General features: G+C 36.5%; 5 protein-coding genes and 1 non-coding gene across 7 annotated transcripts; 1 reads left to right on the plus strand and 5 right to left on the minus strand.

Moving 5' to 3' along the window:
* Positions 1 to 1,220: 1,220 nt before the first annotated feature.
* LOC137835068 (1-aminocyclopropane-1-carboxylate oxidase homolog 1-like) lies at positions 1,221 to 3,662 on the plus strand. 2 transcript variants are annotated; one of them, XM_068643406.1, is made up of 3 exons: positions 1,221 to 1,854; positions 2,222 to 2,543; positions 3,112 to 3,662. In XM_068643406.1, exons 1-3 carry the CDS (start codon positions 1,325 to 1,327, stop codon positions 3,361 to 3,363), a joined length of 1,104 nt encoding a protein of 367 aa, XP_068499507.1. In that variant the 5' UTR covers positions 1,221 to 1,324; the 3' UTR covers positions 3,364 to 3,662. The 2 variants fall into 2 exon arrangements, with proteins under 2 accessions (XP_068499507.1, XP_068499508.1); XM_068643407.1 differs by having other exon boundaries at positions 1,240 to 1,854; positions 3,107 to 3,662.
* Positions 3,663 to 16,457: 12,795 nt separating this feature from the next.
* LOC137835069 (MLP-like protein 43) lies at positions 16,458 to 17,856 on the minus strand. The gene is made up of 2 exons (XM_068643408.1): positions 17,627 to 17,856; positions 16,458 to 16,959 (listed from the first exon to the last, which is right to left on the minus strand). The coding sequence occupies exons 1-2, from the start codon at positions 17,817 to 17,819 to the stop codon at positions 16,685 to 16,687; spliced, it is 468 nt and encodes a 155-aa protein (XP_068499509.1). The 5' UTR covers positions 17,820 to 17,856; the 3' UTR covers positions 16,458 to 16,684.
* A 14,788-nt stretch (positions 17,857 to 32,644) lies between these two features.
* Positions 32,645 to 35,197, minus strand: LOC137835071 (1-aminocyclopropane-1-carboxylate oxidase homolog 1-like). The gene is made up of 3 exons (XM_068643410.1): positions 34,458 to 35,197; positions 33,710 to 34,031; positions 32,645 to 33,078 (listed from the first exon to the last, which is right to left on the minus strand). Exons 1-3 carry the CDS (start codon positions 34,997 to 34,999, stop codon positions 32,839 to 32,841), a joined length of 1,104 nt encoding a protein of 367 aa, XP_068499511.1. The 5' UTR covers positions 35,000 to 35,197; the 3' UTR covers positions 32,645 to 32,838.
* A 112-nt stretch (positions 35,198 to 35,309) lies between these two features.
* On the minus strand, positions 35,310 to 35,382 carry TRNAK-CUU (transfer RNA lysine (anticodon CUU)). The gene has a single exon. It is a non-coding gene; the product is annotated as a tRNA-Lys (tRNA).
* A 50-nt stretch (positions 35,383 to 35,432) lies between these two features.
* On the minus strand, positions 35,433 to 37,715 carry LOC137835070 (1-aminocyclopropane-1-carboxylate oxidase homolog 1-like). The gene is made up of 3 exons (XM_068643409.1): positions 37,029 to 37,715; positions 36,556 to 36,877; positions 35,433 to 35,879 (listed from the first exon to the last, which is right to left on the minus strand). The coding sequence occupies exons 1-3, from the start codon at positions 37,571 to 37,573 to the stop codon at positions 35,622 to 35,624; spliced, it is 1,125 nt and encodes a 374-aa protein (XP_068499510.1). The 5' UTR covers positions 37,574 to 37,715; the 3' UTR covers positions 35,433 to 35,621.
* Positions 37,716 to 43,289: 5,574 nt separating this feature from the next.
* On the minus strand, positions 43,290 to 45,228 carry LOC137835072 (thiohydroximate-O-sulfate sulfur/sulfate-lyase (nitrile-forming) NSP5). Its single transcript, XM_068643411.1, has 2 exons — positions 45,055 to 45,228; positions 43,290 to 44,508 (listed from the first exon to the last, which is right to left on the minus strand). The coding sequence occupies exons 1-2, from the start codon at positions 45,082 to 45,084 to the stop codon at positions 43,552 to 43,554; spliced, it is 987 nt and encodes a 328-aa protein (XP_068499512.1). The 5' UTR covers positions 45,085 to 45,228; the 3' UTR covers positions 43,290 to 43,551.
* Positions 45,229 to 72,089: the final 26,861 nt, after the last annotated feature.

Genomic DNA, 72,089 nt, shown 5'->3' on the forward strand with positions numbered 1-72,089 from the left:
AAAAATTTATTGCCAATCTTGTGGGACGAATCTGGGGCTCAAATCTCAGCCAAAACTCAATAGACACAGTGATGAACGTTTGGTAAAAATTTCACACCAAAACACTCAAGGAGTAAGGCGTAGCAAGTCCCAGACCGAGAGTGAACAAAACTGGTTTTCCGAAAACAAAACGTCCTGGCTTTTCTTCCCCGTATCTTCTTTTTTTGATTTGTTTATGGACGTGCCTCCTTACCTGGGTGCAAACAACATTTGAAAGTACTTACAGGCTCATAAGAATAAGGGTCCAACTCATCTCTATAAATAAGTTGACCAACATCATACCAATGTACACATTTTAAGACATTTATTACTCTCAACAACCAATGATCGATCCTTGACTTGAGCGTTAGAGTGTTTCTTTTGCAAGTACCCCGCCCCGACCGAGATCAGATACCGTTGACCGGAATGACAGAAGACATATAAAGCAGATAGGATGAATTCTTTGACCTTATGTAACCTTTTTAAAATTCTTGCTATGTTAGTGATGGATAGATGACAAAATCAAGTTTCTAACATGATAAGACGTTCTTTAAAAATGCTTCAAAAAGTTAGTTTTTCAAAAATTCTACTTTTTTAGGACACATTTAATAATATGTCATTATACAAGTTTAAGGAAAAAATGATTTATGTTGTATAATTTTATATTGGTTGGTCCATAGACATAAATTATGTCGAGTACTTGATCAAGTTCTATTAGACAAACTAATGTTGCAAAGTTCCTAACAAAACATTATTGAGAATTCAATTACTTGTGACTAGATAACTTTAGTACTATTTGAACACTTAGTCACTTCTAATTAACAATTAAAAGTATTTTTGAAACGCAATCACTTCTAAACAATCGAGAAACAATTAGAGTATAATTCCTAAATAAAACACGAGTATTTATTTGAAACACACGAAAAAAAGAAATAATTTAAAAGATGATAAGATTTTGCTTTCTAAGAAGATAATGTCTTTCAACAAATAGGTTAAATTCTATATTCTAATTGGTCTCCTTATAAATGATTCGTTAGATTTATTATATTGGGTGTAAGGTCATCAGGTTAATTATTAAATAAAAAAATAAAAGATTTATAAAATAGCACATATAATATAATGAAAAGAAAGAAAAGAGTATGGATAAATTATAATAATTTTGAAATAAATATCTCTTCTCTTGTCTGAGTTATATGTGGACGAGGAAGTCCCTTTCTCATAACGTAACTTGCATCCTACCTAAACCAAGTGTTTCTCTCTTCCCATAATAGTACCAAAATTACCAAAATCAGCACAAGGAAGCAATATGGGGTTTGGAGTTTCAGTCTCTGAGGAAGTAAACACTGAGAGGGTGCGTGAACTCAAAGAATTTGATGACACAAAAGCTGGTGTTAAAGGCCTTGCTGATCAAGGGATCACAAAAATCCCAAGAGTATTTCATCATCCACCCGATGAACAAGTGAAGGTCTCAACTTCAGGCGGAGAAGCAGACGATATTCCTGTTATAGACCTTGCAGAAGTTGACAAGGATCCAAGTTTACGGCAAGGAGTTATTGACAGAATAAAGGAAGCATCTGAGAAGTGGGGTTTCTTTCAAGTGGTCAACCATGGCATCCCTGTGACTGTTCTAGAGGACTTGAAAGATGGGGTGTGCAGGTTTTATGAACAAGATACTGAGGTGAAAAAGGATCTATATACCCGGGACCACAAGAAACCTTTTGTGTATAATAGCAATTTTGATATCTACTCTTCACCAGCACTCAGTTGGAGGGACACTTTTTTTTGTTATCTGGCTCCTAATCCTCCCAAACCTCAAGACTTGCCAGCAGTATGCAGGTAAGTTTTTGTATGTACAGTGCCTTGAGTTTTATGCCACTTAGATCAAGTATGTTAAGCAATTCAATTAAAATGCATTGATACTATAAAGGTTTTCATACAATAAGGTAAGATGGTTGTACTTTTTGATTATTTTAAGATAATTTATAGGATGAAAGTTGAGGTCATATTTAGCTTTATAAGTTTATACTCATATGAAGTTAATATTCATAAAGGGTGTGCAATGTTCCTGAATAAGATTCAACCTTCAAGTAGCACAGTAGGCTATGAATTGTTATGAAGAAAGAGGAAGAAAATCTCAAGTTAAGCTTTCCATTTCAACCATAAGACATTTAATTGATTTCTAACTGATTGCATCTTCTTGTAGGGATATACTTCTGGAATATGGGACATGGGTGATGAAACTTGGAATTGCACTATTTGAATTACTATCAGAATCTCTAGGGCTGCATCCAAACCATTTAAAAGACATGGATTGTGCAAAAGGAATTATTTCTCTTTGCCATTACTACCCTGCCTGCCCTGAACCAGAATTAACACTGGGAACCATTAAGCATTCTGATAATTCTTTCCTCACAGTGCTTCTCCAGGATCATATTGGTGGTCTTCAGGTTCTTTACCAGAACACATGGATTGATATAGCCCCAGAACCTGGGGCTCTTGTAGTTAACATTGGTGATTTTCTTCAGGCAAGTTCTTTATTGTTAGAGTAAATTACACTAATTACTCCAGAAGTTTTTGTCAAAAATTACATAAACTTTTTCAATATCTGTTAGATTATTCAGAGTGTAATGTTCTTCAAACAACCAATGGAGTTAGTATAGTACTAAAAGAAACTAAGATAAGTAATTAGTATAGTTTACCCTTTTCTTTTATTCTGCCTTCCAAGCTACTAAAATATTTCATATTTCATGATACTTTTCTTGCAACTGAAATTTTAAGATTCACAAAAAAAAATTCAGCAAAAAACACTTATTCTAGCAAACTTTTATAGAAAATATGTTAGAAAAGTCCTAGGACATATAGGTGTATCATGAGAGTTCATGATAAGTTGACAACTCAATATTGAATTGTTTCAGATTACAACCTTTAAAAGTAGAAGAAGAACTAATTTTGTAGTGAAGTGTAAGTTCTCTGAGAAAATTGAGAAATTTTGAAATTTGTAATAATATTTTTACTAGGGAAAAAGCTTTCTCATGATACGTACATGAATTTAAATGAGTGTGACATTATTGTTTTTTTCTTCTTGAAGTGCAGCTTATAACAAATGACAGATTCAAGAGTGTAGAACATAGAGTAGTGGCAAATGTGACAGGTCCAAGAATATCTGTTGCATGCTTTTTCAGCGAAGGTCTTAGAACACCAGGGAAACTCTATGGACCTATAAAAGAATTATTATCAGAAGAAAATCCTCCTAAATACAGAGAAGTCACTGTTGAGGAATATGCGCGCAACTACTTTGAAAAAGGCCTTGATGGAACCTCTGCTCTTCATCCTTTCAGGATTTGAGTTGGATTGATGTGGTTGAATTAGCACAATAAATGCATTAGAAATTGAAATATTTAGGCTTTGTTTGGATTGATAGTGAAAAGTTGAATGTGTGAAAGAGTGAGAGTGTGAGAATAAAGTGTGAAAAAAAGTGAGTGTGTTTAGATTAAGGTATGTTATACTGATGTGTGTGAAAAAAGTTTATTGAGATGCGTGAGTGATGTGATGATTGTAAGAGTATTTTAAGTTATTTTGAATAAGGTAAATTGTAAGATTACAAATTTACCCTTATATATAAAAAAAATTATTAATTTTGTGCATATTTTAGTTAATTAAAATAATTTAAAATTTCATTTATAAATAAAATAAAAATATATAAAATTTAAAGAAATAATTAAATATAATTTTAAATGTAAGTATAATTTTATTATTTTTCATTTTATTAATTTAAAATAATTTTTTTACTTAAGATAATTTATTTAGATAATTTTAATATTATTTATGATTCTTTAAATTATGTTATCTATATATATATATATATATATATATATATATATATATATATATATATATATACAAAATTATTATTAATAATAATTTCCATTATTAGTATTATTGTATGAAGGGCACCATGGTTTTTTGATCATATTCCACTCTCCTTTCTCTTCAATTATGAGAGGATCCTAAATACCCTCAAATTTCCATTCACTCTCACCCTCAACCTCCCCTCTCAGAGAAGCAAACAAGGGTGACACCCATTCACCCCACCCTTAGGCTTTGTTTGGATTAAAGGGCGTGGGGGGAGTGGAAAGTTGAGGCTATGGGGGAGTGGAAGTGTGAAGAAAGTTGAGGCTGTTTGGATTGTGGTATGTTAGAGTGGATGTGTGAGAAAAGTTTATTGAAATTGGTGAGTGATGTGATGGTTGTAAGAATATTATAAATTATTTTGAAGATTACAAATTTACTCTTGTATATAAAAGAAGAATAAATAATGAGTAATCTTTTTTTTGCATATTTTAGTTAATTAAAATAATTTTAAATTTCATTTATAAATAAAAAAAATATAAAATTAAAATAAATAATGAATTATAATTTTAAATTTAAGTATAATTTTATTATTTAACATTTTATTAATTTAAATTTATTTTTTACTTAAGTTAATTTATTTACATAATTTTAATATTATTTATGATTTTTTAAATTATATTATGATATATATATATATATAAATATAATGATTTTCATTATTATGAATAACAAAATGAATATATTTTTAAAAAAAATAGATATTTAGAATATTAAAACAAAATCAAAAAAACAAAAAATCTAGAAAATCATGAACATAATCGATTATCACTTCCCTTAAAAAAACCACATAATCGATTATCCATAGTCATAATCGACTATTCTTGTAGTTCAAAATCTAACATAATCGATTATGATAACAGATAATCGATTATGGTCAAAATAACAAAGGTCACATAATCGATTATGCTTACCAAAAATTCTCATATAACCGATTATGTCACGACTATAAACGATTATCAACTGTTTTTAACTACATAATCGATTATGTAGTGCGTTATTTTTCAATGATAATCGATTATGCTTCAAACTAAAATGAAAATAACGTAACTCCAGGGCAAACATGAACTACCAAACTCACTCTCCTACCTCTATGCTCACTGAAAACCCTCTCCAAACACCCTATATCAATGCAACTCTTTGTGTGAAGGCTAGACAGATGCGGTATTTGCTTCATTAGCTTCTAATGCAAAGTAAAAGAGGTTACTGTTGTGTAACCTAAACCCTAAACCATAAACGGGGTGGCCACCCTATAATCCGTCCGCGCTACAGGGCCACCCCCTGATCCAAACACAGGCTTAACCTTCATCACCCCCAAAAACAAACACACACTTAGGTTATGTTTGTATCCAACTATGAATTTTGAAATGGCGAAGAAAGGCAGATAAAACACACAAATCAATGAATAAAAAAATAATAAAATACACTAATCGAGATAAAAATGTCTTAACATTCTTTCTTCGCAGTTTTGCAAAGATTGTTATTAAATATATATATATATATATATATATATATATATATATATATATATTATAACAAATAGATATTTTATAATTATTTATTAAATATATATTATACTTTTATATTATTAATCTATTTATATTTTATATTTATATTATAATAAAATAAGTATAATAAATTATATAAAATAATTATAAATAATTATTATTATTATTAAAATGTTAATAAATATATAAAATGATATATAATAAAAAAATAATAATAAATTTATGAAATAATAACAATAATTACAAAATTATAAATAATAATTAATAATGATAAAAATAAATAAAATTTAAAAATTTACATAATACCATTAAAAAGTTAAAATTATCCTTAATTTTATTTGTATCAAATATTTAATAATATTATTAAAAAAATAATTTAAATAAATATAGTTATTTATATAATAATATTATTATTAATTATAAAAATAAATATATAAGTTATATTTTATTATTTATATATTTTAAAGATAAAGGTAAATTTATAAATTTACATTTTACACCTTTTAAAAAAATTAAAAATTTACACAACCATCACATCATTCACAAAATTCAATAAACTTTCTTCACAATCCAAACAATCTGACTTTCCTCTTAAATCATTCCAAATTCACTCCTCCAAATCCCCTCCTCAATCCAAACTCAAACCCACAAGCTCAATGAAATTAAGGATCTTATTATCTTATTCTCGGACTGGAATTTTGTAGTGTCACTTGTCTTGTTATTTTGGCACTTGCTGTTTTAAGACATAACTGCTGATATGCTTTATGTACATGTTCTACGTTGAAACCCACAGTTTACAGAAATTATGTTGACTCAAAGAGTATAGGGAACTATACAAAAGTATCTCAGCTTATAAGAAAAAGATAAATCATAATTAAAATTTATTAGAATTTAAAGTTGTTATAGAAAAATTTATCCAAACATATCCTCTAATCTCAGTGATGGCTCAACCAGTGAACCAACTTCAAATTACCTCATAGGTATCCATCTATGATGATCGTATTGTTGGAGATTGCGGAAAAAACTTAGTTGTCACGTTGAAAAATGGGGATTCTTTGAGGTCATTAAGCATGAGATTCCTTGTGAAGTTTTGGATAAGATGTGCTAGGATGTAACAAGGATTCGGATATTTTGAATAAAAATTTATATGATAAGTTATAAAATTTTAAAAAATTATTATTGTTAATGACCTTTTCTTTTATTATTGGGATTGACCCATTTTGTATATTTATTTTACTTCTAGGCTCTACTCTTTCTGTATATGTACGGTAGTTTTTACTAAATAATAATAATAATAATAAGCTTTTACTTTTTCTTTACTCAATTCTGGATCTTTCTCCTTCACAATATCTCTTTTTCTGTTCTTCGCATTTATTGTGCACAGGGTTTGTCACTAGCCAATCTTGCACACACATTGTTCTTTACCTCTGTTTTTCTGCCATGCACCTTCAATATGGTATCAGAGCTCTTCGTTCGTATGAAGAGCTCTGTTGTGCTACTCTGTTCTCTCCCTTTCTCTTTAGTTTTATCTCGTATTTTCCATTTTTTTTATCCTGTTATTCTTGAGCATTTTGATTTTCTCAATGGCTGACGAGGAGGTTACGCTGCCCATTCAATCGGAACAACCGACAAACAATTTCTTGTATTTGCACCCAAGTGAAAATCTCGCAACCTCTCTGGTCTCGCCAGTTCTTGACTCCACCCACTATCACTTTTGGAGCCGCTCGATTATTACTGCCCTAAGCGCCAAGAACAAGGTTGAGTTCATCCTCCGTGATCACCCTTGTCCTTCGAAAGATGACCCAAATTTTTCTGCGTGGTCACCTTGCAAGAACATGGTGGTTTCCTAGTTAGTTCATTTTGTTTCACTCCCAATTAGGCAGAGTATAATCTAGATGGATGTTGCTGTTGAAATTTGGAACGATTTGAAAACTCGTTATTCTCAGGGTGATTTATCCCGAATTTTTGATTTACAATTAGAAGTTGCCTCGGCGATCTTTCTGTCACTGACTACTTTACCAAACTACGTATCATTTGGGATGAGTTAGAAAATTTTCGCCTAACCCTCTATGCACCTGTTTTGTTAAGTGTTTGTGTTATGTTCAAACTATGATAAACCAAAGAAAATGTGAAGCTCGAGCTATGCAATTCCTTAGGGGTTTGAATGATCAATACAGTAACATTCGTTCACATGTTTTGCTATTGGATCCTATACCTCCCATTCCAAAAAAAAATTCTCTAGTTGTCCAACAAGAACGTGAATTATCTGTTGTTCTGCCTATACATAATACTAATGCTAGTCGCACTGCTTCATCCAATCCTTTGTTGTGTGGTTTTTGTGGTAAACTGGGCCATAATGAGACTGTTTTCTTTAGGAAAGTCGGGTTTCCTACTACAAATACTAGAAACCAATAGGGTAGAAAATTTTGCACCTACTGCAATAAAATTGGCCGCACCATTGACACATGCTACAAGAAACATGGTTTCCCCCTGGATATAAAACTCATAATTTTCTACCTACTCAGATTCATAATCTGATTACTACTGGTGATCTTTCTGTTGATGATACTTCTAAAGAACAGGATATTAAAGATTTTCGACTTACCTCTCAACAATACCAATTCTTGAGTGATCTCCTGCGTCAGAATATCACTGCTGCCACTTATGCTCAGGCGCAAATTAACCAGGTTGGCACTTTCTCGGTTGATACCAACAACAACAACCACCAGTCTCCAATAGGTAATTTCTCTTCTTTCACACCTACCATTTATAATTCATGGATAATTGATTCTGATGTCACCGATCATGTTTGCACCAATCTTTCTGCTTTTACACACTACACAAAAATTACTCATGTTTTAATTAATTTCCCTAATGGTCAAAATGTTTTTGCACACTATTTTGAATTAGTACAATTTTCTACTAAATTTTATCTTCTTGATGTGCTATATGTTCCACAATTTAAATTGAACCTTATTTCAGCCTCTAAACTGTCTTTACAACTTAAATGCACCTTAACCTTTAATTTTACTCACTGCATAATACAGGACCATCAGTCACACGAGAAGAAGATTGGTATAGTTAAGGCCATTGATGGACTGTACCTTTTTAATGCTTTTTCTGTACCATCACACACCACACCACAGATTAACATTCCTTCTATTAATTGTAATATTAAGGATACACATCTGTGGCACTATAGAATGGGTTACCCTTCTCATGAAAGATTAATTGTCTCTTGAGTGCTCAATATCTGATGAGAATAAAAAATACATGAAGATGACCAAGGATGCTACACTTGAAGGGTCATCTCAACAAGCAAGTAAAGATCTCATTAATAGGAGGAATGGACAAGGGCCAAAACATTTAAAGTTATTTTTATTAGTCTTTTCAAAAGATGAGGCCCAAGCCCAAGCCTAACCCATGAGGAGCAAGGCCAAGGTTTTAGGAGATGAGCATCATTGGATGTCTCTATTTGTAATTTCATTTTAGTATTTGTAGTAGAACATAAAAGGAAGGTGTAAATATAGAAATAAAGGGGTGCAAATGTACAAAGATAAGTCACACATTCCATGTGACATAAAAAGAAGGTGTAGGTGTAGTTTTAGGAGGTGTCAAAGAAAGAAACCAAGTCATACTTCCCATGTGAAGTCACACCTTCCATGTGACTTGTTTTTTGTGGCAATTTCAAATGAGTTTCATTTGAATTTTTCCACCTAAATTTCAGCCCTCTCACACTTTAAATAAAGGTGCTATGCTCATGTAAATAGAGAATTGAAATTTTAAGAAAGGTTACTCTACTTAAATTGAGAGAGAATTGTGTGAGACTTGTTCTCCTCCATCTTGTCTCATCTTGTGAGTGTTTGGGAAGCTCCAAGTGGCGGCATTCATGCACTTATCTTGGAACAATTACCTCCAAGTGGCGTTTTCTTCCCTTCCATGACTACAACCACATAAGTTCCTTCTTGCTTCATCTCCATTTTCATTTCCACACATTATTTTACAATTCTATTCGGTCATTTGTGTTTGTTATTCATTTCTATTCGGTAGTTTGTGTTATTGTTCAATTCAATCAGTTCAAATGTGTTTAGTTGTTGTTTTAATCGGTTAAATATCTTGTTCTTGCTTTCCTTTAAGTTTCTGCATCATATCTTGTTCTATTGTTGTTGTTTTGTGTGTTTTGTCTATTCAATTGTTGTGTAAGAAGTTGGCACTCATGTTCATGAGTTTGGTTCATCATTTGGAAGGCCTTGAACTCCATTGATGTTTCCTTAAGCCTCCTTACTTTGTTCTTAAGGTGTCAAAAATTAATGAATCTCCTAATCAACTCACATCAATATCCCTTCATTTTTGTTGACAAACTTGATTTGTGTGATACTTGTAATCATGCCAAACAAAAGAAACTTCCTTTTTCTTTGAGCACTACTGCTACTACTGCTATCTTTGGCATTATACATTTTGATATATGGGTCCTTGTTCCATTACTTCTCTATGCAAGGTTTTAAATACTTTTTTACTGTTGTAGATGATTTCTCGCACTATACATGGGTTATCATGCTTCGTAATAAATTTGAAGTTCGTAGTCATATCATAAACTTTACTCATTATGTGGAAACTCAATTTCATAAGAAAATAAAATTCATTCATACCGATAATGGAGCAGAATTTAATATGCATGTTTTCTTTGTTTCTAAAGGCATAACACATCAAACTACTTGTATTGAAACACCTCAACAAAATGGTATTGTTGAACGTAAACACCAACACCTTTTAAATGTTACTCGTGCCTTACTTTTTCAAGCTAATTTACCTTCTTTATTTTGGGAATTTGTTGTTAAACATGTTGCTTTTTTAATTAACTGCACCCCCACCCTTATCATCTCTAATCTTGCTCCCCATGAAAAACTTTATGGCACATAATGTGATTTATCCTTTCTAAAAATATTTGGCTGCCTTTGCTATTCTAGTATTCTAACTGTAAATAGAAAAAAAAAAATTGATGATAGAGCTGTTAAGGCTGTTTTTCTTGGTTTTCCTCCCAATACTAAGGGATATATTGTTTTAAATTTAAAATATCATCGCATTGAAATCTCAAGACATGTTATCTTTCATGAAACTCATTTTCCATACAAATTGGATGTTGATCTGGATAGGGGACCCAACATTTTGTCTTTACCTGTTCCTACTAACTATAACTTTGATTATTATTTTTTGTTGAACCTGTACCTCTTCCCGATCCTACACCTCTCCCCAATCCTGCACCTGCTAGTCCCATTCCTCCCGCTTTTCCACCACCACGACGCTTCTAAAGAACACGCATACCACCTCCAATTATCCTTGCTGGTAAAGAGCCATGCAAGATGAGCTCTCTGCTCTTGCTTCCAATAACACTTGGTAACTTACCCTTCTTTCCCCCGGGAAGAAACCTATTGATTGTAGGTGGGTTTACAAGATTAAACATAACTCTGATGGTACTCTAGAACGCCACAAAGCCTATCTAGTTGCTAAAGGTTTCACTCAGGTTGAGGGTCTTAATTTTCTTGATACTTTTGCTCTTATCGCTAAATTAACTACTTTGCGCTTTTTACTTGTTATTGCTACTTCCCAAAACTGGTTTCTAAAGCAACTAGATGTAAATAATGTTTTCCTCCATGGTGTCCTTAATGAGGAGATTTACATGACTCCTCCCCTCGGTCTCCCTATCCCTTCACCTCACCATATTTGTAAATTACAACATTCTCTTTATGGGCTCTGTCAAGCAGGTAGACAAGGTATTCTAAATTATTTCAATTTCTTTTAGATAACCATTTTCTTATCTTCTGCAAATCACTCATTATTTATTAAACATTTTGATCTTCATATTGCAATACCAATTTATGTTGATGACTTGATACTAACGGGTAAAAATGCTGAGGAAATCCACTCACCACTTTTGCCCATAACTTCAAAATTAAAAATTTGGGCAATCTCACCTATTTTCTTGGGTTTGAGGTCGCCCGAAATAGCACTGGCCTGCACCTCAGCCAACGGAAAGATACACTTGATCTTTTGCAAGAAACAGGCATGCTCAATTCAGCATCAGTACCAACTTCAATGGCTCAGTCTTCAAAATCCAATGGCTCAGTCTTTAAAACTCACATCTTCAAATGACACACTCCTATCACCTAAAGACACCTCCGCATACCGACGACTCATTGGCCGCCTCATTTACCTCACCAACACTCATCGAGACATCGCTTTCACCATCAACACTCTTAGTCAGTTCGTCTCGGCCCCAACAACATTACACAAACAAGCGGCTTCCCGACTTCTACGCTACTTAAAGGCCAACCCTGGTGATGGTCTTTTTCCGCCAAGCACAAGTTCTCTTCATCTTTTCGGGTTCAGCCATTCCAATTGAACCACCTGTCTGGACATTCGCAAGTCCATAAATGGCTACTCCATCTTCCTTGGCAATTCCCTAATCTATTGGACGTCCAAGAAGCATCAAAACATCTCTCGTAGTTCTTCTGGGGCTGAATACAGAGCACTTGCCACCACAACTTGTGAGCTCCAATGGTTAACTTATCTCCTCACGGACCTCCGCATCACATTCTACCAGTCAGCCACTCTATACTGTGACAACCAATTCGCCATACAAATTGCATCTAACCAAGTCTTTCTCAAACGGACAAAACACCTAGAAATTGATTGTCACCTTGTTCGTGAAAAGCTGAATGTTGGTCTCCTCAAGTTACTTCCCATCATTTCTGTCACACAGATCGCAAACATTCTCACCAAACTTCTTCCATCACAACAATTCCAAACACTAAAATTCAAGCTGGGAATGCGCAAATCTACTCCTAACTTAAGGGGGTGTTAATGGCCTTTTCTTTTATTATTAGACTTGGCCCATTTTGTATGTTTATTCTACTTCTAGGCTCTTCTTTTTTTATATATGTACTGTAGCTTTTACTAAATAATAATAATAAGCTTTTACGTTTTCTTTACTTAGGTCTCGATATTTCTCCACTCTATCTCTTTTTCTATTCTTCGCATTCACTGTGCACAGGGGTTGCCACTAGCTAATCTTCCACACACACTGTTTTTTACCTCTGTTTTTCTGCACCTTCAATAATTATATTTATTATTTTAAAATTTTGTTAAAACTATCTTAAAATTGTTAAATATAAAAAATTTATGCGTGTGATAAGTATCCAATAGTGAAATACACCAATTAAAAATGATGTCTGAGCTTCTTAGAAAGACATTTGATGGTATGATATCATTGTATCATTATGTAACTTGACATTTCAGTTACTTTAACATCTTAAATAATAATAATCATCTGCTATCACATATATGCTTTGTTTAACACTATATGATTTTTTATTAGTTTATCAAATAATTATTCAAATAGTATAGTTGATTATAGACATTCAAAATTTAGTTTATTATAGACGTTAAGAATTCGATCGTCGGAAGAGTTGAATTCTGAATGTGGTTTTTAATTTCTCTAGCAGAGTTGAAGTTCAGTTTTCGCACAATCGATTTTGAGTTTTTCTTTTGTTTTTTAGAAAATAAAAGAAATTTAAAAATTGAAAAATAAAAAATAATTATTTTAAAAAATAAATATTTTGTAAAAATTTAGAGAATATATATTTAAAAAAAATAGAAAGGTAAATTATATTGAAAAATAAAATTCTATAAAAGTATATATATATATATATAAAAGAATAATAATTTAGAAAACTAATTATATTAAGAAATAATTATGTAGCAAAATATTCTATATTTAAAAATACTAATTTAGAAAAGTAACTATTTTGAGAAATAATTCTTTAGAAAAATAAATATTTGAAAAATTATTTGTTAGGAAAATAAAAATTTAGAGATTAATTATTTATTTTTGTGTTGAATTAAAATATGTAATTTTAATAGTGATTTATTTATAATTAAAAAAAAATTTAGAATTAAATAAAACAAGTAATTGAAATGTAAAAAAAATGAAAATGATATTTAAAAATATTGTAATAAAAAACTTGTACCTCACAAATTAATGGAAAAATAATTAAATAATACATTAATTTTTTTTTTATTGTTAAATTATATTTATAAGATGCGTGAATAAATAAAATGTATGTTTAATAAATATGATGGAACATATTAGAAGATTTAGATATTGTATTGGTCGGACGTGTTTGAGGTCCAATCCGATTACTTAAGTGTGTTAACTTGGTTGGTCAGGTCAATTTGGAGAAAGTACCTAGCTCGGTCCAAGATAAATGATAAGCTCAATGATGTGTCATGAGGTCGGCCCAGATAGCTGAGAGCCCATATTGAAAAGATAATTAAAGTAAAAATAACAAAATGAATAACTGAATTAGTTAAGCACAAATATTACTGTAAAATTCAATGAAAATAAATCGTTACAGATAATGTTGTCTGTTATCATAGAATAAAGGGATATATTAACATAATATATTTATGTTTGTTAAACTCTTGAAGGGAAGTCTACGAATAATATAAAAGGGGCTCGCGACCTTGAGCAAAGGTAAGTTTGAATCTGGTGATAGTACACCCATACAGATACTCTATATTCAGATACCCATAGTTATATGCTCTCACTAACTTGATTGTCGGAGTCTTGTCAACAGGTGGAGCTCTCCTCACTGTGAATTATTAGCATCCCAAAGCAGCAACAACAAAAAATAAAAGTCAGCCCGAAGTCCACCATCAAGGTCCGATCCAGGTCAGCTGATGAGAACATTTGGCGTTCACCGTGGGGCCCGGTAAAAATTGAATCCCACCAACGCTTATAGTTAAGCAACTAGACGTGATGAGGAATACTAGGCAAGGGACGCAGGACCTGAAGGGAAAGAGGTCCCAGCCTTACAACAAATCATGGAGACCATGAGAGCTCTCCAGTAGGCGAATGAAGAATATCGACGTGAGCAAGAGCGAATTTGGGAAGAAGCCCGGGCCGAGCAAGAAAAATTGTGAGCAAAGGCCCAAGCCGACCAAGATCGTCTTTGGGAGGAAACACGACTGAATCAAGCGCGTCTTATGGCGGAAATCGAGGTCTCCCGAAGGACTATGGAAGAACATGCACAAGCCAATGAGGAAATGCGTAAAGCCAACGAGAAATTGTGGAGGAACATGCACCGCCATGGCCGACGCCCCACTCGAGAATGTTCCCCGGACATATGCTTGAGAGATGACCCCAAATCGTTCTATCAACAAACATGGAAGAGCCCATACCGCCTCACTATATCACGCCCAAGATTGCCCTTTTCTCCGGCGTGGAGGATCCTTGGAATCACTTGAAGGCGTTCAGAGCTCAAATGATCATCTTGGGAGGGGGGTCAGATGTCGTCCGTTGTAAGATGCTCATGGGCACGCTCACAAGAACAACTTTGTAATGGTTTAGTGGGATCTCGAATGACCATATAACCTCTTTCCCTCAATTCTCCAAAATGTTTAAGGTGCGGTTCTCGGCCAATAAAGTTGACCTCTCGCGGTTGCATGATCTATTTGACGTCAAACAAAGGGAAGGAGAGCTACTCAAAGAGTACTTAAATCATTTGTGTGCAGTTTTTGTGAGGTTTCAGACTCCGAATGAGGAAATGGTGGTCGTCGCTTTTCATACATTTAGATATTTTGAACCTTTGGAAATAGTATTCTATCATGTTTTTGAATATATGTCCATATCTGGATGTTGATGAATATATGTCTCTATTTGAATATATTCAGGTGTGGAAGAAAAGGTTTTCAATATCTTTAGGTATGCAAAAAAAGAAAAGAGTTAAAGTTACATTTGGATTTGGATTTTTCGGTATGTAAATTACATACGAATATTTTTGTCTGTAACTTTCTAGTGAAATTATATACAAAAATATCCGTATATAAATCTAACAGACAATTACATACCGATTTTGAATCTATATGTAACAGTTATCTACGATAATTTTACATACAATTTTTTTTTTAAAAAAATTTATATGTAATTCGTATCTAATTCATACAGATTTAGGATTTATTGACATATTAATTTTGAATTTTGAGTAACTAGTTCATATAGTTAGAGAATAAATTTTAATTTCATCTTTATTGTGGTTTAATAACACGATCTTAGAAGAATTATCGTGTTCACATCCATACCTCATCATTTCATGATACTTGTTGCTTTCGTATTAATTGAAGATAATTTTTTAATTTAATTTAGTTAAGAAGAATATAAGTTTGATAACTTATGTACAAATTTTTGCAGTTATAATGTGAGATTTAGGATAAATGAAACAATTATTATAAAAAAAAAATCACTTTCTATATTAGCTGTAGATTAAACGATAGTAATATGTTCATTATCTACCTATTCTTGTAAACTATTACTAAAGAATTTTTTTTTATTGTTTTTTAGTGATACTACTAAAGAAAATGCTTTTTTTTATTGTTTTTGAGTGAAACGTGAGACATTCAACATTAATTTTAAAAATTAATTGATATAGTATGTGCACTTTCTACATCGGTTGATAATTGATACAAAAATTTCCCTATTTTCTATGTCGTTATATTTATGTTGGTTGTATAACTGGTATAAAATATTCAAAATAATTTATATAAAAAAAATAGTTTTTCTAGTAGTTATTATAATAATTAATAATATTTTATGATCAAATTTAATGATAAATTTTAATAATAAAAAAAATCAAAAACTACAAATTCAAAAATTTGTGAGAAAATAATTAAAATAAATAAGTATAATATAAAACATTAAAATGAATAATTATAATATAAGAATGTGACATCGTTAGACTGTTAGAGTAATTTTTTTTCAAAACCAAATGAGTTATTTTAATCGGCAATTGAGAATCAACAATTTGATAATTAATTATTAAAAAGATTAATAACTATTTATCAGTTAATATTAATAAATGACCATCTCAAATTATAAAAGAGATTATTATAGGACATATGATTGGTGAAGTTTGAAGTGTAAGTTTATGTGATTTGTGAGACTTCATAATAATATTTAGCATAAAGTTTTAAAGAGAAAAAAAAAAGATAGATTTCAAAGCAAACAAGATAACATAGATTTGCCTAGCTCACTCCTATTAGTTCTTGATGTAATTTATTATAATTACTTTATACATAATATTGATGAAATTAATTAAGGGCTAATTAGTTAGGCCCCATAATACATCAACTATTATTTCTTAGACATCAACAACATAAGATATGAGCTTTATTTATATTTGACAACTAATGATCTAGTTGTGCTCTTGAGTAAGGTAAGAATCAATGTTCTTACTCAGCTCAACTCCCATTTGCAACAAGGTGTGAGGAGCAGGAATGTGATTTTCTTGTTTCTCAAACTCAAGTGCCCATTGCGCCACACTCCCATTTTCCTTTGGAGTAACTTGCAAATTAAATTTGAAGCTCTTGTAAAGTCCTAGCAGGTCTCCCTCTAAAACCTTGAAGCTCAATTTACAGTTTTCCTTATCTATGCCTTCAACCACCTCCTTTGCCACAAATTTTTTTCCATCTGTTGTTATCCAAACTAAAATTTTAGATTCTTTATAAACTTATTTCTCTCTAATTTCTCAAAAACTTGGCACCAATAATCACAATGTCTCAAATTATTCATGTAAATATTATTATAAAGTTGGTGTTCTTTTAATCCTTGAAAAATAAATCGAATGTGAATAAATAAATAAATATATAATGCATAAAAATAGTATTTGATTGATGATAAAGACCTCAAACAATATAGTTAAGGAACTCCGATTATGATGTTCATAAGAGAAATTGCAAGGAATGTAATGATGTTTTACTAAACACTACAAGAAAATCATTAAATCAATTTTGGAGAAAAAATAATTAGTTTTTATATTGATTAAATTAGATACTATTTTAGAGACTAAAAAGAAGCATTGGTATCTAAATTAGTTTTTATTATTGATAAATAGTTTCTAATATGGTATCTAATTAGCTACTAATTATTTAGATTTTAAAGTTGGTAGCTAATTAAATATCAATTTAAAAACTATTTATTAATAATAGAAACTATTTAAATATTAATAATAAATTTTTTAGCTTCTAAAATATTATCTAATTTAATCAATATAATAATTAATTATTTTTGTCTTTAAAATTGATTTCTATTTAATAGTTTTCTAGTAATGAAAGTTTAGGAGTGAAAGTTTGCATACCAAGCATGAAATTCCAAGAAACGATGGATCCCTCAGTGCCCCATTCTCCTTTATGAATTTGAACAGACTGTATTTTTTGAGGTGAAATGTTGGCAATATGGTGTGGCCTGTTGCAAAAAACATCATAGAACTGCTGAGCAGAAGCCTTGAGATGGACCTTAGTTTCAATCTTTTGAAGTTGAGAGTATGCCATTTCTACTTCACTCCTAAGAAGGTATGAAAAATATATGTGACAATACACCTATATATATACTTCTCTTGTCTTTGTCTTGGAGTAACCTAACAACACATATTATATATAACTTAATTAAGTATTTTATAAATTTAGATATTTTGAATTGATTATTTATTAAGAGTTTTTGTTCTATTATATGAAAATAAAAATATATTTAAAATATTTAATATAATTTTTTAATAAAAAAATAATCAGTTATCAAAGGAATATATGCTATGTTAGCCCATAAATTAAAGGAATATATGTGCTTTGAAGTTTCAGCTGAACCACCACTAGTGGAAGAGGCATCTTCTTTTCTTTGCAATAATATAGCTTTTATGGGCTCACATAGCAGAAAAGGGATTCAAAGTTCATAACAAAAATAGCAAGTGCATACTGTAAGTGCTAATAGCTTTTTAATTCTCCATGTTACTAGAACATTATTTGAATCCATAGTTTAGAATAGATTCTAGTTTCTCCCAATCTGATTTTTTTTCTCTAGAAATTTATACTTAAATTAAGTGTTAGCTTGTTTGGGAATAAATTGAAGTTAGTTCTCTTCACACAAATAATTCAAGGTTAGCTTTTAATATTTTATACAAGTAATGTGATTATTTTACTCTAATCACAAGTTTAATCAAAACACCACCCTTGGTTAAAAAACTGTGGTTTGTGGTAGATAGCTACAAACAACTCTCACCAATCTTAAACAACTTAAAATCACATGTAAAAAAAAGAAAAATTTTGTTATAACACAACTATTTTTTATATTAAAATAATAAATTTTTTTATGAATAGCTAATGAATGAAAAAAAAAAACACTAATGATAAATGATTTATGCAAATGAAGCTAATAAACTCCAAGCATAAAAGTTTTAAAATCTATATTTATTGATGTAGTAATATCAAACTCAGGAATTCACTTAATTTTAATAGAATCAATTATTTTTCATTCTAACATCAGGAATTCACTTAATTTTAATCGAATCAATTATTTTTCATTCTAACATGAATGTCTATTAAAATAAAATAATGTTCATGACATATATCTTTCTCTTTTTGACATTTTACTCCTATATTTAGTAGAAATGTTAAATAACTCATAAGGGAATAGTTATTTTTTTAAGTGAAAGGTTAGGACGGGCTAAAGCACATTATTGATCAATAAACCAAAACAAAGTAAAGAGAAGTACAATAAATATAAAAGGATTGCCAAAACTTACAAAAGAAAAAAGAAATTGTCTCACAAAATGAAAAAAAGAAGAAGATATTTTTCTTATTTTGAATAATGTCATAAGCTATGAGTTTCTTTGGGAGGATTGTTTTCACTTAGGTTAAAAAGTGTAGTGAGATTGATTTAATGTGGTAATGAGTGGGACTTATAAGGGAGTGTAGGTTAAATAGTCTCTCATTCTTTTGTAATATGGTTTGAAACATTTCTCAAATATTTCACTTTAATTTTAATTTATCTTCTACATTAAATAATAAATTTCTTATTGAAAGCCTAAAGAAGAGTCATATTCAATCTATAAAGAATATAGTTTCATTTTTACGGTATACTCCAAAGCAAATATAATGGAAAATATTACAACAACTACAACAAATTTTGTATTTGTAGGATGTGGTTAGGTCATAATACTTGTCACTTTGCATGTATTATGAGCAATATCTCTATGATTATATTTTTGTTTAATCTTTAACGTTGTTACATATTTAAGTTAGTGCCAACAATCCTATACTATATTAGTTGACTAGGTGATTAGGTTCAAAAAAGAAAATAAGAAGAAAATACTCTAAGAGAAAACACATTTCATGGAGATGGCACATATTTGGATCTCTTTAGCAAGACAATTGGATCAAACAAATATGTCTATTTTGGAATAACTCAATTTGGATTATATGTGGATATTTTTAGCGATACAATTGGATCAAATAAATATAATTATTTTGGAACACTTCAATTTGGACCAGAGTCTTTTTGCAATATACACTATTAGAAAACCATTAAATAGAATAAAAACTAATTTTAGAGACAATAAATAATTAGTTGTTATATTTATTAAATTAGATACTAGAATAATTATTTTAATCTTTAAAATAGTATCTAATTTAGTAAAGAAAACAATTAATTAATTTTTATTTTTAAAATTAATTTTTATTTAATGATTTTAGTGATAGATGTATTTTGGAAATTCAGATGGTTATATCGTGCTTATAGAATATTATATGAGAACATAATTGTGCATGATTGAAATGTTTTGATGGTGGATGATGTTCATCAATCTATCATCAAAGTTCACTTCTATGGCATTGTGGTGTCAATCTTAATTTTTAAATATTGTATTCATTATTTGTTATGGAATTTGTGCTCGGAAATGTCACTGAACCACTCTTAGAGAAATCTTCTTCTTTCTTATCCACATTCTAGCATAAGATAATGACATCTCTTACATTTTAAAAATTTATAAAATAGTTTTTAAATTAATATTTAATTATTAGTTACTGAAATTTAGTTATTCACGGTTTTATATTTTAACTTATTCTCTATTAGAGATTAATTTAGAATTTAAAGTATTGGTAGCTAAAATCTTGATAACTAATTTAGATATTAATTTAAAAATTATTTTATAAATTTTTTTTAATAATAGAAATCACTTTAGTTATAAATAATATTTTAATCTCTAAAATATTATCTAATTTTTTACTCATATTTTTCGTGAAGAAAATGCATGTGCCGATAAGTTGGTTAATTTAGGATTTATTCATAGAGAATTCATTGGTATAATAAACTTCCATCTATGCCTAACACGAAAACTTTATATATATATATAAAAAAAAAAATTCCATCTAGTCTGTTTTTAAAATTCTTTATGAATAGGTATAGTCTACCTATGTATCAATTTTGGTAGTATATGAGTTTTGGTCTAGTCTTCCCATATTTTTGTATTTTCTTTTATTTTTCTTTTTTTAATAATATTTTTTTCATGTGATGAGTTACTTGAGGTATTATCCTATCTGAGATGTCAAGTTGCATAATGATGCCTAACATAAAAGTTTTTATAATTTTTTTTATCTAATTTAGTCAATATATTGATTAATTATTTTGTGTCTCTAATTTTGGTTATTATTTGATAAATTTTTTTAGTATAAAATATATAGTTTTTTAAGTAATAAATTATGGTAGATATGATTTATTAAAATAATTAAAATCTGTTTGGTCATTACTATTTATAATTGAAATTAATTTATATTTTATTGTTGGGAAAGTTAACAAATTTGTAAGAAGCTGAACTTAAAAAGCTATTTTCGGAAAACATTTTTAAGGAATAATTAAATTGTTATTTTCGATAAAAATAAATCACCCCTAATATTTTTATGTGAAAATAGAAATATTATTTTTATGATAACAAATAATATTAAATATGCAGTACTGTTCTAGTTAAAATATTTGTTGAATAATAATCAATAACTTTTTGTTATTTTTTATAGAGTTGATTTTTTTTATATGTTGGCGAATAAACCATTTCTTTAAAAAAGTAGAATAAGATAATGTTTTATTTTTGTGTGGAAATGATTAATTTTTTTTTTACTTTTAGTTACATTTTATTTTTTAACGGCTATATATTTTAGAATTACATCATATTTCATAAATATACTGATTGTTTTATGAGACTAGTTAGTTGGATAGTTGGAGAGAGGTAGGTTATTTCATCGAAAAGAAATTCGTTACTTTTTAAGAAAAAAAATATGAATTTTGGATTTCTAAAAATCTATATACTTAGAACATTTAAAGTAATGTAATTTATCGTTATAAAATATGAATTTTCTATTAGTAAAAGATAAGACAAATTTTTATTTATTCAGATTCTTCTATATAACACTCAAATTGTTTCACTTCTGAGTCAATATAAACCTATAATTAACTGTAATTCGTTGGAGTGTCTTTGCATGTTCTGCCACTTATCTCGATGAAAGAAAGAACCAATCAAAGACCACCACACCTGAAGGTCATGAAGACCGGAAGAAAAATATAAAATTAGTTATTTTAGGAGAAATCCAAACTTATAAGAATATATAATTTATAATTCTCAAAAAAAAATTATTAAACGAAGACATACATTCTTTAATGATTAAAATATAATAAAAATACACTTAACCATATAATTAAGTAATTAATGCATAAATACAATTTACTCCTCCTAAGATATCATTGTCAAGATGCAAAACTCAAACCCAACTTAAAAATAAAAATAGACTCAACCCAAGAAACCTATATAATATGCTCATTTGATTATGAGTATAAAAATATCATAATACTTAAACACTCCTCACTTTGTTAAAACCGAAGTTACCTAGATAAGATATCTTAATCTCAAGTGGCCAGTGCCTCATCTTTGCTGTTTTTGTAAGCAAAGAATTTATTGATAATGATTGAATACAACAGGAATTATACCTTCCCAAACTAATCAACGTTTTCAGCTTTGTAAGCTGTTGAGAAATTGACTAAGCAATTCGCTATTATGATTATGAAGTATTTACGTAGGGTAATTATAATGTTATATGGAAACATTTGTGTACCCACATGGACCCGAACGGTCAAATATCATAACTCGGTCTTTTTCACCGAGCTGACCGAGTCCTGTACGGATGTTTAGGCCGACCGACACACTTAAACCATTAACGCTCAAATCAATGTCAGGAAAGCTAAACTACCATTAAGAACTAGATAATATGTCCATAAGTGCAATCCATTCCACTAATCCGACCCAATAAGGTAAATCCATTAAAATAATATAAATAACGCACATTCCAAGAACAAGGTACGTCATTATCACTGTACACCTCCGAGTGTCGAATACCCATTTTACTGACTTGAGCGTTAGAGTGCCTTCTGCAGGTACCCCTCCATTCGGCATTCACTTGAGACTGAGCGACCGAGACCCGAAGGAGTAGCATCGAGACGAGAAGGATCATAGTGAAGCTCCGATAGTCTGCCCGAAGGAAGGAAGGAGACGAAGTCATTCAATAATTCTTTAGGTCTCATCTCCCTAGTAGGAACAATTGGCGCCCACTGTGGGTCGAGAGAAACTAGTTGAAGAACGAAAGTAGATGGTATCAACCTAAAGCATGGAGAGGATGACTGAAGTCGATCAGGCAATGTTGTTGCTATCTCTGCAGAGAGAGATGGCCGAGATGAAAAGAAAAACCGAGGAGGTCACTCGGAAGAATGAGCAAGAGATACAGGATCTCCGAAAGGAGAATGAAGAGATGAAAAAGAAGCTTATGAAGGGAGGACCATCTGTAGGACTGACCAATGTGGTCGGTAGGTCCTACACCTCCCCTCCCAATCCAAGGCCGGTTGAGGAGACAAAGGATAAGGCTCCCACCCATGAGATAGATGGTGAATCATGTGTCAACAAGTCGGCCAGGACGACTGTCACGCTGGACTCCGCCCGTCGACACCCCTTCACCAATGCTATCATTGAAGTTCCACTGCCGGACAAGTGGAAAGGGTTCAACAGGGATCGGTACGACGGATCTACTGACCCGGACGAGCATATGGATGCCTACACTACCCACATGAGTCTCTACACCTCGGACGACGCGGTGTTATGTCGAATGTTCCCTATATCTCTGAAGGGATCAACCCTCAGTTGGTTTACCAAACTCCCGCCCAATTCCATTGACAGCTTTGCCACACTCGTGGTGAAATTTGAGACTTAGTTTGCTACCAGCAGGCCGCATCACCTAACCTCTATCACCCTGGTAGGCATCCGCCAAGAGAATGGAGAGTCGCTTAGAACCTTTGTTGACAGATTCAGCAAGGTGGCCACGAGCATATGAAACCTTAGCCGAGACGTGGCCATGCACCATATGTTGACAGCCCTGCGACCTAGACCATTTGCTGATAATCTGTGTATGCAGCCAGCCACCAGCCTGGACGAACTTAGGAAGAGAGCTGCTAAGTTCATGCAGCTTGAGGAACTCAGGGAGTTCCACAATCAGGCCCGTACCGAGGCCAGCGGTGAGAAAGGCAAGGATGAAATGGACCGCCAAGGCCGATCTGGCCAACGTGGTGACAAACGTAGAGATAACCGAGGAAGCTGGTTCTCAAGATATACCCCCCTTATTGCCGAGAGGGGGAGAATCCTGGATAAGGCACTCAGTGCCGAGCTGATTCCTCCTCCCAGGAAGGTGGCCAACCCAAACAACGCCGACCAAAGGAAGCAGTGTCAGTATCACCACAACAACGGGCATTCCACTGAGGAATGACAAGCTTTGAAGGACAAGATTGAGGAGCTCATCCAAGCCGGACACCTACGCCGGTTCATCAGGGGTGATCGAGATACGAGGCACTCCCCTTGTAAAGATAAGCCCACCAAGAGAAGATGGTCACCTCCGTGAACCAGGGACGACCGGGACCGCAGGGAAGACCGCCAGTCCCAAAGAGACAACCTTCCACGAAGAGATGATCCTCCTCGGGATGTCGAAAGAAGGGGCAACAAGAGGTCATTAACACCATAGCTGGCGGCTTCGCCAACGGAGGAAGTACAAACAACGTCCGAAAGAAGTACCTCTGAGCGGTGCACCAGGTGAATGCGGTGACATTTCGACGGAGGATGCCACCCATTACCTTTACAGATGAGGATTTCAAGGGTGTGGACTAACGTCAAAACGATCTAATGGTGATATCGGTCGATATAGACAAATTTACAATCAGGAAGACGTTGGTGGATCAAGGGAGCTCAGTAGACATCTTCTACAGGAAGACGATCACGTGGTCGGCTTCTTTGGCGAGAGAGTGGGAACCAAGAGCTACATTGAGCTCTACACCACCTTCGATGAAGAAAAAAGTTGCAAAACAATCAAGATTTGGTATCTGGTAATCGACGCCAATACCTCTTATAACATCCTCCTCGGACGGTCGTCTGTCAACTGACTAATGGTGATCGTGTTGACACCTCACTTGGCAATGAAATTCCCTTCATCAATGGGGGATATTCTCACGGTCCACATCGACCAGAAGGAGGCAAGAGAATGCTATGTTAAAAGCCTTAAAGTAGAGCCTCTGAAGAACGACCTCTCTCCCAAGAGAAAATCCTCTCAGAAGGATCGCTCATCCCGAGAGGCCCGGCCGATGCCGATGGAACCAACCGTAGCATTGGTGGATATTGACCCTCAGATGACCAAGGACAGGCTGGAAGCTAGGGAAGAGCTGCGACGAGTACCCTTCCTAAACGAGGAGCGTAGTACCGCTGTTGGAACAGCCATGGTGGCAACCAAGGCCGAGATAATGCACGCCACGCTTAAGAAGAATGTAGATCTGTTTGCGTGCACACCATCTGATATGCTAGGTGTAAGCCCGGATATCATCACACATAGGTTATCGGTGTTCAAAGAAGCACAGTCGATCGCCCAAAAGAAGAGAGATTACAGCGATAAGAAGCGCCTAGCAGCAAAATCAGAAGCCAAGAAGCTTCTATCGGCCGGGTTTATACACGAAGCCCAGTACACGACTTGGTTGACCAATGTCATCATGGTTACCAAGCCGAACGGTAAGTGGAGGATGTGCGTCGGCTAAAGGAACCTCAACAGTGCCTGCCCGAAAGACTCCTACCCCCTACCGAACATCGATCGACTAGTGGATGGGGCGGCCGACCATAAGATCCTTAGCTTCTTGGACGCTTAATCTGGGTATAACCAGATAAGTATGCACCCCAAGGACAAAGAAAAGACAACTTTCATGACGGCCGACGCCAACTACTATTACGAGGTCATGTCGTTCGGCCTCAAGAAAGTAGGGGCGACTTACCAACTCCTTATGGATAAGATCTTCCGATGGTTGATCGGTTGGTGTATAGAGGTGTACATGGACAACATCGTAGTGAAGTCTAACTCTTTTGACCGTCACGTAGAGGACCTCGAGGAGGTGTTCAAAGCCCTCAGGGGGGCTAATATGAAGCTCAATCCCGAAAAGTGCACATTCGGGGTTGCATGGGGGAAGTTTCTGGGTTTCATGCTGACCCACAAAGGATAAAGGCTAATCCCGACAAATGTCGAGCCATCGTCGACATGAGGAGTCCGAAGAACATTAAGGAGGTACAACAACTCCTAGGACGCCTAACAACCCTCTACAGGTTCGTCCCCCGATTGGCCGAACAAACAAAGCCGATGGTGCAGCTACTTCAGAAGGAAACCAAGTTCAGTTGGGACGACAGATGCGAGGAAATCTTATAGCAACTGAAGGATTTTCTAACATCTCCATCAGTCATCAAAAAGTCGATGCCCGACCAGCCCATTCTGGTGTATTTGGCGGTCTCAGAGGAGGTGATCAGTGTTGCGTTGGTATAGGAGGTCGAAAGCGAAGAATGATCGATATACTTCGTTAGTCGGATGCTCCATGCAGTCGAAACGAGATACCAGATGATCGAAAGGTGGCTCTCGCCCTAGTCCTGACGGCATGTCGAATGCGCCCTTATTTTCAAAATCATTCCATCACGGTAAGGACCGACTACCCCATCTTTAAAATTTTATCTAACCCTGATCTTGTAGGACGAATGATAGGATGGTTGGTCGAGCTCTTCGAATTTGACATCTGGTATCAACCGAGAGGGGCCATCAAATCCCAGTGCCTAACCGACTTCTCGGTTGAGCTTACCCCGCTGCCACACCTATTGGCCGGATGGACGCTCTATGTGGATGGCCCCTCCAACAAAACAACATGTGGAGCAGGAGTCATCTTGGAAGGACTAGGCGATCTCCTCCTGGAGCAAGCACTTTAGTTTAGATTCAACCCGACCAACAACCAGGCCGAATACGAGGCCTTGCTCGTTGGGTTAAACTTAGCCTACGACATGGGAGCACGCGAGGTCTTATGCAAAAGCGACTCCCAGGTCATGGTCGGCCAGATCTCAGGGGAGTTCGAAGTGAAATAACCTTTGCTGCAATGATACTACCATGTCGCCCGAAACAGCATCGTCCGCTTCCACAATGCACTTGTGAAACACATACCAAGGCAGGAAAACAAAAGGGTCGACGCCTTATCTCGGCTCTCGGTCACAAAGAAGAAGAGCCACCAACGATCAGTCATACAAATATAGCTAAGACACCCCAGCGTGTCAGAAACCGAATGTCTTGCAATAGCCGAGACCAAATCCGATAGCTAGATGACCCCCATCATTCAATACCTTGAGCACAACACATGCAAACCAAAAGAAGAGAACACGGTGAAACAATAGTGTGCTCGGTACACCATGATAAACGAAGATCTATACCAAAGAGGCTACTCAGTCCCCCTGCTCAAGTGCATCACCAACGAGCAGGTCGAGTATGTCCTTACCGAGATACACGAGGGGGTGTGCGACAACCATTCGGGGGCACGAACGATGGCTGCTAAGGTCTTTAGAGTTGGCTACTATTGGCCAACTATCCAAGGAGACTGCATCGAGTATGTGAAGAAATGTGCCAAATGCCAAGAGTTCGGTCCCCTCCATCATGCTAAACCAGAAATGCTACACAGCCTCATGTCTCCATCTGGGGAATGGACATCACCGGCCCCTTCGCACCAGGGAAAGGGCAGACCAAGTTCTTCCTCGTCGGAGTCGACTACTTTACCAAATGGATCGAAGCCGAGCCACTTGCATCCATCTCGGCCAAGAACGTCCAAAACTTTGTATGGCGAAGTATCGTGTGTCGATTTGGCATACCAAACATGATAATGATCGATAATGGGCGGAAGTTCATTGACCAAGGGCTCCAATCCTTTTATGTCGGCCTCGACATCAAGTCCATAACAGCCTCGGTCGAGCACCCACAAGCCAACAGTCAAGTCGAGGCCGCAAATAAGGTCATTCTGAACGAGTTGAAGAAGCGCATAGGCAAAGCGAAAGGTCGATGGACAGAAGAACTGATAAAGGTCCTATGGGCATACAGATGCACCCCCTAGACAACCACACAAGAAACACCATACAGCTTGACGTGTAGGACCGAGGCAATGATACTGGTCTTGGTGGGTGATCCTACCATCCGAAGGCAAATGTTCGACCTTACCCTAAATGTGGAAAGCCTAGTGGCCAACCTCGATTTGGTAAGCAAGCTTCACGATAAAAGCAAGATCCGAGAGATCGCATGCAAGCTTCGGGCATCAAGACGCTACAACACCAAAGTCCGACCGAGGAGTTTCCAGAAGGGAGACATCATTTGGAGGATGCGAAGCGACACAAGAAGAAACGAATGGAAGTTATCGTCCAACTGGGAAGGACCATTTCGAGTCTGAGAAGTCGCAAAGGGGGAGCTTATCATTTAGAATGACTTTCGGGCAAAATTATACCAAGGACGTGAGATGCCATGCACCTTAAGTTTTAATACAGCTGAAAGAAATAAAGTTACGCACTATTTCCTCACCCGACTGGGAAGGTTTTAACGAGGTGTTTCTCTCAAATATTACTACTGCTCACTCCGTCAAAGACACGATTCGGTCTGGATTAAGCATTAACCGGCATACCCTGTCGACACCGCCCAACTCAATTCGTTCTGGATGAAACCTTAACCAACATACCCTGCTAATACTGCTCAACTTGGTTTGGTCTATACATAGCCTTAACTGACATACCCTGTCAATACCTCACACTCGGTTCGGTCTGGACATAGCCTTAACCAGCATACCTTGTCGACACTGAGTAACACGCTGACATCATAACGATGTTCATTACATAAATAAACCTAAAAAGTCGATCGCCCATTTTAACTTGTTAATTTAGAAGACTCGTATTACTGGCTGACGTTTTAACTTGTGAAAAATTTTGTTTAAATTCGTTTAGACTGAACATACACAGCAGTGAAAGAAAACGACTGATGTATTAATTGAAGCAAAACGGGGAGGCCACACCCCGGCCTCAGGGGGAGAGAAACGCAAAGCAAAATGGTCACATCCCGACTGAAGGAAAAGACTTAAGAAAACTAATCGTGTTGGTCTTCGTCTTCCTTCTCTTCGGTCAGCCTAGAGTGCTGCCTCGCCAAAGCCTTCATCTCAGCAATCGGCATAATCCGATCTTGGTACACCTCGCTCTCAGGATCGAAGGTACCAGATGTCGGCGACCCCCCATAAAGAACATGGGCTTGGCGAACAACTTTGAGGAAGCTCTGCTTAAGCAGCTCCTCGGTCTGGTCGTATTTGCAGTCCATCTCCGCCTCGACCTCGTCCTTGGCAGCTTCCAAGCGAGCCAGCTCGGTCACCATCGTCGAGATCTTCTCATCCCTCTCCCCCACCATCTTCTTCAGTTGGGTGTTTTCAGCCGTCACCCTCTCCACCTCGGCCTCCACCTCCACCAGGCGACGCTCAGCCTCAACAGCCCCTTGTTGAGCCTTTTCCTCCTCAGCCACCTCCCGAGCAAGTCTCTCCGAGAATTCGGAGTTAGCAGCTAAAGACTGCTTCAGATTGCCTAACACCTCGGCCAACTTATGCTCCAGCTGGGATATCTCCTCGACATGTCCATCTCGGTCCTAAGATCCCAACTGGATCATGACCAGTGACCGGTAGAGCATCTCCAAGCCCCCCTTGAGCAAGTTCGATGTAGGGACGACCAGGATGACCTCTCGGGTGGCTTCGGGAAGTGCATGTCACACCCCCCGAGAAAACTGCATGTCACCCCCAAGAACGGCCAAGGGTGACATTGGAACCTCCATCGACCGACCGGTCTTTGGAGGAGCGATCGTCTTCTCAGCTCGGCAGGGCGAAGGCGAGTCCATTTCAATGGCCTCCCGACGAGGCGGCAGCATGGGCATCGACCCAAGGGAGCGGGTAGTTGTGGCAATGTTGCTCCCCTCCCTTGGTCGTTTCTTGGACTTGCTGGAAGGGCCAGTCGAACCCTTACCAGTGCGGGCACCCGAGCCCTTTCCAGCATTCAACGTGTCAATGATGGGCCGCCCCTTCCTCTCGGTAGCATGTTGCCTAAAGGCGTCCAACACATCAGCTCCAAGGGAGCACTTCTGATCCATAATCTCTGCAAAAATAACAAGTATCAGTAAGCAGTTAAAATAGCGACCGATAGCAAAGGGAAATTCTCATACCCTTAACGACCGCCCAACGCGCCGATTCGGTGTATGCACTGATCAACTTCCTCGTAGGAAGCTTCCTCGGGAGCGCATCGAAGAGTGAGAGAATCTCCAACTCATTGGCACCCCCGGTCGGCCTAGGCCACTCCTTAAATTCGTGAGGTTGGCTAGTCCAGTAGTGGGGAAACCTCAACCGACCGATCTCGTCGAAGAAATTGGTTGTCACCTCCGCTCGAATACAAACTTTAACAAACCTCTCTTCGAATCTTTTATAAGAGGTGGCAAAAGAATTGAAGAGAACACACCCTGACCGACCGATCAACGAGTGCCACGAAACAAGGTTGGCTGGATGAGACATATAATAGGATAGAAAAGAAGAAAGAGAAAGGTAAAGACGAAGGACATTGTATATCAGGCGAAAGGCCTGAAGGGACGCCTAGGTGTTTGGGTGAATCTGGGTGGGAGCCACATTGAGCACCTGAAGGACACCCATTGTAAACTTATCAAAAGGAAGAGAGACATGTAAGTTCGAAAAAAGACAGGAATACATGTAGAAGAAGGGAGGACTGGTACCCGGTCTCCCCATACAAACACTCTCGGTCGGTAGGCATGCCTCAACGCAAAAGAAATTGGAACGCCCGCTCGCCTTAAAAACTGGGCACCTATCCAAAAATTTGGAAACATAAACCTCGGTTGAAAAGGTAGACGAGATCCTAACAAACTTAGGATCGACCTAGCCAAGATCTACCCGAGAAACGGTCAGCAGGGGAGAGCCCGACCGGTCAATAGCGTTGGCTGGGTCATCTCCCCTAACAACCTCTACCTGGTGTGGCACGTCGGCCACACCGATCGACAAAGAGTCGGTTGTAGAGGACCCAAAAGACGAAGAAGAAGAGGGAGGAGCGAGAGGAGGAGAAGGGGAAGCAGAAGAAGAAGTAGGCCAAGACAGGGTAGACATGACTAACCTTACACAAAGCCGAAAATCGAGACACATCAGGAGGACAAGGTAACACTCGGATATCAGAGCAATTAGCAGAGAGGTAGCATAGTACCTCGACACTGTTGGAACCACTATTTATAGGCACCAGGGACCTCAAAAGATGAAACGTCGCAATGATCTCAACCATTAGATCTCCCAGATCCAACGACTCACAATGCTTCGCGCCCAAGAACCCTTCATTAATGCGGGTCACGTCGCGCCGCCTGAGGTCACTTCATACCTTGGGAAGTCCAACAATCACTAATTCAATAAGGACTGACCGAGGGTCAGTGCTTCAAAGACTAATCAGATACGTTCATCCTCGAGCCTAGGGGGCAAGTGTACCGGCATGGACCGAACGACCAAATACCATAACTCGATCTCCTTGACTGAGCTGACTGAGCCCTACACGGACGTGCAGGCCGACCGACACACCTAAACTAGTAACGCTCAAATCAAGGTCAGTAAAGCTAACTACCATTAAGAACTAGGTAATACGCCCTTAAGTGCAATCCATTCCATTAATCCGACCCAATAAGGTAAGTCCATTAAAATAATATAAATAGCGCACATTTCAAGAACAAGGTACGTCATTATCACTGTACATCTCCGAGTGCCGAATACCCCTTTTATTAACTTGAGCTTCGGAGTGCCTTTTGCAGGTACCCCATTCGGCATTCACCTGAGACTGAGCGACCGAGACCCGAAGGAGTAACATTGAGATGAGAAGGATCACAGTGAAGCTTCGAGAGTCTGCCCGAAGGAAGGAAGGAGACGAAGTCATTCAATAGTTTTGTAGGTCCCATCTCCCTAGTAGGAACACTTTGATATGCCGCTTAGCCTAGAAAGGGAAAGGTTTTGCTTTATGGTGCAGGTTGTGAAAGAAGAAAGTGTTGTTCGATTTTTAGTTAGGCTGCTAAATAGGTAGCCGGTGGCAAATGTAGAATTATGAGGAGGCATTGTAAGTGCGGGTTGGAAAAGTAGCCATCAAGAGAAAAGTTATGCAGATTGAAAGGAAGAACAACAACAATTCAAGTTTTTGTTACCTCTTGGAAAGTGATACTTGGAAGATGTTGCAGGGATAATGTATGAGACCATAAAGCAAATGCATGTTGAATGAATGAGCAGAATGTCCCTTTTTATTTGTCCTTGTTCAACATCGCTAGATATATTGTTTTGAAGTTTTTTTTGTAATACTGTGTTGAGTCTTCCTTCGGAGTGTAGGATTGGAGATTGTACTAAAATCCAATTATATAAGGATTGGAACACCTAAAATATCCTCTTTTTTTTAATTTTATTAATTTTTGACTGAAAAAATAAATAAACAAAAAATCAACGTTCATCCCGTCATAAATTAAGACTTGGAGGGGACAAATAGTATATTTCTATGTTATTTGACCAATTTATACATTTAAAGAATAAAAAAAAAACTAAATACATTTAATTATAATTCTATTACATTGAGTGATTGCAACTGTCTGGGCAACATATCCACCACTCATCTTAATACCTATATTCGTTATTACTTTTCCATTAAAATGACTTAAAATACATACATAACATAAACCAAAAACAAATTTTAGTTGGTTGAAAGAACTCAATTCCCATTTGTGAAAAATAATTATTGAATATCTACAATGAACTGTTGCATAATAGTCCTGCTAACTTGTGTTCTTGGAATAATGGTTAAGGAATTAAAAGAGAATTTCTTTTGTTGAAAATTATATAAGAACATATTAAAAATTCATAAGAGAATATATATTTCCACATCTTTATAGAAGATTTATTTATTTTATTTCTTAACTAGTACTCTTAAATCATTGTGTTCTTTATATAGATACTGAAATAGTTACAGAACAAACTATAATGATTAACTCATAACTAATTTATTTTAGGTTCCAATAATAGAATACACAACCTCAAAAACTCTAATATCCAAACACATCAAGATTGCAAGCAATTGTATCATAACTTGAAGTGCAGTAGTGCAGAGGTTCCACTGCCACTTGCATAACGATGTGCCATGTAATCTTTAAGGGAAATTTCTCTGTACACTGGTGGATGGTCTTCACAAACCAATTCCTTTATTGGACCAAAGACTTTTGATATAGCTGTTCTGAAAAAGGATGCAACTGAAATTCTGGGGCCTTGATCATTTGCTAAAACTCTATGTTGAACACTGATGAATTTGTCATTACTCATAAGCTGCACAGAAAAACAGTGAAACTGGTGATTACTGGTAAATTCATATTTGATATGTATGACCACTGATGCATTTTTAACACTGAGTCTAAAGAAGTATAAGACTAAATGGCATAAATGCAATGGAGATTATGTATTCCTCGTTAATTCTAAGATTTTCAAGCGAAATTCCCATAAATTTTGTTCTGTTTAAATCACAGTATGTAACATAGAACAGCAACATTACTTTAAGCAACTTGTTAGTTTGTTTTTAATATTTGGGCTTGCTTCATCGTCTACATTCGAAGGATAAACCAAAACTCTCTTACAACGTACCACTTCAAACTATATTCACGGAAGAAAATTACTGTTTTAACTACTCATTTATTCTATGTACATGTACAAACTTTTTGTTATTAAACTCTAAGCATATATATACTTTTTAATCTATGCCTTTTAAAACTAAAGAAACTAAAAGTGTATTAGTAAGAACAGAAACAAGTAAAAATAGTGTATATATATTGAACTAAGATGCCTAGTTTTTAATGTAGAGATTAAAATGTAAGGATTATACAAGAGATGAAACAAGTAATCAAACCAAAATTATTAATTGGAGATGAATGACAATGTTATTTTCTGCATGAAAAAAACCCACCTGCAGGAGATCTCCAATGTTCACTACAAGAGCCCCATGCATGGGAGGTACACAAATCCATTGACTGTCATGAAGAACTTGAAGGCCACCCATCTGATCTTGCAAAAGTATTGTCATAATGTCACCATCTGAGTGCTCTTTGTTTCCCATGGTTAATGCAGGCTCAGGACATGCAGGGTAATAGTTGCATAGAAGAAGTAGCCCTTCAGCACAACCCTTTTCTTTTAGGTGAAACTTATCAAGGCCAAGAGCCTCTGACAGTAACTCAAACAACGCATAAGCAAGAACCATTGTTTTCTTTGAGTATTCAATCACAATATCTCTGCAAGTGTGTCAACTCATCAAACACAAAAGAAATATTAGTTAAGAGAGTCTTTGTCTGCAAGAGAACATTATTACAGTTACATCTAAAAGAGTTATAAATCTAATGAGCTACATATTTCCTTCCTTTAGAATCGAGGTAAGAATAGGTCATACAGCTAGAAGCTCTAATATCATGCTCCATTTCATCTTAAAGTTGCCTATCAGATAGATAAGTTGCACATCAAGAGGATGTAGAATTTTCCAACATTAGGAAAACTTTCAGTTGCAAAAGTTTTGGGGAAAAATAGTGATAGATTTACTATGTTCCCTTAACAAGAAATTCAGTGTAATGATATCATATCATCACCAATTGGATACTGTCCAAGAAATTGTAGCATGTGCAAGTGTAAATAATGCTAAAAGTTGTATAAGTATTATCACAAACCTACAAACTGCAGGAAACTCTTCAGCTTTGGGGTGATCAGGTGCCAAGGAAAATGCAATAGTATCCCTCCAATCCGCAGAAGGGTCTTCATAAAGAGTATAATTGGAAAGATAAGCAACTTTTCTGCTGAAATCACGAGTGTAGTACTCTTTCCTCACCTCTGCATCTTGTTGGTGAAACATGCGAGTTCCTTTGATCATTTCATCCAAAACGTGAGTTGGAATTCCATGATTTATTACCTGAAAAAAGCCCCACTTCTCACATGCATATCTAACTTTTCCCACAACACCATCTCTCAAATTAGGATCATCATGGATACCAGTGAGATCAATTATGGGGATACTGATCTTTGAATTCGAAGCACTGACAAATCCATAATCATGAGAGTGGTCACAGTAGAACATACGTGGAACTTTTTCCACACCATTTTCTACCAGTTCTTGAACACCAGCCTTTGAATCATCAAATGCCATGAGTTCACTTTTCCTGTCATAACTTGAAAATGTTTCTGTCACTGACTCATGCGTGCTTGTGACTACCATTCTGAGAGACTATCTATGCATCAAATATGAGTAAGAATGTAACTATCAAGTGTTCAAAACATCAGGATTGAAGAGTAAGTATATGGAAAAGAGAATGAAGAATGTTTTCTTTGGAGTTTTTCAAAACATATATAATTGTAGTCTGTGACCAATAAAGTTTGAGTGTTTGTGCTAAAGAAAGAGGACATATAGAAGCTTGATTCGCGTGTATAAATCTTCAGTGGTTTTACACGTAAGGTCGCAATTTGAAAGAATCCTATCCTCACATAGAATAATATTAATTTTATATTGGTAAAAACCAAAAATATTTCGCCCACCGTGGGGCTCGAACCCACGACCACAAGGTTAAGAGCCTTGCGCTCTACCAACTGAGCTAGACGGGCTTATGCAAAATTTTAAGTGCAAATTAGTAATCAAATGTAATCAACTGTGCATGGCATTAAGCTTGAGCTTAGATTATAAAACCAAAGGTACATAATTTATTTCTGTAGTCTGAACAGAGACTTTTTTTTTTTTTCAAAGCATGCAATATAACTTAGTTTTCAGTTCTTGAATCTTTGGCCTTGTACCAAAAAGCACAAGTCATTCTTAAATATTAAGTGTTGCATGAATTTGCACATAATCACAACTTTAAGAATGATATTGAGGAAGCTTCAAGGCGTTTTGAGTGTTGACGCGCCAGGTAGTCTTTTAAAGAAGTTTCTCTGTACACCGGTGGATTGTTTTCAGATAACAGTTCTTTGATTGGACCAATGACTTTTGAGAGACCCTGTGGTGACTGATCACCAATTCCAAAAAAGGATGCGATTGATGTTCTTGGACCCAGATTGTTTGCTAAAACTCTGTGTTGAACACTGATAAATTTGTCATTACTCACTACCTGAACACAAAAAATACCACAAAACTGTAATTAATCCTTAAACTTATTAAATATGTAGTTATATAGAAACTCAGTTGAAGCATGACAGTTGGTAATTGTCCTTGAAACCATTTCACTTGATTGAATCTTAAAAGTTGGAAGTTTGTAACTTATCTTTCACTCTTATTTTGGTGTCTGTATACTCATGTTTAGATTTGATAGTTAGACATAAAGGTTACCAAGATCTAGGAATCTAACGACTTTCCTGCACCCATATTCTCTTATAACTTGTAGGCTCGTAGAATAGCTGTAGGTTGTCCTAGAAACATTATTTTGAATCAATAGTCATCTAATTGAAATTCCTAATTCCTTTTACTTGTTTTGTTTTCATATCAATGAGCTTGTGCATTGACACTTGTGCTTATACTGATATAAACAGAAATAATGTTAGTACTTGGTATTAAATTACACCAATATGCATTATATCAATATCATAAGGTGTTATTTTGAGTACTGGTTGTTACAGTTTTCCACCTCTCCTATCTAAAGTCTCTCTTTCCAATTCTATCTCATGGAGTAAGCATTTCAAACTAACACATTATTTGCTGAAAAATCCACCTTAGTTAATCAGAGTGTTGTACTTTATGCACAGCTAAAGGAAAGTATTTAAAATGTTGTTCATGCATGATCAACTCACCTGCAGAAGATCTCCAATGTTCACTACAAGAGCTCCATCCATTGCAGGTACATCAATCCATTGATTTTCATGAAGAATTTGAAGACCACCCATTTGATCTTGCAAAAGTATTGTCATGAAGTCACCATCTGTGTGCTTGGTAGTTCCCATAGTTAACTCTGGCTCAGGGCATGCTGGGTAATAGTGACCCATAAGAAGAAGCCCTTCTTCATATTGCATTTCTTTAAGGTGCAAACGATCAAGCCCAAGAGCCTCAGACACCAACTCAAACAAAGTAGAAGCAAGTTCCATTACTTTTGTTGAGTACTCAGGTACAATATCTCTGCAATTGAAGAACATAAGTTTTCCCATCACCAAACTAAAATTGTTGTGTAGATATCATCATCAATATATATGAGACTATCCTAAGAAATTATTCATGAATTGAAATCACGAGTCCAAAGACCAATATTGAAAACAATATTATCACAAACCTACAAACTTCAGGCAACTCTTCAGCTTTGGGTGGATTAGGTGCCAAGAAAAATGTAAGTGTGTCCCTCCAATCAGTTGATGGGTCTTGGTAAAGACTAAAGTTGGAAAGATACATAACTTTCTTGGTCAAATCACGTGTGTAGTACGTTTTCCTCACCTTAGCATCTTGTTCATGAAACCTGCAAATTGCTTTGATCATCTCATTCAAAACATGAGTTGGAATTCCATGATTTTGAACTTGAAAGAAGCCCCAGTTCTGACATGCATATCTAACTTTTCTCACAACATCATCTCTCAAAGTAGGGTCCTCATGGATGCCTGTGAGGTCAATGGTGGGAATGGTAAATTTTGAGTTTGATTCTGTGGTGAAGTCTTCACTGAGATTAGAGCTTCTGCTATGAAAAATAGGTGGAACATTTCTGACACCATTTTCTACCAGTCCTTGGACACCAGCCTTTGAAGCATCAAATGCATTGAGTTCACTTCTTCTGTCATAGCTAGGAACTATTCCTGACTCCAACTCTTCTGTGCTTGTGGCCACCATTTTTTGAAGCTATCAGTGTATCAAATTTGTAATGAAAGTAACTACGAAGGGTTCAAAGGAGGAGCAGAAGAAACAAAGGTAGAATGTTTTCGTTTCAATTTTCCATGAATAAAGCAGAGACATTGGACAGTTATTTTATGCAGCTTCGCTTCAACGAGAGAGGACTAGATCTAGATGCGTTTTTTTTTTTTTATGTTATCCAGTTGAATCATATCGTTATGTACCCAAATAAAAATTCCAAAATAATTATTTTAGGTCGGTGACAATTTAATATTCCAAAATAATTATACATTCTGATTTTATAAATATGACCTATACGTCTTGTTAATAAGTTTTTCATGTCTACTTTATCATCCTAATGTGTAAAAACCAATTTAACACACAATTATTCTTCCAAACTTATTTTAATTTAAATTATAAATTCCTAAAACTAATTTTTATTAGCTTATTTAAGTTTTAAGTTACTGATATATTTTTAATTTGTTCCTGCTAGAAAGACGGGACCTAGAGAACTATTGAATGGTTTCGTGTTCCTCTTTCTTATCGGTCAACTGACACTTCAGCTTACTCCTTCAGTCTTTCTACTGCTTCTTTAGGTCTCGGTTGTTTGATCACTTGGTATCCGAGAGAATCTCGAATGGGGGGTACTTGTAGAAGGCACTCTGATGCTCAAGTCAGTAAAGGACGCATGACACTCGGATGTCAGAGTACAATAATTAATGTTGTACCTTCTTCTTGGAATGTGCGTTATTTATATTATTTTAATAGACTCATCTTATTGAGTCAAATTAGTGAGGTGAGTCGTATTTAGAGGTGTATTACCTAATTAATAATGATGGTTTAGTTTTGCTGACCTTGATTGAGCATTAATGGACCAAATGTGTCTGTCGTCCTGCATGGACGTATATCATTCAGTCGATTCGGCTGTGGGAGTCGAGTCTGGTGTTGACCGTTCGGTTCATACTCGTACATAATTGAATTTATAATAAATATTTAAAAATTTGTACTTTTCAACTCCTGTTACTAAAAATACAAAAAATAATGAATCAATTAAAAAATACAAAAAATTTAAATACTGAATAGAATTTTTTTTTATAAAAAGTCAATTTAAAATACTCAAATTTATAATAGATATATCAATTAATTAAATCTTTATTATTAAGTTACTGAAGAAGATATATGGTGTTACACTTCTTATATATTTAGAAATTAAATCTGAACTTTCGTCATTCAAAAATATGCTCCGTAATTTAAAAAACTTTAGTACGTATGAAATCAAACAAATTAAAAATTAATTTAATGTATAAATGGAATCTTTGTTTGAAACGTTATGAATTTCAATTTTATGGGGGGTGGTTTTGAACCCAAAAAGATCACGGACAATACAAAATTAAAGTTGAAGGACTAAGAGCGATTTCGTATTATTGGTGATCTATGTATCCTCATTTCCCTTTTTCATTTTCTTGTTGTGTTTAGCAAACAAAACACCCACATTTTAGTTATATTTTAATTTTGATTTTAGTTTTAGAGTGAAACTTTAAACTTATCTTGAGAAATTTAGGGTGGGATATATAAAAAAAATAGTTTCTTGCAAAATTTTCACATTAATGCTTTCAAATGTTGATATTTTTATTGAAAATTATAACTTAGAAATTTTTAAAAAAAAATAGAGAAGCAATAAACTTGGACTAAATATACCTTTTGACTATTTATAGCCTTTCTCTTCTAAAGAATATGTCTTATTATAACAAATTAGTTAAAACAATAAATTCAAAAAACATAAACAACAAAACTATAGTTAACATTTCTTCCCTTAAACTAAAAACATATGTATTTAGCTTACTTTTGATGCAAGCATACCATGTAGTTTTTTCAAACTGCTCCAGCTTAAATGGCTTTGACATCAAATCTGCAATTTGTTCTTGAGAATTGCAATACTTCAATTCCACAACATCATCATTCACCAAGTCTATCAGGAAATGAAATCTCACATGAATATGCCTACTCTTTCCATGAAAAACTGGATTCTTAGTCAACTGAATGACAGAAAACTACTATTACAATGAATTATACTACCTTCATTCTCCTCCATTCCAATTTTCTCCATAATCCTCTTGACCCATATACACTGACGTGCACCGAGAACTACTGAGATAAATTCAGCCTCAATGGTAGACAAAGTCACCACTAATTTTTTTTTAAGACCATGATAGGGTCTGGAGTTGTATCATGGTTTTAAAAAAGCAACCAGTGGTGACTTTGTCTACCACTGAGGCTAAATATATCGTAGCAGTTCTTTGTGCATGTCAGTGTATATGAGTCAAGAGGATTATGGAGAAAATTGGAATGGAGGAGAATGAAGGTACTATAATTCATTGTGATAGCAGTTTTCTGCCATTCAATTGGCTAAGAATCTAGTTTTTCATGGAAAGAGTAGGCATATTCATGTGAGATTTGATTTCCTTAGAGACTTGGTTGATGGTGTTGTGAAATTGAAGTATTGTAATTTTTCAGAACAAAGTGTAGATTTGATGACAAAGCCACTTAAGTTAGAGTAGTTTGAAAAACTACATGTTATACTTGGAATGGTTAATGCATCATAAGTAAGTTAAATATATATATATATATATATATTTAGTTTAAAGGAGGAAATGTTAGCTATAGTTTTGTTGTTTCTATTTTTGTGTTTGAGATTTATGAACGTCAAGGAAGCTAAGCTAAAAGATGTAAAGCTCAAAACTTAGAAAGTTTAGAAAAACTTAATAAAGGAAATGTATATTCAATTAAACACACCTATAGCTATTTATAACCTTTTACACAAAAACAGAAAACAAACTATATGCTTTATGCTTTATAAGTCTATAACGTAGTGACTAGAAAACAATCTTTATCTCTCCTAAAGAATAGGTTTTTTATAACAAACTAGTTGACACAATAAACTCAAAAACAGAAATATAGCTAATACATTTTAATCTTTAAATATAGAACAGAGTAATCTATAAAAATAACTATGTATTTTTTAAGAGTTGGGTTAGGATGAACTTTTTACATTCTTATGAAACTAATGTTGCCTCAAATTTTGCAAAGACAAATTTGACAGTTTTTTTTTTTTAAGTTCATATTTTTACCCCTTTTCACTTAAGTAATTGGATATATTTCAAGAAAGAGAAATAATGCAAATTGATTAATACATAATAAAAAAATATTAATTTTAGTTTGTCCTAAGCATTTATTTTTTTATGTATTAATATATATATATATATATATATATATAAATATTAAAGAGAAAGGCACATTAATCATAAAGAGTTGAAGTTATTTCCTTATCAAATTCTTGCCATAAAGAGAGATTTTCAACTCTAACACAATTATCTATCCTGTATTGAATGCACATTAATCATAATTTTTTTGCAAAATACTATAATACATAGGAAAGGAAATTGTGAAAGGAAAGGAGCAAAGAGTGAGACCGCATTAAATGCAACAAGCATGTTAAACCTCATCAAACTCAAAATGGATATACATACTAGTTAAAGATGCTCAACAACTATAAATCGCCTAACGATTACCTTCTTCAAGAGTCTATAAAAAGATTTCATTTAGAAAAATAACATATAAAGGATGAACATATAAATGATGAACATATAAAGGATAGAGAATATGTTATGTCAAAAAGCTACTCAAACAAAGATCACCCTTCTAAGTCAAGAGAGCTAAGGTTGTACCATTCCAAAATGTTCATCAGATGAGAAACACACACTTCATAACTTCATAGAATAATCCTCAAGCCTCAAGTTCAACGAAAATTAAATTATTGAGATCTAGACAAACCTTATTGAAAACACTTGAAGTGTTTATTTAGTTATCTAGGAAGACAAAAGTTCTTTAGTTTCTTTATTTGACAAACTAAATTGTGTTCTTCACTTCACTAATGAAATGCTACATTTTTTTTTTAAATTAATCAAATCACAATTAAACTAATTTTTTCCCCAAAATTTAAACAAGTAAAAGAAATATCAATGCTCCAATGTATAACTACTTTACATAAAAATATAATTATGTTTAAAAATACTTACTTTAAAATTTACGTATACTATTACATTTAAATTTTATATTTTATGTTATTGAATTACTAAGTAACACGACTCTATTTTTTTCAGATTACGACTTATCTTATTAATTTTAAAAAATCGTAAACATTAGTTTAAAACATAATATTTTTTAATGGGTCAAAAGTATATATAATTTTTCAATAATGGTTAGTGAAAAAAATGCAATTTTATTGTAATGGTTATTTGTTTTACATCATCTATCTCTATTACGACCATTATTACACTAATTATTACACTAAGATATCCTTCAAATATTTTTCTTTTATGACCATTATTACATTAAGATATTTTTCAAATATTTTTATGTAATGTTGTGTGGATAACCTATATAAATTTACAGGATTAATATTTACTAACAATTTAACATAGAGATGGTAGGTTGATAATTCAATAATGAATTGTTTTAAATTATAACTTGCTGAGTTGAGGTAGATTGAAATTCGGGTGAGTTCTGAGTGATATCTCTCAAAACTATATTGATTCTTCTTCCAATGAATGAGGGGGTTTCACCAATAAAAAATACTTTGACTATCAAATAAGTAAAAACATCAAATTTTGTGTCCATAGTGAGTATAGTGCCAAAATTCGAGTAAAGTTTACTCCATATGAATGGTTATTTATTTATGAGCTTTCATAGACTTTGATTTTTAACACTGATTTCTCTTAATTTTTAATGTGACATATCATAATATTTTTTCATAAAATCTCAATATAATCAAAGTATTTTACAATATAATCAAAGCATTTAAAAATATAATTAGAAATATTGTGGATTGAATCAACATTTTATTAAAGGTGAGATATTATGCTTATGATAAAAGATATTATATTATGGGATTGGTATATTTAAGGTAAACGAGATATTGTGCCCTAAAAAGGGCCTTGCGAAAAATCCCAAGATGCATTAATGAGATCAATTTCCGTAATATATTATTAATATTACCGCATTAAGGCAATTATGTTGGTGCTTGTAACCTATGAAGCTTGGACACTCCTCTTAAACGGCGTATCGGTGTCGTATCCGACACGACACTTGTAGGACATTCATAGGACATGTATTCGTAAAGTGTCAAATTAAAAAAATATTTATTGGATTTCTCACAATTCTAGTATGATTCTAACACAATTTTAAAAAGAAAAAAATACATTAATTTTCTAAAAACTCAAACTTTTTGTATAAATTTTTATTATGATTATAAAAATAAGAAACAAATAATTTTGAACCAGTCATAAAAAATATTTTTCTGCTAAAAAAAATCTGCAATATACTTGTGTACATAAATATTTATTGCCAATTTATATAATTCATAATTATATAATATATAGATACATGTCCCATGTCTTACATTTTAAAGATTATACGTGTCTCCGTGTCTATATCCATATCGTATATGTGTCTCTCAATGCTACATAGCTTCTAACGGTTAAACTTACGTGGTGCTACTATTGTTGGACCATCTGGCGGGTTAGTCTGTTCAGTCCGAGACAATACAAAAATAATCATTTTACTGGAAAAGTGGATTTATGTGAAGAGTTAATTTTTTTTGAAAAATATTATAAAGTTAGTATGTTTCACTATGTAATTGTCAAAAAAGTCACCTAGATAAATTGATCACACACTTGATAATTTATTCCCTTGAAAACAAAGCACGTTCACAAACTACATACATTTTAGTATCAAAGATTCCATATTTTCCATCCCATTGTTCTCCCCACTAGGATATTTTTAATTGGTCACATAATCCAATTGAGAATCAACCACACACTTGCTAAATTTGAACTACTTCACAAGCACTTTATAACTCACCAACAATAACTCTCAATCCATTGCCCTGTGAGGATCCCTAACATATTCAAAATCACCAATTAATTCACCACCTCTTGAGAAAGAGCAAGGAAGAAAATGTCATCAAGCCTATCATTACTAGGAGAGTTCCCACCATACACCAACAACCCCTGCCGCCCGCCCTGCCGAGCTCCGGCGAAAGCGCACCACCCTCGTGGCCCAGGGTGGCTGCCGGACTCCACCTTCTCCTCCAATCTCCTCCATGCTAGTGTCTCAGTGTCCAATGCATAAAGCTCACCAGAAAATTGACCAGCACCCAAGTGACCTTGGTCACTAGGATCAATTTCCCCACCATACACAAGTATATGTTTCCCATTAGCAAGGGTGCAAAACACACTACGGGCCGTGGGCTTCTGCCCACTTGTTTCAACCTGGGCCCATGTTTTATGGGCCAGATCAAAGCAATGCACATCATCCATTTCCTCCCCGGAGAAGCCATACACAACCCATATTTTCCCTTGGGCAACAGCCAGGCCCGGCCCACCTCTCCCCTTGCAAGTCTCACCCGGAGAGGGAAACTCCACCCACTTGCCCTCAACAGCGTCAAAGGCCCACAAGTCATTAAGTCTGCCGTGAACTCCACAGCCTCCGAATACATACACGTGTCGGTCATCGGCGGTCATGGAATGGTAGCTCCGGTTAGGAGGTCCAATATCCCCGCGTGAAATCAAGGCCCATTTGTTGGCCCTTGTGTCGAAAGAATACAGTTCATTCAGCTCTTTGTGCTCACCATCTCTTCCACCAAACACATAAATGGTTTCTCCAACTGCAGCCATCGTCACACCGACACGTGGCGGTGGGGTATCCCCTGAGGCATCAGCCACAGACCACGTCAAAGTCTCTAGGTCGTACACGTGTAGGTTGTTATCAACCGGGACACGTGGCACGAATTCGCCGCCGAATGCATACACCTTCTCCGCTACTACGGCTACAGCGTGTGAGCTTCTAGCTCCTTGACCTTCTCCTCTTTGATCAAGCTGAAAATAAGGGAATTAAATCCGAAAATTGGTGTGAATTTTTTATTTTTTCACAATGCAATTTTTTTATTACTTGCACAAGAAAAGTGGAAAAATAATTATAACTTTTTCTCTATTTTTTCAGAAACTGGAGTTATTTTCACTGAAAAAAACTTGATTTTGACCTAAAACCATTACTCGTTTGTAAGCCTCGGTGACGTATGAAAAGAAGAAAAACCCAAATCCTTATCTAAATTTCCAAAATTTCACTGTCATGGAGTTCTCTATCCTTGAAAACAACTGCTACCAGGAATTTATGCCCCATGGGTATTCAGAAAACCATTACTATCTTTATATGTGACTGTTTCTACGATAATTCACACCAAATACACAATTCCAAAGGTCGTGCTTTTGAGAAAAAAGACTGCAATTAAAAACATCAAAGAGAAGAAAGTGCAAGATGGATTAAAAGAGTACAAGAAATAGGGATTCTTGACATATGATTTCATAGTTAGCAAAACATAACTTTGAATGAGAATGAAGCAGAAAAGGAGATGATAAAGAAACCTTGAACCAAGTAGCATGAGCTATGGCCATTATGTTGCTGGAATCCACCCAAAGGGATAGCACCAATTACTCTTCAGTGGGAGGTTTTAGTCACTGTGTGTTGGGTTCTTTCGCCTTTTATATAGATGAAAAAAGTAGGTACTTATACTTCACTCTTCATTTCACAAATAATCTATGAATTTTTGTTATTCTCATATAATAAATAGGTACCGATAGAGAAAAATAAAATAATCATACGTTAGGATCATGACCACGATTTTGTTTGTTTTTTTCCCCAGTGTATTAGGATATATAATTCAGGATATTCTTGAATCCAGAGTCAAAAATTAACCTCTCAGAATATTGAAATGGTTATTTTGGCCATATTTTTTTTTACCCTTATATAAGAATAGAGATAATAAATCAAATTCTCCAAAATAAATAATTTTTTAATTTAATAATTGACTTAGATTTGCTTAGTGCAACAAAAATCAAATTTTTATAATCTTTAAAAGTATTTTTAATAGTGTCACATTTTTAGGTTGAGATCAAGAGTAGTTTAATATATTTTTCTTTCACTTTTAAGATGTTTTTTTAAAAATAAAATTGTGATAAAATTTAAACTATAAAATAGAAAATACTTTAATATAGTGATTGATTGATTCTGACAATAATATTTTAACAAATTTAAAATCAGAAAATATTAACATTTAACTTAACAAAATTATAATATATATATATATATATATATATATATTAAAGTAATCCGAGTTATGCAAATTACATCTCAAGTTATTTGAGATTTAACCAGTGTTTTCGAATTTTTTTTATCAACAAATTACATCATGGTTCCCATATGTATTATAATAGTATTTTGCTGATAAAAAAATGTATTATAATAGTAGAATAGGAGAGTAGTTTTTCTGTTCATGGTGGGAAAAGAACAAAATATGCAAAATGTTGGTGAGCTGTAAGAAGCATGCATGGCAGTGATCTCTTTTATTTCCATGAAAATGACAGCAACAATAAAAATGTACTTTGAAAAACTTTTCTATAATAACTTTTAAAAATAAATCATTTTTATAAGTTAAATTAATTAATTTGAAAATAAAAAAGTAAAATTAGAAAAAACTTTTACATGTGCATAAATGACGTTTAATTTATGATTTTTTAAAGTTTTTATAAATATTTTTTTTAAACATATCATAAATTAAATTTTAGTAAATATTTATAACAATTAATAACGTGATTGAATTTTGTAACTGCTTTTTAATGAATACTTTTTCTACCTTGTTTGTCATTTAATATCTTTATATTTATTAACTAACTTGTTAGTTTTCATTATTTAAAAAACTATCATAAATATTAAAATTTTAATGAATACTTTATTGATAATTGTTTTTTATGTACATATAATTTAAATATATATACTTTAGTAATATTTTTAAATTATTTTAATATAATAACTAATTTTAATTATATTTTTTTTGTAAAAAGTGGATACACATGCACACTAGTACTCTATATAGGATGTTGATTGTAAAGCAGTGTTTGGTACAAAAAATAATTTTAAATATTTAAACAAATTTCCTCTCACTAATCCTCATATTTGTGTTATATGCTGATAAAAAAAAATTGTCTTATATGATAAATATGAAATGTTTTTACATTTTTTAAAACATTGTCTTTAGAAGATGATAGGAGATTATTTGATATATATAACATTATCATCTTATTTGACTAATATTTAAAAAGTGATGTTTAGAATTTCTAGTATAATTAATTAACACTATTATTATTTAGTTATTAAAAACCAATTCCTTATAACATTTCAAGTTCATCGGTTTTAAATAAATATATTGAGTGTTTTGTTATCTCAATATACTAAAGGAGAAAATTTTAAACCTTTTCAAAATGAACCTTATTCTTACTTTGATGTGTTTAACCTGGGTGGATACTAACTGGTTCAGGTGTTTTGCAGTTCAAATATGATTTTTAGTTGCAATTAATATTAAATTTTGTTACAGATAAGGAAAAATAATAATTTCCTTGAACGCCTAGACCATGCCTTGATGATGTAATACTAGGTTGAATGAATGCTCATAATTGGCTCAAATATTAATTTAAATAAGTGCCACAAGCTCACAATCCACTAATTCAACCTTGTTCCCACACACACACACACATATATATATATATATATATATATATATATATATATTGATTAAGGTTATATATTGATTAAGGTGATGGTATTACTTAATATAAAACAAAATTAATTTCATATCTTTCTTAAGTAATAAGTAATCTTTAATCTTTTTTAAATTTTTTATAAAACTAATTCCAAATTATATAAAATTTACCTACCTACCAGATATATTTGAGATATAATTCAAAATGATTTATAAATAAGTTATTATTAATAAATAAGTTATAACCACTTAAAAGATAGAGGGATAAATTATTAAATTTCTAAATAAGATTATCTTTGAAAAAAAACATAATATATCTATTATTAAACCATTTTTAGAAACCAAAATAATTAGTTACTATATTAACTAAATTAGAGATCTTTTTACAAACTAAAATGTTATTGTCGTACATGGATGAATTGGAAACTAGTTTTAGTGACCAAAATAATTAGTTACTATTAACTAAATTAGAGATCATTTTACAAACTAAAACAGTTGCACCCACTTTTGCTAAGTACCGACATAGAACACAATGAGATTTTTATGTTTCTGAGGGGTACTTATTTAAAGAAGGAAAACTTTGCATACCTTAAGGAACACATAGAAAACTCCTTGTAAAAGAATCACATGAAGGAGGACTCATGGGCCATTTCGGAGTAGATAAAACACTTGAGCTTTTAAAAGGAAAATTCTTTTGGTCACACATGAGGAATGAAGTTCAAAGACATTGTCATAGATGCATTTCATGTTTAAAAGCTAAATCTAAGGCAATGCCTCATGGACTTTACAATCCTTTACCTTTTACAAGTTCTCCTTGGGAAGATATAAGCATGAATTTCATATTAGGACTTCCTAGGACACAAAGAGGTTTTGATTCCATTTTTGTGGTAGTGGATAGGTTTTGCAAGATGTCTCATTTTATACCATGTCATAAAGTGGATGATGCTAACAACATCTCTAGACTCTTCTTTAGAGAAGTGGTAAGACTGCATGGTTTGCCTAAGATTATAGTGTCGGATAGAGATCCTAAATTGGTTTGCCATTTCTGGAGAACACTCTGGGAAATGCTAGGAACTAAGTTGAACTTTTCAACTTCTTGTCATCCTCAAATAGATGGACAAGCTGAAGTTGTTAATAAATATCTTTCCACTATGCTTAGGTTAATCACGAAAGGAAACCACAAATCTTGGGATGAGTACCTTCCTCATATTCAATTTGCATATAATAGAGTAGTTCATAAAACTACCAATATTTCTCCATTTGAGGTTGTGTATAGATTTAATCCTCTTACTCCTTTGGATTTGTTACCTTTACCTAATCCACAAGAATTTGTGCATAAGGAAGGAGTAACAAAAGCCGAATTTGCAAAGAAAATGCATGAGAGGATTAAAAACCAAATATAGAAACGAACAGGGAAATACATGAAACATAACAATAAGGGGAAGAGAGAGATGATTTTTGAAGAGGGAGACTAGGTTTGGCTTCACCTTAGAAAAGATAGATTCCCTAATAAGAGGGAGTTTAAGCTTAGTCCCCAGGGATATAGTCCTTTCCAAGTCCTCAAGAAAATCAATAATAATGCATATCAAATTGACCTGCCTGAGGAATATGGAGTAGATACTAGCTTCAATGTTATGGACCTAACACCTTTTGCAGGTAGTGAAAACGAATAGGCAGAAGCATGTGATTTGAGAACAAACCCTCTTCAAGAGGGACATGATGATGGAAGAAGGCCAAGCACAGTCCCAACCACTAGGTCCATGGCAAGGAAAATACAAGAAGACTAGGACTTTGCTATTGATGGCAAAGACACCCTCCTATACATGTTCAAAAATGCCACAACCTAGTGTAGAATTTTATAGTAGAATTTATTTTCTTGCCAAAAGTAGAATAAGAATTGTACCGTCCTGGTAGTCGGAAGTGATGACGTGGCACCAAGCTACAGTGTAGGCGTGTTGACGAGCGCCAGGTTGGCAGAAGAGAAGGAAGTCGGGGGGCTCGTGAAGTCGCCAGTTATTAAGTTGGCGTGTTCCGATCTCCAGCATACCAGGCGATCGCCCAGTTGAAGGTAAACTCAGGCGACCAAGCGATTGGAGATCGCCGGAGCAAGCACATCGCCAGAGATGAAGGTGGAGCAGATTATGAAGGCGGCCGGCGAGACCACAGGGAAGGTGTACGAGAGCACCCTAACTCGCCTGTTCCAGTAAAGATCGCGCTCCCAAGTTAGCTGTGCACTGGGCAGCACCATGCATAAATAACTTAGCCAAAAAGGGAGTCAGAAGCAGCGCCCAAGTCAAGGAGGCTCCAGATGATGGCACGTGTACGACTGGATGCGAGCCACGTGTCCCAGGTCTGTAACTGCCAGGAGAGAGAAAGTGACCAGGTATATAAGAGTTCTCAACGAACTTTCTGAGGTACGCACGTTCAGATTATACTCTTTACGCTTGCGAGTTCTAGAACTTCCTGTGAGAGAGAACATTGCACGGTTCCTTGAGATTTCTTGAGTGTTCTTGCTCTTAGTATTTGGTGGTTCGGTCACTGACTTGGGCGTTGGAGTGCGATCGGCCGCAGCGGCGCCGCTCTGTTCTTTTGCAGGTTCTTGAGGTGGATCTTGAAGAAAGACAGAGGTTCGAAGCGGTGCACAAGTCGATCCTTTGACGAGGCAGGTTCCAACGTTCCGGTCAACAGGCAGGATCATCAGGTGCCCACCGTGGGGCCGTGTAAAACCTGTTCCCATCCACAGCGTGAGTTCTTGGAGGTTTTCGTGATTTTTTGTGTGGTTGTGTGCTGGTGCAACCGTAGTTTGCTGTTAGCTTGAGATTTGTCCGGTGTTTTCGCATTTTCCACCGTTCGTTTGGATTTTTGTTCGGTGAAGTGAAGTTTTCTGCTGTTTACGTGCGATCTGTTCGGTGGAATTTGGGTTCCTTCGCTCGTTTGGTTATCTGTGGGAGAAGCGGTGGTTTCTGGTGGAGTTGCAGGTTTCTTTGAAGGTTCGCGGTGTTCTTGAGTTTTTGCAGAGTTACGCGCAGTTTTCCCGATTGATCGTTGAATCGATCGCAGCTGAAGTAAGTGTTGTTCGCTGCATTCTGTGATTCGCTAAGTTTCATGAGAAAAATGAGAAGCAATCGTTCAAGTCCGGTTGCGCCCGTCGCTGCTGAAGGCGCCGTCGCCATGACCATGGCGCAGATGGCAGAGATGATGCGTTCGTTGCAGGCAACTGTGGAAGCCTCGCGGATAGAACAAGCGAGAATGCATGAGGACCTGGTCGCCTCTCGCGCCAGGAATGATGAGCTTAGCAAGGTGACTGAGGAGCTGCGTCAAGCCCTTCAGGAGCAGCAAGGGCGTTCCACTGCTGAAGAGGTTGCGCCGACGTCGCCACCTCGTGTTTTTCCTATGCCTTTTGTTTAGGCGATTACTGACACGCCCATTCCTACGAGTGTGGTTCCTGTTAAGGCTGTTTTCACCGGCGTGGAGGATCCTGAAGCTCATCTCACCACGTTCCATACACAGATGATGTTGTCGGGGGGATCAGACGCCGTGTATTGCAAGATTTTCGTGAGCACGCTCCAGGGAACGGCGCTGGAATGGTTTGTGAGCTTGCCTAACGGTCACATAACCAGTTTTCAACAGTTCTCGAAGATTTTTGTCGAGCAGTACATTGTGAATAAGGCGCCGCCCAGGGTGTCTTATGATTTGTTTGATATAAGGCAATATCAGGGAGAGTCCCTCAGGGACTACCTAAATCGCTTCGGGGCGCAGATGGTCAGATCGTCGGCCAAAAATGAAGAAATGCTGGTCTATGCATTCAAGAAGGGCGTGTTGCCGGGACCATTCTGCGAGGCGTTGATCAGGGCACACCCCGCCACGTTTGCTGAGGTTAGGCGACTTGCGGTGGCCCACATCGCCGACGAGAGCGAAGTCGCCGAGAAGAGAGGAAGCGTGGCTCCCGCTAGGCCACGCGCCCAGACCAGGATCCAGCCGCAGAGGGTGCTGGAGACAGCGGCGGCCAGGAGGGATCAGAGGACTCGCCATCCTTATGATCCAAGGAAGAATAAGGGCAGGGGCCAAGGGCGCCAGCAACCAGCACGCCGGGAATACAATCGCCCGCCTAAGCACAAGTTTGTCATGGGATTGGCGGATCTGATCGCCATTCCCAACATATCCGATAGGTTGAAAGCGCCAGGAAAGGTGGGTGACAAGGTGCTGGGACCAAAGCCAGACGCCTGGTGTGAGTTTCACCAGGGCTTTGGCCATACAGTGGACTCGTGCTTAACATTAGGATACCAGCTCGACGATTTGGTAAAGAGCGGGTTCCTAAATGACTATTTGCTGGACAGAAGGACGGGGGGCGCGTCGAGCTCCCAACCAGCAGGTGCTGAAGCTCAGCAGCACGAGATGCCCACGCACGGAGAAATCCACACCATTGCAGGGGGTTTCTCAGGAGGCGGATGCACCACATCACAGAGGAGGAAGTACGCAAGGTCTGTGATGACGGTGGATATGTTTGAAGACCAATCGCCAGAAGTGGATATTACATTCACCAAGCAAGATCTCCGGGATGTTGTGCCCCATGACAACGATCCCATAGTAATTTCGTTGATAACAGCAGGAAGAAAGGTCCACAGGGTGCTGGTGGACCAAGGAAGCTCGGCAGATGTGATGTTCTGGCCGACTTTCACGCAGTTGGAGCTGCCCCTTGACCAGCTGAGGCCCTATGGAGGGTGTTTGTATGGGTTCGCTGGTGACCAAGTGGAGGTCAGGGGGTACATAGAGTTGAGGACAACGTTTACATATGTGGCGGGTTCAAGGACGGAGAAAATCAAATACCTCGTTGTAAACGCTCCTTCAGCATACAACATCCTGTTGGGAAGACCCACGCTCAACAGGATAGGTGCCATACCGTCGACCCGGCACATGAAGGTGAAGTTGTCGTCCATGGAGGGGGTGGTTATCACCATCAAGTCCGATCAGAAGGAAGCGAAGAAGTGCTATGAGAATAGCCTGGAAAACAAGAGATCGGTGAGTTACGTAACAACCACCCCGCCTCCTAGTGTGAAGCCCAGATCGACGGTAACAGAAGAGGTCGCCGGAAGGGACGTGGAGATGGTAGACGCTGAGCTGGGGGAGGGAAATGCTGGTCTGGAGGAGGAAGAGGCAAGGAATCGCCCTGAGGAAGCGAGAGAGCTGGGAATCGCCAGGGCGGTGATCGCCAGAGAAACCAGACCAAAACCCGTCGAGCAGTGGCTCGAGAGAGAAATCGGGGGAAAGATCTTCAAGCTGGGAAGATCCCTGGAGGATGAGCTCCAGGACCAGATCGCCAAGGTGATTGAGCGACATCTGGACGCGTTTGCATGGTCCGCTTCGGACATGCCCGGGATCGATCCCGACTTCCTGTGCCATCATCTGGCGATGGACAACTTGGTAAGACCAGTGCGACAGAGAAGAAGAAAGTTCAACGAAGAGAGGAGGCAGGCGATCAGGGACGAAACGCAGAAACTCCTCGCTGCAGGCCACATCAGGGAAGTTCAGTACCCTGAATGGCTGGCAAATGTCGTGCTGGTGAAGAAGAGTAACGGGAAATGGCGCATGTGCGTCGATTTCACTGACCTGAACAAAGCTTGCCCAAAGGATTCGTATCCTTTACCAAGCATAGACGCCCTGGTAGATAGCGCTGCAGGGTGTAAGTTGCTGAGCTTCCTGGATGCCTTCTCGGGGTATAATCAGATCAAGATGCATCCCACGGATGAAGAGAAGACAACCTTCATGACGGAGAGATCGTGCTACTGCTACAAGGTGATGCCGTTTGGGCTGAAGAACGCGGGGGCCACGTACCAGAGGCTGATGGATCGAGTACTTGCACCGATGCTGGGAAGGAACGTGCAAGCGTACGTCGATGACATGGTCGTAACGTCGCCGGAAAAGAGCAAGCACGTTGCAGACTTGGAAGAATTGTTCACGATGATCGCCAAGTTCAGATTAAAGCTTAATCCAGAGAAATGCATTTTCGGCGTGGAGGCTGGAAAGTTTTTGGGTTTCCTCTTAACTGAAAGAGGCATAGAGGCCAACCCTGATAAGTGTGCCGCCATCTTGGCGATGAGGAGCCCAGCTACGGTGAAGGAAGTTCAACAGCTAACAGGTCGGATGGAAGCCCTGTCTCGCTTCGTGTCAGCTAGCGGAGAAAAAGGCCATCCCTATTTTCAGTGCTTGAGGCGCAATAACAAGTTTGCTTGGACGAAGGAGTGCGAGGAAGCCTTCGTCAAGCTGAAGGAATATCTGGCGAGCCCGCCGATTTTGTGCAAACCGCTGGTGGGAACCCCTCTCAGGTTGTATTTTGCTGTAACTGAGAGGGCGGTGAGTGCGGTGCTCGCCCAGGATCAAGATCAGGCTCAGAAGCCTATTTATTTTGTGAGTAAGGTGTTGCAGGGCCCCGAAACGAGATATCAAGCCCTGGAAAAGGCTGCGTTGGCTGTGGTATTTTCGGCGAGGAGGTTGCGCCACTATTTCCATAGCTTCACCATACTAGTGATGACTGACCTGCCCATCCAGAAGGTCTTGAAGAAGCCTGACGTCGCAGGAAGGATGGTGAAGTGGGCAGTAGAATTGTCAGAGTTTGATATTAAATATGAGCCCCGAGGCCCGATCAAGGGGCAAATCTTTGCGGATTTCGTGGTCGAGCTCTCGTCTGAGGTGACACGAGTTGAAGGGGACGATTTCCGTTGGGTACTCTCGGTGGATGGATCGTCGAACCAGCAGGGTAGTGGTGCTGGAGTCATTTTGGAAGGACCCAACGGCGTGCTGATTGAACAATCTTTGAGATTTGCTTTCAAAGCCAGTAACAATCAAGCAAAATATGAGGCGCTGATCGCCGGGATTTTGCTGGCCAAAGAGATGGGAGCCAGGGTGTTAATGGCTAAGAGTGACTCGCTGCTAGTCACAGGGCAAGTAACAGGTGAGTTCCAGGCTAAAAACCCATAAATGGCGGCTTATTTGGAGTATGTGCAGGAATTGAAGAGTTCCTTTGCCTCATTTGAAGTGGTGCATGTGCCCAGAGAGCAGAAAGCCCGAGCTGACTTGCTAGCTAAGCTCGCCAGTTCAGGCAAGGGGGGTAGGCAGAGGACAGTAATTCAAGAAACTCTGAAGACGCCGAGAACATTTGTAGCAGATCACCTGATCCTTCAGATAAGCAAGTCGACAGAGAAAGCAGCGAGAAGTCATAAGTCCCTGACGCAAGAAACATTGAGATCGCCGAGAATTAGAGCATGTCGAGGAGAGAAGGTGAACATGACGCAGGTCTGCGCTATCCATGAGCCAGACACCTGGATAACACAATACAAGCGGTGCCTGGCAGATGGCCTTCTCCCACTGGAACCGACAGAGGCTAGAAAGGTAAAGAAAAATTCTAGCAAGTACACGTTGATTGATGGCGATCTGTACAGGTTTGGGTTCACTCACCCACTCCTGGAGTGTGTACATGGCGAGAAGTGCACGAGAATCATGGCAGAGCTCCACGAAGGTATATGCGGAAGCCACGTCGGGGGCCGAGCTCTGGCCGCAAGGACTCTCCGTGCAGGGTATTACTGGCCATCGATGAGAGAAGACTGCAAGAAGTATGCCCAATGTTGCAAACAATGCCAACAGCACGCCGATTGGCACAAGGCACCTCCCGAGGAGTTGAAGTCGATCTACAGCCCTTGGCTGTTTCACACTTGGGGAATCGACATCCTGGGACCATTCCCGTTGGCGATCAGGCAGATGAAGTACTTGGTGGTGGCGATTGAGTATTTCACCAAATGGATCGAAGCAGAGCCAGTTGCCCAGATCACCGCACACAAGATCGAAGGTTTCGTGTGGAAGAATATTGTGTGCCGGTTTGGAGTGCCCAAGTGCCTGGTGTCAGACAATGGGACTCAGTTTGCAAGCCACTTGTTGAAGAAGCTGTGCGAAGGGGTGGGAATTCAACAAGTGTTTGCATCCGTCGAGCACCCTCAGACGAATGGCCAGGTGGAGTCAGCTAATCGGGTGTTGCTGAGAGGTTTGAAGAGAAGACTAGAGAAAGCCAAAGGAAGCTGGGCTGAGGAGGTACCCCGTATAGTCTGGGCGTACCACACCACAGAGCAGTCAGGAACCCATGAGACCCCGTTCAGCTTGGTCTATGGGTGTGATGCAATGATTCCAGTAGAAATCCAGGAGAGCTCGCCGAGATTCCAGAACTTTGTAGAGGAAGACTCGAATGAAGAGAGAAGGCTGAACCTGGATCTACTGGATGAGGTCAGGGAAGAGGCGAGATTGAAGGCTGAAGCAGTAAAGAGAAGGATCGAATGAAGATACAACTTGAAGGTGATGCCGAGACAGTTTAGAGAAGACGACCTGGTGATGAGAAAAGCCCACCAGTACGAGATGGAGAATAAACTGTCGCCCAAGTGGACAGGGCCGTTCAGAATAACCGAGGCGCTCGGGAACGGCGCCTATCGCTTAGAGACATTGGAAGGAGGGGCGATTCCTCGCACTTGGAATGCCACGCACCTGAAGTTGTATTACAGTTAAGAAGCCTTGTAAGTAAAGACAAACACAAAGTTATATTACAATGTCTCTGTTAAAACAGTTTGAAGGGGGCACTCTTTTTCCCTAAGGAGGGTTTTTAATGAGGCCACCCAATAAAGAGAAGTTTTCGAAGTACAAGTTGTTTTAGATTGCGTGCCTGTTGTTTTCAGAAAGTTTTGAAGAAAGACCTTGTCACTTGTATGTGGCTTAAGGCAAGTTAAAGATATATTGCATGCCTTCTAAAAAGTTTTAAGTCCTCGTCGTCTTTCGGCGATTGGAGGCACGAGTTAAAGTTAAAGTCCTCATCGTCTTTCGGCGATCGGAGGCACCAGCTAAAAGACCTCAACGCCCTCGCGCGTCCTGAGGCGAGTTAAAGACCTCCTCGCCGCCGAGCGAGTGCAGGCGAGAAAGAGCGAAAAGTCCTCAGTGTTTCTGGGGGCGAGGAGATGTAACCCCTGGGGCAATGTAGGGGCACCAGTGAAAAGTCCTCAGTGTTTCTGGGGGCGAGAAGATGTAACCCCCGGGGCAATGTAGAGGCAAGTAAAAGACCTTTTCGCCTATGAGCGAGTTGAGGCAAGTAAAAGACCTTCTCGCCTATGAGCGAGTTCAGGCAAGATAAAATCCTTCTCGTCTCGAACGAGTTCAGGTACGGTGTTAAAGGTGGACGAAGTTTGGAATGTGGCTAAGGTAGGTTCGAAGAGAACGCCTAGCCACCCGGCCTTTTGTTCTGAAGTTCAGGAAGGTAGAGAAGGATCCGAAAGGCGTCTCTACCCCCAGATAAAAGAGCAATGGCCAAGGCATGAAGCCAGAAAGAAGCTGATATCGCCAAGAGTCTTTGGCGACCAGGAAAAGTTCAAGTAGTGGTGAGAAAGTTAAAAGACCCGTTTTGATGAAGCAGATCGGGTGAAGAAATGTTTTAAGGCGGTGGTTGAGTCGAAGTTCGTTGCTTGAAGAGTTTTTTGCGCTAAGGTTAATTGCCTTAAGATTACGAGTTGTTAAAGTGATTATTATTGCTTGAAGTTGAAATGGTTCGAAACAGTTAAGTACAAGATCGGGCCTACAAAATTACTAAGTCATTTCTCCGAAGTGAATTGCGCAAGGGAAATTAAAGCAGCCAAGGAAGTTACAAAAAGAAATACAAAGGTAATTTCATTAAAGTAAATATCAGTTTGGGGTGCGTAAAAAGAAAAAGAAGAAAGTTCATTACAACTGCAGACAAAGGAAAAGCATTAAGGTGGTGGATGAGGGGAAATTGATTAGTCTTCGACGGGAACCACCTTCCCATCCACCACCTCGTTGTTTAAGGACACCATGCTGAGATCCAGATCGGGGAACAAGCATGCAAACTGTTCCCGTGCAGCAGCGAATCCAGCAGCCAGAATTTGGGCAGAACTCATATTAAGATCTTCAATCTGCTTCTGGAGTCCTTCAGTTTGTTCCTTCAGCCCCTTATTCTGCTGCTCCAGCTCTTCAACTTGCTTTTTGAGTTTTTCGTTGATCTCTTGAGCCTGGAGAAGGTCTTCAGCAACCTTCTTGGATTCCGCTTGCACTTGGCCCAATTCAGCGGTGATCTTCCCCTTCTCTTTGTTGGCCTCGACAAGCTCAGCCATGGCGTCATCCCTCGCCTTCTCCACCTTACCAAGGAAGATCTCCCGATCAGCAGACCTCTGCTCCAGTTTTTTCACCTTGGCGGCGTCAGTTTTTATCAAAGCTTCCAAGTCAGCCACCTTAACGCGATAAGGCACAATCTTGCTCTCTAATTCAATCTTTTCTTGAGCCAGTTGCTGCACCTTATGGCGGAGGTCGGTGGCCTCCTTGCGCGCCAACCGGAGCTCGGTGCTCATCGCATCTTCTACTCGGGAGTGCTCAATCTCCGCGAGTGTCAGATTGAAGGACAACTTCTCCACCTCAACCCTCATGGTGCTGTTCTCAGTTTTAAGGTTGAAGAGGTCGTCCTGGAGCTTCCTGGTGGAGCTCTCCACAGCTCTGGTTATGATGGCAGGGATGTCTTCTGCTATCGTCTTCAGCTTAGCAGATAAAGGCTCCCACATCCTCGTGACCTCGAGAGGGAGGTTTGCTGCTTGTAGAGGCGCTGGGTGGGCCTGTTGCTGGTTTTCGTCGCCACCTTCTTTAGTTGGCTCTTCAGTAGGCACTTCTGGGCGCGGTGGCGACGTCGGGGATTCGGTAATCAGGATTGGAGAAGTATGGGCAACCTCATCCCCGATTGGAGCGATGTCTGCGGCTGAGGTATTTGAAGGAGGACCCCCTCCAGCTGATACATACGGTGTGGAGGCGCTCGGGGGGTCCTCCAAGAAATTGGTTTCGGCGGCCTCAACCGCAGGTGGTGCAGTTGCCAATGGAAGGGCTTGGACTGGCGAAACAGGAGCTTGTGGGGGTGGTGATGATGGAGGTGGAGCAGGCGTAGATGGCGGCGTTGATATGGGAAGAGGGGGTGGTGCAGGTGGTGAAGAAGGTGCCACCCTCTTCCTCTTCGTGACAAGGCCATCTTCAGTGGCCTCGTCGTCCTCTTCTTCCTCCTCGTGGATCACTTGGGGGGCTTTCCTCTTGGGCCTTTTGAGGACAAGTTTTTTGCGCTGGGCGGCGGGTTGGGCATCGGAAGGTGCTGGGCCCTTGGGTGGCGATCGGCCCTGTGCGGCGGTGATCTCCACCACAGAGTTTGGCACTGTTTGAGAACCCGTCGCCAACCCGTGGAGTCGGGCGAGCGTCCTTAACTCAGCAAGCTTGCCCTGGCCCAACATGTTATCTGCATAGAGCGAAAATGCATGGGTTAGTTCAGAGAGAAGATAAATGCATAAGGCAGTATACACAGCAAAACAGATGAAGGGTGCAGAAAAATAAAACCAAAGTCTTGCGCACAACGCACAAGACGCACAGAAACAGTTAACAGAAGCAAGTATTAAAACAAGAACTTGAATGTTCTAACCTATTCGAATTTCGAGTTGGTCCTCGAAGAATTCGAAGCAGATCAGGGTGGTGGTGAGGAAGGTGATGTTGGCATCCGCCACACTCTTCCAAAAGAAGCAGAGATCCCTGTCCAATGCACCCATGGTATCAGGACTTCTGGGTCTCCTGAAGCAGCTCTTGGACTCTTTGCTCCCCTTGTTTACCCAGTACAAAGGGAAGCCGTCGAGCAGGGAAGTGTCCTTGTCGTTGGGGCGCACTTGGACGAAATTTCCCTTCCAGTCTTTATAGGATTGCTGGAAGATGGAGAGGATTGATCTCCCAGCAATCCCATTCAAGCTTACCCACAGGCAGTCTCCTGGGTGCTTGGCTTCGAAGAGAAACAAAATACATCTACAGATGCTGGCAACCCCAAATGGTCGCACATCACTTGGAACACTCGCATGAACGCCCAGCTGTTGGGATGAAGCTGGGCGGCGGCGATGTTGAGCTCAGTAAGAAGCTCCCTCTCAAAGCGGGTGAAGGGAAACCTGAGTTTCACCTTCTTGAATAGAGTTGTGTAGACAAAGCAGAAGGGCCCATTGTTGCTCGCTTTGTCGTCGGCGCAAACTGGCAAATCGGAGGGGCGAGGTAGCACTGTCATCTTCTCATCCTGCTCCTTATGGAATGATTGATGAGGTTCATCCCCCTTCGTCAACCGCAGAACTGCTCCAGCAGTGTTCACAGAAGACGTTTCCCTCAACAGGGTCGAGTTGGCCCAGGGATACAGTTTTTTGAAGTCCGGTGGGGGGACGGAGGCTCCTCCGGTGACAGGCGGAGTAGCCTGGGCCAGGTTGGGGCGGGAAGGTGCAGGCCTCTCAGCCTGGGAAGATGAAGCGCCACGTACTCGCGGTGGGTCGTGTGCTTGTGAAGAGGGGTTTCGTGATGAAGGAGGAGGATTTGGGGTGATCTTTGTGCGAGCCATTGTTGCAGCTGCAAAGGAAGAAGAAAAGGAAAAATGGTCAGGGGTCACAGAGGCTGACTCGATCATGGAAGAAAGGTGAAAAACGAACGAACGTAGGTTCGTTGCAACGATTGACGAAGCCCTAAGTTACGTAGAAGGAGAAATGGAAAAAGCAACCCACAACGTATGCACCAGACAGTTACAGGATGATGCGAATCGGTTAAAATGCAGGAAAAACCAGCAGAAGAAGGAAATGAGGTACCTTTTGATGATCAGGAAGACGATGAAGGATGCTGGTGATTCAGAGTGTTGAAGAACGTCGAGAGCTTTTTTGCAGAAGGAAGTTAGAGCGTTTGTGAATACGAAGAAAAGTGATGGAACAGTGGAGTGAAAAATGGGTTTAAGGGTTTTTCGAAATGGGTTTGGGAAGCGCAAACGGTAACTGAAGGTAACCGTTGATGAAGCCACGTGTCGAGCGATGGGTGAGGGTTTTGGTGGAGTGTCAGAGAAGCAGAAAGTACAACCGCTTGGAATTCTGCGTCAGTGCCACGTAGGTCGGTGTTGACTTGACTCTTTCAGTCTTTTCGCTGGACAAGTCTTCGCTTAAGACTGGGGGGCTTGTGTACCGTCTTGGTAGTCGGAAGTGATGACGTGGCACCAAGCTACAGTGTAGGCGTGTTGACGAGCGCCAGGTTGGCAGAAGAGAAGGAAGTCGGGGGGCTCGTGAAGTCGCCAGTTATTAAGTTGGCGTGTTCCGATCTCCAGCATACCAGGCGATCGCCCAGTTGAAGGTAAACTCAGGCGACCAAGCGATTGGAGATCGCCGGAGCAAGCACATCGCCAGAGATGAAGGTGGAGCAGATTATGAAGGCGGCCGGCGAGACCACAGGGAAGGTGTACGAGAGCACCCTAACTCGCCTGTTCCAGTAAAGATCGCGCTCCCAAGTTAGCTGTGCACTGGGCAGTACCATGCATAAATAACTTAGCCAAACAGGGAGTCAGAAGCAGCGCCCAAGTCAAGGAGGCTCCAGATGATGGCACGTGTACGACTGGATGCGAGCCACGTGTCCCAGGTCTGTAACTGCCAGGAGAGAGAAAGTGACCAGGTATATAAGAGTTCTCAACGAACTTTCTGAGGTACGCACGTTCAGATTATACTCTTTACGCTTGCGAGTTCTAGAACTTCCTGTGAGAGAGAACATTGCACGGTTCCTTGAGATTTCTTGAGTGTTCTTGCTCTTAGTATTTGGTGGTTCGGTCACTGACTTGGGCGTTGGAGTGCGATCGGCCGCAGCGGCGCCGCTCTGTTCTTTTGCAGGTTCTTGAGGTGGATCTTGAAGAAAGACGGAGGTTCGAAGCGGTGCACAAGCCGATCCTTTGACGAGGCAGGTTCCAACGTTCCGGTCAACAGGCAGGATCAAGAATTTTACTTGTAATTTTTCTTAATTGTAATTAGGGTTGAATTAGGCACCTAAAAACCAACCTAGGTTACATTGGGCTCCTAAATTAATCCATGACGGTCATAAACCTAAAAAGAGAGTCACATGAAGCACACCTTGGTCATGCTTGCCTTGTGACTCCAAAATAGGCGTCATTTTCAAACCTAATACTTTTGAATTTTCCCACCCATTTCTTTTACAATTGCCGAACCTCTACCCTATATAAAGAGGTGATTGAATCTCATTTTTGCAAGATCAATTATATGAGTCAATTGCTGCCAAGTTTGTTAGCCTTCTCACTCTCTTGTCTAGACCTCTCTAGGATAAACATCTTTGGTCTTCTTCTTCACCTCTCTAAGTGATATGGTCCAACCAATCACTCTCCCTACTCTTCATGCACCTTGAAGGAATCCATAGCTCCATTGGGGATATCCTTGTTCCATTTCTTCCATTAGCTTCCGCCAATCATTTCAAAAATCCAAGGAAACCAACCAGTCATGAAGGAAACACCATCATTGTCGACTTCTTCAATCTTTGGCTTATAAAGTCAAATTGGAGCTCGTATCTAGGAAAGGAAAATCTCTTAGTATGATGGGCCGAATTCAGTTGGTTAATACGCTGATTACTGGATTTCTAACTTATAGCTTTAATATTTATAAATAGCCTGTTTTAATTCTTAAGCAAGTTAAGCAGTGGTGTAAAAATTTTATTTGGACCCATGATATTCTGAAAAAATTATAGCTACAATTAATTTGGCTAAGATTTGTTCTCCTCTTGAGATTGGAGGTTTGAAGATTATTAACCTACATCATGAAAATAACGCGTATCTTCTTATGTTTGCTTGAAATTTTGCTTATAGCAACAAGCCTTGGTCTTTTCTCCTGAAAGCCAAAGTTTTTAAATCAAAGTATAAGGATAAAATGGTTTATAGATCCTCATCTATTTGACCTGGAATTAAGCAGTTTTATGACACCATTTTTTACCACACTTATTGGACTGTTGATACAGGTACTTTTATTAATTTTTGGAATGATAAATGGTGTTTTACTACTTCTTTATCAAACATTGTAGGTTTACCAGATGGTGCTAGCTTCCAGGATATAGTTTCCCAATTTTGGACTAGTTGTGATTGGAATATTCCATCGCCTTTGTAAGAATCGATGGCTTAAACAAGAGGGGGGTAAATTGTTTGTCAAAGATTTTCACAAAGATTGATTAAGAATGAACCTTTATCAAACAATCACAGATAACCAATTAAGGAAAGCAATCAAACAATGATACATAAACTGTTTACAAAATTTTAACCGATTGAAATTACGTTTTAATCGGTTGTTTATATCAGCAGCAAAAGCAGAATTAAAACAAACAGTTATAAGGAGTTAGAGATAGAGAGATTTACACAAATTTTTTTATACTGGTTCACTCAACCTTGAGCTACATCCAGTTCTCAGAACAACCTCTGAGTTCTACTAGTAATCACTTACAGATTACAACACACAACCACAAAGAGGTGAACTTGAAAACCACAAGACCCACTCACCCTCTTTGCAACTACACACTTCAAGTCAGAACACCCTCTGACTTTGCAGGATTTCACACACACTCACAAGTTTATGAAAGTACAATTACAAGAATCATGAAAGGAATAGAAAACACCTGAGATTATACAAACCGGGAAGTCCTATGATCAGATCTTGTACCAGTGCAAAGCTTAACAACAATCTTGCAAACCTTTTGAAAACTTCTTTCAAAAACTAATTTCAATCTCTCTTTGTTTTCAAACTGTGTAAAAATTGTTGTCTTTTGTTTTGAAAGAAAGGCTATATTTATAGCACTTAAAATCTAGCCGTTCAAGGCAACATTAATGACTCAAAGCAGTTTTGATCACACCTAAAATAGAATAAAAGGTTTTCAAAAAACGGTTAGAGAAAGACACAATCAACCGGTTGAAAAGACAATTTAACCGGTTGAATTGGTTAGACATTACATAACGAAGTCAAAAACAGTTTTAACACCTTTAAGCAAGCCAAGTGACAAACAACATATTATTTCGATAGTGACATTACATAACCAAGTCAAAAACAGTTTTAACACCTTGAAGCAAGCCAAGTGACAAACAACCGATTATTTCGATAGTTCAACCAGTTGTTTTTCTCTTTGCTTAGAAAAACTCTTTGCTTTTTTAAAACAGATTGGGCAAGCTTTGTGCAAGTGTTAAGAACTGATCTTTACATAGATTCTAAACATTCTAATCTAAACCCAAACCAAAAGCAGCATAGCTTCAAGCTTCATCATGGATTTGAAAACATCAAAGCTCCCATGCTCTACAGTCTTTATAGCAGATGCTTCATTTTTTTTAACCATATCATGATTAGGGAGGAACATGATATTCCTCATTGGATTTTAGATGAGTCTGGTTGTTTAACTCTTAAATCAGTTAGGACTTTTTTCTTGGATCCAAAAGTTCATTGTGGTTGGGATAAAATCATTTGGTCTTCATATATTCCTCGTTCCAAAACTCTAGTACTCTGGACAGTTTTTCATGGGCGGCTTCCTATAGATCAACATTTTCAGCATAGAGGTTTGCATATATGTTCTATGTGTACGCTTTCTGAAAAGTAGGAAGAATCTATTCAGTAATTAGTTTTCAAATGTTCTAATGCTTTACATATTTGGAGTTAGGTTCGACAAATTTTTCTTAATTATAATTTCTATAATGAGGATGATCTTCTTTTTTTATTAAGAGTGATGGTAGTCCCTTGGTTAAATTGATTAAGCTTGCTATGATAACCTTTTCTATTTACATGATATAGTGTATGAGGAATTATGCTAGATTTTAGGTTAAGATTGATGTTTTTAGGGCTATTTCGGTTATTAAAGATCTCACTTGTCTAGTGGGAAATTCGTCTAAAGCTTCAATGAAAAATGATATGTTGGATTTCAACATGATTAAGTTTTTTGGTATTAATACTCATACTAGTAAAGTTCTTCATCCTCTTCTTGTTAGATGGGAATTCCCTTCACCAGGTTGGGTTAAAATTAATGATGGTGTTGTTAGGGGTTATACTGATCTTGCTTCTTGTGGAGGTATTTTCTGTGGGAGTATGGGGAGGTTGTTGGTGATTTCTCTACGTTTCTTGACACTTAGATTTCTTTGTTATAGATTTTTATGGATACATGCTATTGAGGAAGCTCAAAATATGGGGTCTTACTAATGTATGACTTGAATGCGATTTTGCCTTGGTTTGTGCTGCATTTATTGCTAGGACTAATGTTTCGTGGATGCTTCATAATCGGTGGAACACTTGTCTTAATTACTGTGGGAAAATCAAGTTTAGGGTTACTCATATTTTTTGTGAAGGGAATGCGTGTGCGGATGAGATGGCTAACTTAGGATTTGTTCATAGAGAACCATTTCATTGGTATAATAGGCTTTCATCTAGTTTGTTCTTGGAGTTCTTTATTAATAAGTATAGTCTACTCATGTATCGTTTTTGTTAATATATGAGTTTTGGTCTAGTCCCCCATATTTATTTGTATTTTCTTTCTTTTTTCTTTTAATAATACTTTTTCCATGTGATGACAGATGATTGTTGTTACTTGATGTGTCAGCCTAGCTGAGATGTCAAGTTGCATAGTGATGCCTAACATGAAATCATTTATAAAAAAAAAGTAATTTTTATTATTAATAAAAAATTATAAATTAATTTATAATTTGATATTTAACCATTAGCTATCAAGGTTTTAACTACTAACTACTCAGCTAAAACATTGGTAGCTAATGGTTAGATACCAAATTAGAAACTACGTTATAAATTTTTAGAAACTACTTTAAATACTAATACCTCTTAGTTTATAAAATGGTCTTTGATCTAGTTAATATAGTAACTAATTATTTTGGTATCTAAAATTAGTTTCTATTTAATGATTTTGTTGTAGAGTAAGAAGAAATTATCTACTTATATATGGGTATCTTAAACTAAAATAATTTATATTTCAAATATACTTAATGATAACACATATTTTTTATTTGTATTAATAGCTTTATTGTATCTTCTAAGTCTTTTCATGTGTCTCATTATCTATATTTTTATCTTTTCGTATTATTAGTAATAATTTTGGCTTGTTTTGTATAAGCGTTTTGATATTTAGCTAAACTGACCTATGTCAATTATTTTGTCTATAACTTTTTCTATAGATATCATTTTTGGTTGATTAGAGAACTCTCTGATATAGAATCATTTAATTGGATTGAGAAAGGTGTTTGACAAGGAAGAACTAAACATTAAAGTGTTAAAATGTTTAGACATGAGTTGAAAACGTAAGGTAAGAAAAATATCTCAAGGATATGTAAAAAATGCCAACATCATCTTTTTTTTTGGAGAGTTAAGGAAACATGAGCAAGAGGTGAATGGAATAAGTGAATAAGAAAGCTATGACAAGAAAAATAAGAGCATTGAACTAAATACTATTGTACAAAAGAAAAAAAGAGAGTGAAGAAGAACTAGATAAAATTAGTGACTTAGAAAACTTGATACTACTTGTTAAAAGGTTTGGAAAATTTTAAAGAAAAGGACCAAGGATAGGAATTTTTATATGAAAAGGTATGCAAATAGAAAAAAATAATCTTGTACATCTAACTTTACATGTCTTGGGTGTGGAAAGCAAAGATATATCAAAATTGAATGTCAAATAGTCAAAACAAAGACAAGTTCAGTAATTGAGAAAGGAAGTAAGACTAGAAGAGCCTACATTGCATGGTGGGACAATAATGAGACCTTTTTCAGTGTTTCTTCAAAAGATGATGATGAATTAACCTTTGTTTGATGGTTGGTTACTAATCTTGTAAGTAGACCTTGAGATTGAAGCTTTCAAATGCTTTTAATGAAATGCATGAAGATGCTAATAGATTAGCCATTTCTAACAATAGACTCAAGGGAATGAATAATTGACTTAAAATGATTGTTTAAATAGTTTATTAATTTGATATAGAATTTTTTTCAATAAACAATGTTTTAACTAGAAAGTTTTCGAAAAACATAGCACATATATTCACTGCATTAAAAGGTTTTTTGAAAAAAAATCTAAGGAATTAAATCCAATTTAAAATTTGACTATACTTCAACGTTTAAATCTTGTGTTAACTTTGAAACTATTTGAAAGTGCATTTAGTGTTAAAATCTTGAAATAAAAGGACTAGACACTTCAAAAATATAAAAGATATTGTTTCAATGATTTTATGTTTAAATGATAATTGACTTTAATATTTAATTGAATTATAAAATATGCTTTGGTATATTTAATGTTATTTAAGGCTGATTGCTATCAGTGATTAAAACTTATACAAACTTATAAAGTTTTTAAAGATGCATTTACAGTAGAAATTATGAAATAAGAAGGTCTAGATAATTGATAAATATAATGTGTTTTAATATTTCAAGGAAGAAATGTAATTTCCTATGTAATTATAAACTGATTTAGAATACAACTGTATTTGATTGATCAAATTCAATTCTGTATAAGAAAGATTTTGAAAAACAGAGTATATGACTTATTATATATTAAAAGAATTTTTTTAAATATATATATATATATATATATATATATATATATATATATATAAATGCTTAAACTAAAATGTAGAATATGAAGTATTGATAACTCATAAATATTAGAAGATATTGTTTTAAGTAATACCCATGCTTTTATATAAAGATGATATTAATTGTTGTTATTCACAAAAAGTTTCTAAATGTGTTTTAGAAACATAGAGACAGCATACAAAGTCAACATCTAGACTTTCCATACTCAACATCTGGTTGAGGAATCAATGTAATTGATGAATGATTAGTGTGATTGAGCATTAAAGTGTCATTCAGTCTTGTTTTTGCTTAGAAAAAGCACACACAACATATTTATTCCAAAAGCAATCATCTGTCAAAAATGTATTCAGAGCTTATATCAAAATATTCCTAATTCAACGGTCTCATACAGGAATAAAATATATTCAAATGAAGAAGTGATTCAATCTTTTCCAGATACATCTTCAACGTTCAAAAAACCACAAATATAGAAAGGATTCAATAGTGCATTGATGCAAATATCAAATGAAGATGACACGAAGATTTGTTTCAAGGAAACATTTCCTTATCAAGCATCCACTGCATTCATGAAGATACAACGTGACAAAGATGATTGAAAATAAATCCCAAATCATTAAAAGCTCAATGCTCACATCAAAAGATTAAATGGAAACAATTCATGTTTCACACACTCAAAGACACACAACTTTAATCAAAGCAAAGTTGCCATATCCAATGTATAATGAAAAGAAGATGATGAACAATGCACAACAAATAAAGGATATGATAAGTTACTCAAGATTACAATATTGGAGTATCAATGTTCACATTTGGACAAAGAAAAAAACAATTGTGAAGAACAACAAGGGTGAAGAACACAAAAAAGAAGCACATAAACACATCATACTAAATACTCAAGTGTATAGAAAGCCTTTTGTAGTTATGTCTAAAATTAAGCATACATTTCATATCTACTTATTGAGAGCAACTTGTGAGATTAAGTTTTGAGCAAAACCATTGTAAATCCTTCACGCATTATGAAGAATACATTGTGAGAGTGTTTTCTCATCGTATTAAAAGGTCTTTATCTCAAGGGGAGAATAAGGCTGATTTATAGGAGAGGTAGATAATACTTGGTGACCTGCAAAAGTGTATATTGGGTTCCCTGAAGAGGTGTAGAATACTCGTTACCTGGATAGGTGGAGAATACTTGTATGAGGTGTATAATACTTGTGTTGATAAGGTTCTTAAAAGGGTTGCTTAATGGCACCGATCATAATTCTGGTTCTCGCTACTTGAGTTTAGGCTCCGTTCAACCCCCTTTTAAAGCCAACTGCACCTTCAAAATATAATCTATTTTAAATTTAAATATATATATATATATATATATATATATATATATATATATATATATATATATATATATATATGCTTCAACATTATAAAGTTACGCCCGTATTGAAAGGTTTTAAAAAATACAGTGTTAAATGAGAAAGATCATAAAAACCAAAGAGACATTCAATTTAATTTTGAAATTATGATTTGACAAATTAAATCTCAGTTAAAGTCTCACACTCTTCAACGTTTATAATTTATGTAAATATAGAAAGTTTTTTTAAATTATGTTACTAGTAGGTTTCTAGTATAAAAGTTTTCCGAATTAGGATTTTAAATTTAAACGCATATAATTATAATGTTACACAATTATTTTAATACAAATTGTTCCCATAAATATCTTCAACACTCAAGATGTGCAAATAAGATCAAATCTAAAGTTTCCTTATAAAGTGTCTAATGGAAAAACAAAGGTGTTATAATACAAATTTATGCAAGCTTCACGTATAGAAGAATCAAGCTTCAAAGTTCAAAAATATATCAATGTAGAAAGTTTTCAAAGTCCAACGGTATCATATAAATGTGCAAGGTGCAATAGGAAAAGTTTATTTTTGGAGAGTCTAATCCCAAAATGAGGAAGTACATATTCAAACTTCAACAATCATCATTTCTAAAGCTAAATAAGGAGCTATAAGTCAAAGAACAAGACACACATAAATGAAGAAACAATTCAAGAAAACCATTTTGTCATAATAGAAGATTCACATATGTTGTATGTAGAACGTGCTAACCATTGTAAATTCTTCAGTTTATGAAATATACCTAGTGAGCTTTCATTTTTATCTTTTTGAGAGTGTTTTTGTCAAATCTTGAGAGGTCTTAATCTTAGGGAGAGATTAAAATCAGAGTACCTGGAGAGGTTATAATACTTATTCCTCGAGAGGTGTTAAATCTTGTTGTACCAAGAGATGTGAGAATACTTGTTCCTAAAGAGGTATGGAAACTCGTTGTGGCCAAGTGATTTGATTAGTGAAAACTCTTAAGTAGTTTGCTTAAGGGGATTGAATGTAGCCCAAGTGGTAGGATGAACTACTATGAATATGTGTCTACCTTTCTCTTATCTTGCTTGTTAGATGTTGCTTTTATATTACCTTTAAATTTGCGATTTGAGTTCAGACTCCATTCAATTCAGCCCTTCTAGACCCGGCTATTCCTAGAATGACATCGTTTGCTATAAATGTAACAAACCTAGGCACATCATTATAAGAAATTTCCAATTTATCAACGAAAAATTATTGACAAATTTGTGGTCGTCGGTAATTTATTGATGAAGTTTATTAACAGATAAAAATTCATGGGTTACCAATAGATTTCACCGACGGATATGAAATTAAAAAAGGACTAAGTACAAATCAATATTCATTGGTAATTAAGCGTTGATCACTATTCACTAATAAAAAAGTAACAATAATAATAATAATAATAATAATAATAATAATAATAATAATAATAATAATAATAATAATAATAATAGCAACGTAATAAAAATAATAATAATTATCACTTAATCACTAAATGCCTTTGATCTAGGGTTACAAGCTTTTATTATGAGTGAATTTGACTTCAACTCCTCCTTGTAACAAAATGGTAATATTACTTTAATTACTTTAATAAGGTATAATAATTGTAAATAATATATATATATATATTTAAAATTAATAATAATAATTAAGATTATTGTTAATTATCGACATACGTTATGAACAAATTTTTGTCCGTCAGAATTTTATCAATTTTTTAAATAGATTCGAAGCAAACACAATTGAAAGATTACAAATCCAAGCTTTTTGTTTTGAGTCTCTAACATAAAAAAGATGAAGATATGAAAATATTACAAAATCCAGAATTAACCAATTTGGATATCAAAGAAAAAATTCAAAAAGTTGTGTAAAGGGATTGAAGCCACAAAATGAAAGGTAGGCATGCCAAGAAATTGAAGCTACTCAAGTGTATTTGCTGAAAATACAAGAGTTGTAGTGAACATATAATCAAGTTGTCAAAGCATTTAGGCTTTTGAGTTGAGTATGAAATCTTTGTAATTTTTCATTGTATGAAGTTATATCCTTGTGAGATTTCCTTATGCTCTCTTTAAGAGTGTTTCTTATTTCTTTTTAGAGTTCTTAATCTCAGGAGGAGGTTAAGAAGTCGTAACACAGAGATGTAAGAATACTTGTTGTAACATAGAGATGTAAGAATATTCGTTGTAACATAGAGAATTAAGAATACTGGTTACAACCTGAAGAGGTGAGAATACTCGTTGTAATCTCGAGAGGTGAAAATACTCGTGTAACTAGTTGGTTATTGGATGCTCTTAAGTTCTTAAACTTTGAGAAATACATATAGTCTAGCTTGAAAGCTTGTGAGTGAAGTTCTATTATGAGAGAAATGTGCTTGGTTGAGTTTTCCCAAGTAGCCTTCTCCTTAATTATCTTCTTAGAGCTCTAAGAAGAGTTTCTAGAGACCCTCCAAGGGTCATAACCATCTCAAGTGGATGTGTACGTTTGGTAACTCACCACCCTTCCCTACCCTTATTCCTTTTTTATTTTCCATTTGCACCTTCATCAATTGTCTTTTATTCCATTCCATTTCTTGCATCTATTTTGTAATTTTGTTGAGTTCCTTCCCTTCTAATATTTCCACACCCTAAAGCTATCAAGATTCACCTCAAAAGAACAAACAATATTCGGCAAACCACATTACCTAGCCATCCAAAAATACCTAAACATCATCCAAGACTTACCTTATATGTAGTTGTGTCTCGAGGCTTAGAGTGGACTTTGTTGAGTTAGTAGACAAAACAATAAGATCTCATGATTGAGCGTCTATATGTTTTGATGATAACAAAAAATAAGGTGTATTGTGATATGACAAAGTTCATTCATGTGTAGCATAAGATGAGAAAAAAAAAATGAATGTCAAATTTAGAGTTCTTCATTTAGTATTTTCACATATGAATACATGAGAGTATTTTAAAGTATTTATAGATGAAGGTAGCTTGCTCCTTAAGCTACCATAACTCTAATTAAGTAGACTCATCTATGGTGAATGTGGTAGCAAAAGGAGGTTGTGTGTACTCTTCTAAAGTGCTCTAGAATCCCTTACTTGTGTGACAAGTTAGGATTTCTAGACATCCATACACAAGAATAAAAGACAAATGAACTATCTGTATCAATAATAGAATAAACCTGTATAGGATTTGTATTTTAAATTTGCTTAAAGTATTTTATAGATGAAACAAAGATACAATAGAAACCCTAAGTTGTCACACGAGTAAGAGATTCTAGAGCACCTTAGAAGAGTACACACGACCTCTTTAAGCCACCAAACTCACCATAGTTAAGTCTACTTAACTAGAGTTATGGTAGCTTAAGGAGCAAGCTACCTTCATCTATAAATACTCCAAAATACTCTCATGTATTCAGATTTGCAAATATTGAATGTAGAACTCTAAATTAAAGATTCATGCTCTCCCAAATTTCCTTTTGCTCGAGAGCCTCAAAGACCTAGTAATCCCTAGAAAGTTAGCCAAACCTTTTTCTACTTCCTAGGACCAGAACTACTCCAATTCCTCACTAAAACCTCTCATTCTCGGTGCAAAGTCTTCTCCATTTCGTTGCCACTGCATTCAACTTCTACAATCCATCACCTTAGATTGCCTCAGGTGTTATCAGAGCATACAACGTTCCATGGCTGTTGCACCGCATTTAAGCTAAGTCAAAATTCTAGAATTTTTTTCTTCTGTTTCAATACTTATTCATGTTTGGTTTTGTCACTTATTCTTGAGTGTTCTTCTTGTCTTCTTCACTTTCCACCATTTAAAATCAATTTCTACCATTTATAATTCTTTTCCACCAATTAAACATCAAGTTCAAACCTTCACCAAATACTCTGTTGCATGTTCTGCTGCCAAATCTCATTATTTTTCACTATTTTTCAGTTGTTCTTGTTGTTTTCCAAAATTTAATCGGATAATTTTGCATTTTGTTTGATTTTTCATTGTTTAATTATACACAATTTAAACAATTTACATTGCCTTTTGTTT

Source organism: Phaseolus vulgaris, chromosome 5 (genome assembly GCF_000499845.2).
Source record: "Phaseolus vulgaris cultivar G19833 chromosome 5, P. vulgaris v2.0, whole genome shotgun sequence".
NCBI lineage: Eukaryota > Viridiplantae > Streptophyta > Magnoliopsida > Fabales > Fabaceae > Phaseolus > Phaseolus vulgaris.

Bases quoted from the DNA above. Each gene is read 5' to 3' on its own strand.
- LOC137835070 (XM_068643409.1), bottom strand. From the start codon at position 37,573: ATGGTGGCCACAAGCACAGAAGAGTTGGAGTCAGGAATAGTTCCTAGC. The intron at 36,878-37,028 runs GTTTGTGATAAT...CTTCAATTGCAG, and splicing joins GAGTTGCCTGAAGTTTGTAG to AGATATTGTACCTGAGTACT. The intron at 35,880-36,555 runs GTGAGTTGATCA...TTTTGTGTTCAG, and splicing joins ACATTGGAGATCTTCTGCAG to GTAGTGAGTAATGACAAATT.
- LOC137835071 (XM_068643410.1), bottom strand. From the start codon at position 34,999: ATGGTAGTCACAAGCACGCATGAGTCAGTGACAGAAACATTTTCAAGT. The intron at 34,032-34,457 runs GTTTGTGATAAT...ACACACTTGCAG, and splicing joins GAGTTTCCTGCAGTTTGTAG to AGATATTGTGATTGAATACT. The intron at 33,079-33,709 runs GTGGGTTTTTTT...TTTTCTGTGCAG, and splicing joins ACATTGGAGATCTCCTGCAG to CTTATGAGTAATGACAAATT.
- LOC137835068 (XM_068643406.1), top strand. From the start codon at position 1,325: ATGGGGTTTGGAGTTTCAGTCTCTGAGGAAGTAAACACTGAGAGGGTG. The intron at 1,855-2,221 runs GTAAGTTTTTGT...ATCTTCTTGTAG, and splicing joins GACTTGCCAGCAGTATGCAG to GGATATACTTCTGGAATATG. The intron at 2,544-3,111 runs GCAAGTTCTTTA...CTTGAAGTGCAG, and splicing joins ACATTGGTGATTTTCTTCAG to CTTATAACAAATGACAGATT.
- LOC137835072 (XM_068643411.1), bottom strand. From the start codon at position 45,084: ATGGCCATAGCTCATGCTACTTGGTTCAAG. The intron at 44,509-45,054 runs GTTTCTTTATCA...CCTTATTTTCAG, and splicing joins CTCATGCTACTTGGTTCAAG to CTTGATCAAAGAGGAGAAGG.
- LOC137835069 (XM_068643408.1), bottom strand. From the start codon at position 17,819: ATGGCATACTCTCAACTTCAAAAGATTGAAACTAAGGTCCATCTCAAG. The intron at 16,960-17,626 runs GTATGCAAACTT...GGATAACAACAG, and splicing joins TTCTTGGAATTTCATGCTTG to ATGGAAAAAAATTTGTGGCA.